This window comes from Cibotium barometz, chromosome 30 (genome assembly GCF_041138505.1).
Source record: "Cibotium barometz isolate CiBa-2024 chromosome 30, ASM4113850v1, whole genome shotgun sequence".
Classification (NCBI taxonomy): Eukaryota; Viridiplantae; Streptophyta; class Polypodiopsida; order Cyatheales; family Cibotiaceae; genus Cibotium; species Cibotium barometz.
In genome coordinates this window covers 19,899,716-19,971,804 of record NC_141075.1, presented here as the reverse complement: position 1 = coordinate 19,971,804, position 72,089 = coordinate 19,899,716, and the positions used below count along the sequence as shown (strand labels likewise).

General features: G+C 42.8%; 1 protein-coding gene across 2 annotated transcripts; it reads left to right on the top strand.

The window, feature by feature from the left end:
• Positions 1 to 25,788: 25,788 nt before the first annotated feature.
• LOC147621247 (uncharacterized) lies at positions 25,789 to 57,164 on the top strand. Of its 2 annotated transcripts, none has more exons than XM_086823955.1 (6): positions 25,789 to 26,095; positions 26,579 to 26,769; positions 26,963 to 27,008; positions 56,426 to 56,508; positions 56,618 to 56,734; positions 56,831 to 57,164. In XM_086823955.1, exons 1-6 carry the CDS (start codon positions 25,831 to 25,833, stop codon positions 56,900 to 56,902), a joined length of 774 nt encoding a protein of 257 aa, XP_086680081.1. In that variant the 5' UTR covers positions 25,789 to 25,830; the 3' UTR covers positions 56,903 to 57,164. The 2 variants fall into 2 exon arrangements, with proteins under 2 accessions (XP_086680081.1, XP_086680082.1); XM_086823956.1 differs by having other exon boundaries at positions 25,790 to 26,095; positions 56,618 to 56,698.
• Positions 57,165 to 72,089: the final 14,925 nt, after the last annotated feature.

Below are 72,089 nucleotides of genomic sequence, written 5' to 3'. Positions count from 1 at the left end.
GACAGAGTTATGTGTACATGGGTACACACATGCTGATTGTGCTGGTAGTGTTTCAGATAGAAGATCTACTAGTGGATTCATGTTTTCTTTGGGGAGTGCTGCTGTGACTTGGAGCAGCAAGAAGCAGCCTACGGTTGTTCTATCCAGTACAGAGGCCGAGTACAGAGGAGCTGCTGTGAGGTAGCTTGGTTCAAAAAGCTACTTGCAGATTTGGGTCTATCACTGGATAGACAGGTTGTCATTTTCTGTGACAACATTAGCAGTATACAGTTGGCCAGGAACGTAGTTTTTCATGCTCGCACAAAGCATATAGAGGTCCACTACCATTTTGTCAGAGAGAAGGTCTTGGCAGGAGACGTTGACCTTGTTTATGTTAGCACACAGGATCAGGTAGCTGACATCTTCACCAAAGCATTGGGTATAGAGAAGCTCCGCAGATTCAGGGCTTCACTTGGTGTACATGAGATGGAGTTGAGCTCGAGGGGCAGTGTTGAGATATCGAGCTCATCTAGTGAGGCAGTGGACATTGATGACCCGCCTAGGGGATAGGCCCCACACTTACACCACTGGCATGGTTGGTGAGATCATGGGTGATATGCGGCCAGTGGGATGACAAGCTGTGTGGTGACAGCCATTCTAGAGACTGGCATAGTTATAGCGCCAGCTCATTTAGTTGGGTTCACACTATAGAGAACCCTATTATGTATTTGGTTGAGTACCTTTCATATGTGTGTACTCTTATCTTTGTATATGGTGTGTTGAGTGAAGAAGAAGAAAATTTCAGCCTCTCACCTTGTGTGTTCTCTATTAGGGTTTTGTGAGTGTGTGTGTGCTTGTAAGAGCTCAAGCTCTCTTCTCCCCTACATCTTTTCAGATCAGTAATATTATGATTTTCATTGAAGGATAATTTAAAGCCAGCTAAATCTGTTATAAATGGCAATTTCATATTGGGTGTGTACGTGGTAATATGATTTTCATTGAAGGATTGTTTTAAAGCCAGCCGAATCTGTTATAAATGGCAATTTCATATTGGGTGTGTACATGGTATGCCTACCTTAATTTTTACATGAATCGCCAGCTAGGGGGCCTGGGACCTCTTTTTCTCGATACCCGGGCAAAAACACAATCAAAGCTTTATAAAGGAATCCCACCAATATAGTGGTCGGGTGGTTGGCTAACCCATGGGCCGGTTGGGGTTAGGCTGGATTGGAGGATTCTTGCGAAAAACAACTAGATGCGATTGGTTACGATAGCTAGATTAAGTCCTGAAAAGACCTTGTTCTATGGGAGGGGATCAGCGGGGCTGATGTTCCTCGTTAAAGGAGGAAAAAAGAAGTGATTCCATGGACCAAGTGCAAGTCTCTTCTTGATCTGACCATGTGACTTCAGGTTCGGTCATATCAATTTAACTAGTTAAGATTTTGACTCGTTAGAGTAATTCCCCCGTTATAATATTTTCCCATGGTGGAATGGCCCGTGCCTTCGAGGTGAGGGGAGTTTTTTTGGGTGCTCCGAGGAGCGGCCAGGCTAGCATCTCGTCTAGACATCCACGAGCAAGGCTTCGAGTGTGGATCCCCGCCCCGCACGAGAGGCCAACGCTGCTTCCGCCGCCACCGAGACCCCGGAGGGGGGATCTCACAGAGCTGGTATCAGAGCGTTGTTGAAAGCTAATAAGGAGAAATAAATTCTTATCAGAAATTGATAATAAAAACTAGAAAAAAATATTTATATATTGTATTTTTATTCCGTAAGCTTCATTAATAAAGAAATTTTAATCAAAGAAATTATTTTTATAGATGGAAGTTCCACACTTATCTGGTATTCCCGACCTTACCCAATCATAAGACATGACTACGTTCACCTTCGAGCATCTCATCTCTTTTGCTACAACTCGAACGAGCCGAGTCAGACTCGCACGCCATTTCGAGGATTTATATTTTCCTGACCCAGCGGAGAGACGGCAGCACAGATGGTTTGCACGACAGTATGTCCACGCCTCTTGCGACCAGCGTGCAATGCTAAGGCATAATCTCTCATTGACCATGATTCTGATGAAGCTTAAAGTGATACATGGTGTTATTTTATATCACTCAACGTCTCGAATTTTCACGCTTTCATGCCAAATATACAGACTCCTTAGTCGCTTTATTCCTAAGGAGAAGATAGTATCTCCCCTTGGCAGTAACATTTGTATCAGGGCACGTATATAGCCTAATACTGTCGTCTTATGCGTATCCCGAGGAGATTTTGATTTCTGGAGCCGAGCTGCTCTATGTACATATTGCAACTTTTATATAAATAAAGAAATGTTTTCTGGAGAAAAATTCCCTATTGTATAAGTGATTGTTTATGGACGAACTGATATAGAAAAATCTGTTACCGGACATATGTCATAGATCTCCAAAAAGATCATTTATCTTGTTTAAGAAATTACTTTCCGAACCTCTTAAGTCTTAGGATCTCGTGGACGATATCAAAATAATTTTTTTTTATAATATATCATTTTTTGGCAGAATCATGAGACGAGGAAACCATGGCCGTCAGCCAGACCCTCTCTCTAAAGATGAAGAGCTTGACCTCGACGTTCGCAAAGCTCTTCACAGAATTCAGCCAAGACCCTTCAAAGGAGAAGGGGAGAACCTGGGCGAGGCTGTGGAGAAATGGGTGGAAGCTATAGAAGAGTATTTTGATGTCACAGGGTACAATGAGCAGAGCGAAAATGGCTCTTACCAGGCTGAAAATTGTGGAAATATCCAGGAACCATTGTCACACCAACATCTGGACATGAATACTCAGTCTTGGAACGACCTTAAAACCTATTTGAGGAAGAGATTTTGTCCCCCCGGGTTTTTAGAAGTCAAAATGAATGAATTCTTAGAGTTAAATCAGGAGAGCAAAACCATCAAAGAATATCACTAGGCATTTGCTCTTCTACTCAAATATTCACTACCTCTAGATGAAGAGCAATTCTTGGCCAGCAGGTTCATTCGAGGAATGAACGAACCCTTAGACACACTGGTCAAGAATGCAGCCAGTGTCCATAGCAGAAGCTATCAGAATGGCCAAGGAATTTGCCAAAGCTTTCATCGTGAAAGTCCCGCCAAAGCTAGCTCCCTCATCCTTCAAGAGATTTTAGACACCGGGAAGTTCTTCCAACCTTCCGCCTCCAAAGAGACACCAAGGTCCCAACAAGAATCTGGAGACGGGAAGCTTCAGGAATGAAGGAAGACCTTTCCCTCGAAGTACATTCTTAGGAACTTCGGCTCTCAAGAATGCAAAGGGAAGAGCTTTGGGCACCAACTCAAGGATTTGGGCACCAACTCAAGGATTTCCCATCTCCTTTTGTGGGCCAAGGAAACCTGAAGAGCGGTTCTCTCTACCGTGCAATATAGTGCTCATAGAGTACTATCGATTAACAAATGTGTTGAGAAACAAAATGTCAATCCGAGGACTCGACCCAATTAGTGCATGAAGGCTTATCCCTTGCGGGAGAGCTCACAGACACGAACCACCACTTGACGATTCAACCATTCAAACACCTCAATCAATCTCTCAATCCCTTAAACCCCCTACACTAATCAAGAGAACAAGCAATGCATGGCAATCTCTTAATCCCATTCAAACATTGATTAAATCTTAGCTTTCCCTAATGCAAGCAAATAAGCGTGCATTTACTAACCCACAAGCTCATAGAGAGAGTCTATCTATGAATAACTCATTGCCAATGAAGTGGAGCTTGCATCAATGGAGACTACACACACACACACTACAAGCATGCATACACAAGAGAAAGAAAGAAGCATTCAACTAATCATAGATTAATCTACTTCAATGATGCTAAAAGAGAGTAAGAGAGAGAAGTGGAGCTATACTCATTGATTAATGGAGCTTGATGCTCATTAGAGTACAATAGAGAGAGTTAGAGAGTTGCCATAGCTTGAGAGCTCAAGAGCTTCACTCAATAGCTTATGAGAATGGCCACAACAATAGCAGCAGCCAATCGTACATTCTTAGGAACTTCGACTCTCAAGAATGCAAAGGGAAGAGCTTTGAAGCGAGAACAGGTGCTTCGGATGTCAGGGGTTTGGGCACCAACTCAAGGATTTCCCATCTCCTTTTGTGGGCCAAGGAAACCTGAAGAGCGGTTCTCTCTACCGTGCAATATAGTGCTCATAGAGTACTACCGATCAACAAATGTGTTGAGAAACAAAATGTCAATCCGAGGACTCAACCCAATTAGTGCATGAAGGCTTATCCCTTGCGAGAGAGCTCACAGAAACGAACCACCACTTGACGATTCAACCATTCAAACACCTCAATCAATCTCTCAATCCCTTAAACCCCCTACACTAATCAAGAGAACAAGCAATGCATGGCAATCTCTTAATCCCATTCAAACATTGATTAAATCTTAGCTTTCCCTAATGCAAGCAAACCCATAAGCGTGCATTTACTAACCCACAAGCTCATAGAGAGAGTCTATCCATGAATAACTCATTGCCAATGAAGTGGGCAAGAGCTTGCATCAATGGAGACTACACACACACACACACTACAAGCATGCATACACAAGAGAAAGAAAGAAGCATTCAACTAATCATAGATTAATCTACTTCAATTATGCTAAAAAAGATTAAGAGAGAGAGAAGTGGAGCTATACTCATTGATTAATGGAGCTTGATGCTCATTAGAGTACAATAGAGAGAGTTAGAGAGTTGCCATAGCTTGAGAGCTCAAGAGCTTCAATCAATAGCTTATGAGAATGGCCTTAATCCTCTCCAAAGTAATTGGTGGCCACTCTTGATCCAAACAAGAGTAGAACCCTCAATCCCTCAAGCCAAAGGAAAGCCTACAAACTCTATGTAAGCTAAATTCTTCTTACTTTTAAATTTAAAAACTATGGTTTTCTTAATCTTCTTTTTTTTTAATAGTTGATTAAATTAAATTCAAATGCTATGCCTTGATGAAAAGGCCTCTCTTTACAATTCAGCCTTTCTTTATCCTATAATGATTAACAAATAAATTGATTAAACTTTTCTTATTATTTACTCTCTTGAAGTTGGAAATTGTGTAGATTAAAGTCCTTTATATCTTATTGGGGTTAATTTAAATAGAAAATAGAATGTTAAAAATTAAGAAATGGTCAGCTGCCATAAAAAGGAGTTATGGCAAAACTTTCTTGAATTTTGTGGAAAAGAAAGTTTATTTTTATGTTATTCCAAAAGAGTAATTTCCACCGTTTGTGCATTCTAAAAGAAATATCCTAATTTACTCTATGTACATATTCACCTATGAATATGCGTGGATATCACTGATATTAATTAAAAAATAAATTTCTATGTATAAAAAGATGCATAATGAAAATTTTTATTATAAAAGTGTTGTTTTCATTGAATCTATTTTTTATGCATAGAAATATGCATAATGGAAATTTTTATTATAAAAGTGTTGTTTTCATTGAATTTAATTTCTATGCATAGAAAGATGATAACGAAAAATTTTATTATAAAAGTGTTGTTTTCATTGAATTTAATTTCTATGCATAGAAAGATGCATAATCAATTTTTTTTTATAAAAGTGTTGTTTTCATTGTATTTAATTTCTATGCATAGAAAGATGCATAATGGAATTTTTTATTATAAAAGTAGTGTTTTCATTAAAATTAATTTTATGCATAGAAAGATGCATAAAATATTTATTTTTATTTCAAAAGTGTTATTCTCATTAAAATTGATTTTATGCATAGAAAGATGCATATTTTTTTTTTAATTTCAAAAGTGTTATTTTCATTAAAATTGATTTTATGCTTAGAAAGATGCATAAAGGATTATTAAAATTGATTTTATGCATAGGAAGATACATAAAGGATTTATTTTTATTTCAAAAGTTTTATTCTCATTAAAATTGATTTTATGCATAGGAAGATGCATAAAGGATTTATTTTTACTTCAAAAGTGTTATTCTCATTAAAATTGATTTTATGCATAGGAAGATGCATAAAGGATTTATTTTTACTTCAAAAGTGTGATTTTCATTAAAATTGATTTTATGCATAGAAAGATGCATAAAGGATTTTTTTTAACTTCAAAAGTGTGATTTTCATTAAAATTGATTTTATGCAGAGTAACACTGCATAAACACTATTAACCTTTTACAAAGAGAGAGGCTTCTATTTATAGGAAAAAATGAGTCTCCAACCAAGCAAACTGATTCTAGAATTTTTCTGATCAGTTTGGTTAATTTTTACCCATTTTTAGGTCAGTTTAGCTTACTTTTTGGATCTAGTTGAAACAGGAGAGAGGAGAGATAAAAATATCTCATTGTTTTGTAGTTAAAACTCCTCCACACATGTGAAATAGGTGCCTCCTTCATGAGGGGAAATTCCCACACTGAGGTGTCAAAAATGCATCATTTCTTCTAAATATCTCTTCTTTTTTAACTAATAAACCTTGTCCTTAGTCAACTCTTCATCTTATGTGAGCATTTACTCATTTTTGAGGGGATTTTCTTTTATTCTTCAATTTATCTCCTCCCTATATTTGGATTAATCTTATTGGACCATAGGAACCTTAATTGGAGCATAATTCAAATTTTTTTGAAAATCTGGACCCTTAGGCTAAGGTCCTTTATACCTATTTTTTATTAATTTCAATTGCACTTTCCAATTACACATTGGAAAGTTCTTTTTGAATTTTTATTTCAGGGGAAATCATTTTAGACACTAGGAGGATTTTTATATCTAAAAATATCTCAATTTTTAATTATCTCTCTCTAGATATTTTCTCTCTCTAGGCCAAAATAGGGTAAAACAGGATCTTTCTTTTATTTCAGAGAGGGGAATAACTATATGATCACAAGGGAAGGTTCTTACACTTGCACCTCTCAAAAGTTGGAGGAAGAAATCTTACAAACCATTTAAATGAGAAAAGTCGAGTTTATAGTGTAAAGAAATTAATGGAGAATTCTATTTAATTTTGAAGAGAAAATTTAGTTAAATTTATCTTTTTGCATAGATAAATTTAAATGATGAAGGGGAATTCCCACCATATTAGGAATTCAATCATTTGAATGAGAAATTTCTAGTTTAATGGAATTAATTGATATTTTATGTAAATTTTAAGAGAATTTTAGATAGATTTAATTTATGGTAAAAGAGGAGCTCCCATGATAATTGGATTGCACTCATTAAATGAGAAAAAGAGAGATTTTAAGTTTATTCAAAAAAATAGGTAATTGGTATTTAGTTAAAAGAAGAATTTTTAGAAAATATGGATTTGAATTAATTTTTTAGGGTCAAAAAGATAAATTTCCACCATAATTCTACCTAATGAAATAAGGTCCAAAAATTATGTATCAGAAAGAATATCTTGGATATTTTAATTGGTTAAATCACTAAATTTGATTTTATGCATAAAAAGATGCATAAAGAATCTTATTTTTATTCCAAAAGAGTTATTCTTATCAATTTTGATTTTATGCATAAAAAGATGCATAAAGAATTTTATTTTTAATTCAAAAGAGTTATTTTCATCAATTTTGATTTTATGCATAAATAGATGCATAAAGAATTTTACTTTTAATCCAAAAGAGTTATTCTTATCAATTTTGATTTTATGCATAGAAAGATGCATAAAAGAATTATTTTATTTCGAAAGTATTATTTTCATTGAAATTGAAATTATGCATAGATAGATGCATAAAAGATTTATTTTTATTTTGAAAGTGTTATTCTCATTAAAATGGAATTTATGCATAGTAAAATGCATAAAAGGTTTATTTTTAATTCGAAAGTGTTATTTTCCTTAAAATTGAATTTATGCCTAAATAGATGCATAAAAAGATTTTTATAAAAGTGTTATTCCTACTAAAGTTATCTTTATGCCTAATTAGATGCGTAAAGAATCTTTATATCAAAAAATTAAAATTCTCTTACATTCTATAAATAGATGTGATGAGATGTGATAGGAATCAGATAGATGTAAATGGATGGATGGATGGAAGCGATATGAATCAGATAAATAAAAATGGATGAATGGATGTGATGTCCTATGAATTAGGATGTGAATGAATGGTATAGGATGTGAAGGAATGTGATGGCATGTGAATCGTGATATGAATGAATGATAAGGGATGTGAATGAATGACGGCATGTGAATGTGGATGTGGAACTGGATGTATGAATGTAGATGTGGATGTGTGGATGTATGAATGTAGATGTGGATGTGGATGTATGAATGTGGATGTGAATGTATGGATGTGGATATGGATGTGTATGTATGAATGTGGATGTGGAAGTGGATGTATGAATGCGGATATGGAAATGGATGTGGGGATGTATGAATGTAGATGTGGATGTGGATGTGGATGTGGATGTGGATGTGGATGTATGGATGTGGTGTGGAGGACGTCTCGCGTAGCAAGGTCGGCCGAGGTCTTGACCAGCCTCGGTTTGATTAAAATGGTGCGCTTCCGGTACGGTAGATGAGGGACCAAGGAAGCAGCCTATGAGTGAAGTGCTAGGTGACCTGCGAAGGATCCTAGAGGGTGCTGACCATACGGTGCTCGGGCTCTGGGTCGCCGAAGATACCCACAAGTACGTCGGGGAAGATATTGGAATAAGGAGTAAGAGTTGTTTTCTTAATTTGGGTGTGGATCTGGTTGATTGACCTTGCTGGTCCTCAACGAATGAGTCCATGACTTTTTATATGGATCTGTTGGTTGATCTTGCTGATCTTCCACGGAGATTCCATTTTGTTATGAGAATATATTGTCGGTTACTTTGAGCTAGGAACTATTGAAAAGGCCCCTGAGTGAACAGGTGGTGAGCGTTCTGGTTACCAATGATGCCATAAGTATACCGATGAAGGAATGATTGGAAATAAGGATTCAACCAGAGATTTTGAGGATTGTGATCAGTGACACAATGGTTTCATTAAAGGATTGTTTTAAAGTTAGCTGATGCTGAGAAAAAAGGATTGTTTTAAAGTTAGCTGATGCTGAGAAAAAAGGCAATTTGAACATCCAGCTAGGGGGCCTGGGAACTCTTTTCCCTGGTACCTGGGAAAAAACCTAATCAAATTCCTAATTGGATCCCATCACTACAGTGGTTGGGCGGTTGGCTAACCCATGGGACTGGATGGGGTTAGGCTGGACTGATAGATCCGTAAATCGGGACTCAATTTCTGTTTAGTTTGATAGATGAAGTAAATTGCGGACAAAAATTGTTCTATGGAAAAGAATCAATGGCTGTGCCTCTCAATGAGGAAAAAAGCGTTGGTCTCTATGATCCAAGTACAGTCTTTTTCCCTGATCTGACTATAGGACTCACGAGTTCGGTCAGATGAGCTCAGTTAGTTAAGGCTTTTGGCTACATTAGGAAAAAAAAATTGGTGGAATCGCCCGTGCTTTCTAAGCAAAGGAAGTTTTTGTGGGTTCGGTTTTGGAAAAACCGATGGATTAGTCTCTTGTCCAGATATCCGTGGTGGGCGAGGCCCCGAGTGTGGGACCCTACTCCGTGCAAGAAGTGCTACTTCCGCTGCTAGCATCCTTGAATTTGTTGCGCAGTGGGGACAGGGATCTTACAGTTGGTATCAGAGCCATTTGGCTAATGAGGATCAACCGAGAAGCCAAATATGTCAAAAATTTATCAGAAGCACTAAAAGGTTGTAATCATGTGATAAAATTTATACAATTTGATATTCAAACTGAAATTCATAAATTAGTAATTGGGTCTTCAGATGGAAGTACCGCAATTGTATGGAATCCTTAACTTGCTTGAGGCCTAGACATGATGGTATTTACCTTATAGTTCCAAGAATCATGACTACCCGTATATACCGAGGGTATAACTGCAGCTCTTTACTGGCAATATATACGAGTAAATCTAAGACTTGAAATTATAAGCATTAATGCTATCCAGATGATGAATTCGAATGTGGTTGATATGATTTTTAAATTCTGGTTGAGAATTGATGAGTTGATTTGGATTCTGATATGACGATCCCTGAAATTTGGTTGAAATGTAATAAGTTGAACGAAACCGCAATGAGGATGAATGGGACGAGTCCCTGTGATGATGTTCTTAAATGGAATGACGTTAATGACTTCAGCCAATCACTATGAGATTAGTGGATTGTGCTGGCAGATTGCTACTGTTAACTTTTGTCCAGTGGATCAAGTTAAGTGATGATAAATTAAAAATCTGAAAAATTGAAATCCCCATGGAGGACTGTTCCGATAGAAAAAAAATTAGTCTGATGGACCATTATTGTGTTAAAGATATGAATGAGATATTCTGAATGAATTGTTAACTGATAATGCATTTTATATGAGTATCTTTATCCCTTGATTCTGTGGGGAGCTAACCTATTTAGAGAACTCCGGAATCAATTGAATCAAAAATCGGATTGAATCATAAATAAAGAGACTTAACAAGAATTTTCGTATTGATAGGAACATGGATCGAGGTCGTCGTGGTAGAAATGTTAACCCCCAACTCGATGAAGAAGAGCTCAACCTGGATGTTCGTAAAACTCTTCATAGTTCACAACCTGGACCTTTCAAGGGTGAAGGGGAAAACTTGGACGAGGTTGTGGAGAAGTGGTTCAAATCAATGGAAGAATACTTCGATGTCACCGAGTACAATGAGAAAAGTAAAGCAAGGCGGTGGAGATAGCTAGAGTGGCATGGAGAAACCACTGCGAGACAAACCATCTCGACCGAAATACCCAAACCTGGACTGATCTCAAAATTTACCTAAGGACGAGGTTCTGTCCTCCCGGCTTTTTAGAAACAAAGATGAACAAATTCTTAGAGTTAACCCAGGGGAGTAGAACTATTGAAGCATATCAACAAGCATTCGCCCTCCTTCTCAGATACTCGCCTTCGCTCGATGAAGAACAGCTGATGGCCAAGTTCATTCAGGGACTGAACGAACCTTTGAACATCCTGGTGAAGAATGCCAAGTCAGTTTCCATGGCCGAAGCAGTTCGGATGGCAAAGGATTTCGCCAAAGCCTTTGATGTCAAAGTCCCGCCAAAGCCAGCACCATCACCTTTCAAAAGGTTTTTATTCCCAGAAGGTGAATCCAACCTTCCTCCGCCTAAGAGATATCAGGGTCACAAACCCAGGATATGGGAAGTTCCAGAATGGAAGAAATGTCCTTTTCCCAAAACTCAATCCCCTGGATTTCAACTTCAGAAGTTCCACCCTTGAACAAGAGAGTGAAATGCTATAACTGTCAAGGATTTAGACATCGCGGTATGGATTGTCCAACTCCTTTTGGATCAAGGTTTTCAGGGCAGGAAAATCAAGGATCAAGGTTTTAGACTCCAGCCTCTTCCGTCCAGAGTAATCAGGGTTCTATCTGCCAAAATTAGGAAAATCCCAGAGGTAGACCCTCTATCCAACCTGCAGTTTCAATCCAAAGTAATGCAAGACCTCCACCTTAGAATAGGGGAGGTCAAAGAGAGTTGTTCCCAAATCAGCCATCCACTTCCAAGGCAGTAACACTGGAAGTGATTGAAGAAGAAGAAGATGATGAAAGAGATCATACTCCACCTATGAGATGAGGACATCTCGCGTTTTTTAAGTGGGGTAGAATGTAAGATTCCTCCCAGCCTCTCAAGATGTCCAGTATCTTCCCCTGTAGTCAGATCCCTCTTCAGAAATATAAAAGATTTTGTTTCTATCTGTTTTGGCCTAGAGAGAGAAAATGTTCTAGAGAGAGGTTATTCAGATTTTGGATATTTTTGGATGGAAAAATATCTCTTTGTATTTAAATAAGTTCCCCCAAAATAGAAGTTCAAAAAGATTTTCAGAAGGTGCATTCGAAATAAATTATCTGTTCAAAAGGCCTTATCCTGGGGGTCCATATTTTCTGAAAATTTTAAATTAAGGTTTTGAGGGGCCAATCAGATTCATCCAAATGTGCGGAGGAGATAAATGGAAGAAATAAAGAAAATCCCCCCAAAAATGAGTAGATACTCACATAAGATGAAGAGTTGACTAAGGACAAGGTTATTAGTTAAAAAAGAGAGATATTTAGAAGAAATGATGCATTTTTGACACCTCAGTATGGGGAAATTTCCCTCATGAAGGAGGCACCTATTTCACTTGTGTGGGAGAGTTTTAAACTCCCAAATAATGAGATATTTTTATCTCTTCTCTCTCCTGTTTTAACTAGATCCAAAAAGTGAGCTAAACTGACCTAAAAATGGTCAAAAATTGACCAAACTGATCTGAAAAATTCTAGAATCAGTTTGCTTGGTTAGAGGCTCACTTTTTCCTATAAATAGAAGCCTCCCCTTTGTTGAATCTTAATAGTGTTTTTTGCACTGTTACCCTGCTTCTCCCAAGAGCTAAAAACTGTGAATTTACTCATAATACATTAGTTTTTGACCTTGTTTCAAACAAGAGTAGATCCCTCAAACCATCAAGCCAAAGGAAAGCTCTCAAATTCTCCTTGTAAGTTAGAGATTCTTCTCTTTTCTATTTCATTTTATGGTTTTTTATGATTTTTGTCTTCTCTAAAATAATTATGATGTTATGCCTCATTGAAAAAAGGCATTCCCCTCTCTTCTTTAGCAAATCCAACCATTCTTTATCCTAGATGAATGATTAATTGATAAAATCAAGTTTTTCATAATGTTTCTCTTCTTTGATAAGTAGAAAATGTTTACATTAGAGTGATTTAAATACTCTTGGTGAACTTCTAATTAATTTTAGAGAATTAAAAATTAAAAAATGGATAGCCATACAAAGGAGGTTATGGTAAAATTTTCTAAAGTTGTGAAAAATAAGTTTTACTTTTTTTATTCAAAAAGAGTAATTCCCATCGTATATGTATTCTTAAAGTGTTAATTTTCATCCTAGGTATAAGAAAATGCATACTAAAAATATTTTATTAAAAAAGTGTTACTTTCTTTAGAATTAAATTCTATGCATGGAAGGAAGTATATTAAAATTGTTATTTTAATTATAAAAGTGTTTTTTTTTCATCATAAATGATTTGTATGCATAAAAGATATTTTTATATTAAAAGTGTGATTTTCATCATAAATGGATTTTATGCATAAATTAGATGCATGAGAAATTCTTTTATTCTAAAAGTGTAATTCCTACTAAATTGGATTTATGCATGGAAAGATGCATAAAGAATTTAATTTAATCCAAAAAGTGTTACTCTCATCAATTTTGATTCTATGCATAGAAAGATGCATAAAGAATTTTATTTTTAATTCAAAAGAGTTATTTTCATCAATTTTGATTTTATGCATAAAAAGATGCATAAAGAATCTTATGTTTATTCCAAAAGAGTTATTCTTATCAATTTTGATTTTATGCATAGAAAGATGCATAAAGAATTTTATTTTTAATTCAAAAGAGTTATTTTCATCAATTTTGATTTTATGCATAAATAGATGCATAAAGAATTTTACTTTTAATCCAAAAGAGTTATTCTTATCAATTTTGATTTTATGCATAGAAAGATGCATAAAAGAATTATTTTATTTCGAAAGTATTATTTTCATTGAAATTGAAATTATGCATAGATAGATGCATAAAAGATTTATTTTTATTTTGAAAGTGTTATTCTCATTAAAATGGAATTTATGCATAGTAAAATGCATAAAAGGTTTATTTTTAATTCGAAAGTGTTATTTTCCTTAAAATTGAATTTATGCCTAAATAGATGCATAAAAGGATTTTTATAAAAGTGTTATTCCTACTAAAGTTGTCTTTATGCCTAATTAGGTGCGTAAAGAATCTTTATATCAAAAAATTAAAATTCTCTTACATTCTATAAATAGATGTGATGAGATGTGATAGGAATCAGATAGACGTAAATGGATGGATGGATGGATGGAAGCGATATGAATCAGATAAATGAAAATGGATGAATGGATGTGATGTCCTGTGAATTAGGATGTGAATGAATGGTATAGGATGTGAAGGAATGTGATGACATGTGAATCGTGATATGAATGAATGATAAGGGATGTGAATGAATGACGGCATGTGAATGCGGATGTGGAAGCGGATGTATGAATATAGATGTGGATGTGTGGATGTATGAATGTAGATGTGGATGTGTGGATGTATGAATGTGGATGTATGGATGTGGATATGGATGTGTATGTATGAATGCGGATGTGGAAGTGGATGTATGAATGCGGATATGAAAATGGATGTGGGGATGTATGAATGTAGATGTGGATGTGGATGTATGAATGTGGATGTGGATGTATGGATGTGGATATGGAAGTATGAATGTATGGATGTGGATGTGTGGATGTGTGGATATATGAATGTGGATGTGGATGTATGAATGTAGATGTGGATGTGGATGTATGGATGTGGATGTGGATATGGATGTGTATGTATGAATGCGGATGTGGAAGTGGATATATGAATGTGGATATGGAAATGGATGTGTGGATGTATGAATGTAGATGTGGATGTGGATGTGGATGTATGAATGTGGATGTGGATATGGATGTGTATGTATGAATGTGGATGTGGATGTGTATGTATGAATGTGGATGTGGATGTGGATGTATGAATGTGGATGTAGATATGAATGTGGATGTGGATATGGATGTGTATGTATGAATGTGGATGTGGATGTGGATGTAGATATGAATGTGGATGTGGATATGGATGTGTATGTATGAATGAGGATGTGAAAGTGGATGTATGAATGTGGATGTGGAAATGGATGTGTGGATGTATGAATGTAGATGTGGATGTGGATGTATGAATTTGAATGTGGATGCGGATGTATGAATGAGAATGGGGATGTGGATGTATAAATGTGGATGTGGATGTGAAGGTGGATGTGGATGTGGATATGGATGTGGATGTGAAGGTGGATGTGGATATGGATGTGGATGTGAAAATGGATGTATGGATGTGGATGTGGATGTGAAAATGGATGTATGGATGTGGATGTGGATGTGGATGTGGATGTGGATGTGGAAGTACGAATGCGGATGTGTATGTGGAATAATGAATGCGAATGTGTATGTGAAATGATGTGATGTCGATATGAGTGAATGGATGAGATGTGATGACATGTGAATTGGGATGTGAATAAATGATATGTGATGTGAATGAATCTGATGTGATGAGATGGAAAATGATGTGATTGGATGAGAATGAGTACACATATGAATGGAATGTGGAATAAGTAATGTGGATTGATGAGGGATAATGTGGAAAGACGAGAGTTCATTATAGAAACTGTTTTTGTGACCTGTTTGTAAATGACTGTTTATGTCAAGAATACTGGGGAAGCATTTTAACCGTCTTGTGATTAAGGTCGTGGAGACCTAACTGATAAAGTTGCAACTGGTGGTGACAGAGAGTCAATGGAGGACGTCTCGTGTAGCAAAGTCGGCCGAGGTTTTGACCAGCCTCGATTTAATTAAAATGGTGAGCTTCTGGTATAGTGGATGAGGGACCAAGGAAGCGGCCTATGAGTGAAGCGCTAGGTGACCTGCGAAGGATCCTAGAGGGTGCTGACCATACGGTGCTCGGGCTCTGGGTCGCCGAAGATACCCACAAGTATGTCGAGGAAGATATTGGAACAAGGAGTAAGAGTTGTTTTTTGAATTTGGGTGTGGATCTGGTTGATTGACCTTGCTGGTCCTCCAACGGATGAGTCCATGACTCTTTTATATGGATCTGTTGGTGGTTGATCTTACTGATCTTCCACGGAGATTCTATTTTGTTATGAGAATATATTGCCGATTACTATGAGCTAGGAACTATCGAAAAGGCCCCTGAGTGAACAGGTGGTGAGCGTTCTGGTTACCAATGATGCCATAAGTATACCGATAAAGGAATGATTGAAAATAAGGATTCAACCAGAGATTTTGAGGATTGTGATCAGTGACACAATGGTTTCATTAAAGGATTGTTTTAAAGCTAGCTGATGCTGAGAAAAAAGGAAATTTCATATTGGGTGTGTAAGTGGTGTGACTAGTTTTATGTTTGCATGAACATCCGGCTAGGGGGCCACCTGGGAACTCTTTTCCCTGGTACCCGGGACAAAACCTAACCAAATCCCTAATTGGATCCCATCACTACAGTGGTTGGGCGGTTGGCTAACCCATGGGACTGGATGGGGTTAGGCTGGACTGATGGATCCGTAAATCGGGACTCAATTTCTGTTTAGTTCGATAGATGAAGTAAATTCCGGCCAAAAATTGTTCGGTGGAAAAGAATCAACGACTGTGCCTCTCAATGAGAAAAAAAGCATTAGTCTCTATGATCCAAGTAGTCTTTTTCCCTGATCTGACTATGGGACTTACAAGTTTGGTCAGATGAGCTCAATTAGTTAAGGCTTTTGACTACGTTAGAGAAAAGTTATCCTGGTGGAATCGCCCATGCTTTCCAGGCAAAGGAAGTTTTTCTGGGTTTGGTTTTGGAAAAACCGATGGATTAGTCTCTTGTCCGGATATCCGTGGGCGAGGCCCCAAGTGTGGGACCCTGCTCCGCGCAAGAAGTGCTACTTCCACTGCTAATAGCCAAGGAACCGCTGGCTGTAGCCATGCTCAATTGACTAGTGAAGGAGCGAAGTCCCCTCCCAAAGTCTAGTTAGGTACTTGGTGCTCGAGGTGTTGGGATCACGGATGTGGAGCCAAAGAATATGGCTTAAATGAGTTTTGGTGTGCCATTTACAGAACATCCACAAAAGCACAGAGGCATGCAGATACAATGGGAGGAGAGCACCTCAACAACCTACAATCCAAGCCCCAGTGGTGGCGGCAATTCAACCTGCCCCACTGATGGCTCTACAGGATCCATACCAAAGGCCACCATTCTACTCACGGATGACATTTCCTCCCTAGGATGTGCCCAGAGCTCAATGACCTGCTTTCACATGCTTCTATTACCATCAAAAATCTGACTATAAGATCTGGAGGAAGCATAGGACTAAGGTGGAAGGAGCCCAACGCTTTAGTATCAGGCCCGTCGGTGGTGAATGCCATGGAAATCTAAGCTCTGGATGAGCAAGAAGAAATTATGCGGAACCAGAGATGTGGCGGAATCATCAGCCATGGCAGTGACCAGATCCATGCAACTCGAGACTCTGGAGGTGGGGAAAAACCACCCTTGGATAAGAGGGGGAAGCAAAAATTTGTCACCTAGCAGGAGCAAAACAAGGTGCGGATGGAGGTGTCCAATTGGGTGGAAAAGAAGCAAACCCGAGAGGCATTGTGGACGAAGGAGCTAGAAAGGCCCAAGCTAATTTGTCGGCAAGATGCCTGAGTCAGCATACAGCCGATGAAACTAGTCCAAAAAAACTCCAGAGTAGGAAGGCAAAGTGCCCTCACCAAGGCCAAAGGGGAACACGAAGAAAGGTACAGAGACACCAAGGCCAGAGGAAAATGCTGTTAAATGAAAACTTCAGCTTTGAGGCACTAATGTAAGCCTAAAAGAATCTATACAAGTGTTAAAAGCAAATACACAAATTAGCATCCACTCTAATAATTAGGAAGCTAAAGCTAGATCTAAATCTAATCTAGCATGCTCTAATGCCATCGCTGAGGCTAACCAATATCAAATAGCTTGAAACAATCTATGGAGAAGGAGATTATATAATAACTTAAAAAAGTTAAGATTAATAATAAGAGTATGCACAATTTCTAAGGTAAAGTGATCTATATTATGGGAGGGGATACCCCTTTTATTTACAAATGTTTAGTCTAAAATAGCATAGAAGCAATATATCAAAGGCCTCCTAGTATTTTTATGGGATCTTGGCTATCACCTTGGCCCTCAATTATGGGCCCAATTATGCTACAAAACGCTTCATCTTGGCCATCAACTATGGGCCCAATTATGCTACAAAATAGTTCACGTTCAAATGCTCGTCTTGCTTAAAGCACATCATGATCCCCTTATTATTGGAGGTGCAAATCTCACATAAGTAGTGGGGATTGCAAGGTGGGAAAAGGGATGCTAAGTAATCCCACATGCAAAGGTAGTGTGGAAGATGAAAGGGTATATATAGTCCAAAGAGACCCTTCCTATCTTTAACTCCCCTAAGCTTATGTTTTGTGGAAGACTGGAGGGTTGGTTAGGCAGAGTGAGGACCTGCTTAGCAAGCATTGGCCAAGTCCCAAGTAGAACATGAAAGGGCCAACCACAAATTGATAAGCATACAATAGTGAGGAGGAGAGTAAGATTCTCCAACTTTGTTGATTTGTGGCTAGGAAACTTAGCAAGCCAATAGGTCTTCCTCCCTACTTAGGTGGATGGAGGAGACTTTGAGGCCCACATCCTATCATTTGCATGAACTTCAAGGAGGTGGGTCATGTAAGAGTCTATTGTCCAAAATTGAGGAATACACCATTGTAAGAGTGTAGACCAATGGTAGTAGCAATAGTAGATTATGATGAGAAAGAGGAGGTAAAGGTTCAAGATGCTCTTATGGAAAAGTGGACCAAAAAGGGTAAAGAGAAGGTGGAACTTCTTGTAACCAAGTAATGGATGAAGTGTTGCCATATATATAGGCAGTGATGTGTGTGAACACACTTAGGACTGTCGAGGCACTTTTTCCCTCCTTAGGAGGTTTTTTCCCCCAGCTTGTATATACACCCATCATTCTAGGGCTAACTTATCTTTGTACATTGACACAATCTAATACACTATGTGTTGTGTGCATTCTTGCTTCTTCTTCTCCAAGCTTTGTGTGCTTTCTTGCAACCCTAATTCCAACAATTGGTATCAGAGCAGGCATCGGCTCCTAGGGCTACGCCGCTAGCACCCTCTGACTCACGTTCTCCGATTGAGGTGACCTTTCACGAGCGCTTACAGGTCCCTATACTCTGCATCTGAGGTCGTTTCGGGCTCTGTTTTTGCATTACAAGTTCTGCACAGGTGTTTTCGTCATTATGTGTAAAAATTTCAACAGTGCAGTTTTCTGTAAAACAGGCATACGTATTCTATTGTGGACCGTGCTACATAGCACGAGTTGTTTTCTGTTCAGTCTTTTCATTACAGGTAGCTTTTGCATCAGTTTCAGTCAGTGGCCATGGCTGATAATAGTAATGATGTATTTCGTATGTTGTCTGTTGTCTGTTGATGACAAATTGGATGGAGACAGCAACTACCCACTTTGGGCATACATGATGCAACATGTTTTGGTTGCAAAAGGAGTGTGGAACATTGTGCAGGGTATGGATGTACGTCCAAGTTCTGTGGATGTAGGATCTGTTGAGGATGTTGCAGGTTCTAGCAGCTCTACTGTTGCTGCTGTTTTACCCACTACTGAATAAGCTCGTTGGGATGGTAAAGATGCGCAGGCTCATGCCTTGATTGCACTTTCTGTCAAACGTAACATCACTCCACCTATTCGTTCAGCTAAAACAGCAAAACAGGCGTGGGATATTCTAGCTGGTTTGTATGCAGGTCGAACGAGGCAAAAATCTCTTACATGCATAAAGAGATAGAATCGAAGATTATGCAGGAAGATGATGACATGAATGTTTTTCTTGCTAAGATTAAAGATCTCAAGGAATAGTTGATTTCTACAGGTGAGATTATTCCTGATCATTCTCTTGTGCAGACTGTTCTTGATGCTTTACCTAAGTCATATTAGACTTTTGCTTCCACATGGAGACTTGTTACTAAGGACAGACCTGATGTAGTCAAGTATGATACTTTAGTCAACAAGCTCTTGCAAGAAGCGCAGTCCAGGCAAAATAGGGCTAGGCAGTGTGCAGTTGATCAGGCATTTGTTGCTGCCTAGCAGAGAAGAAGTGGTAAGGCAACCCCTTCCACTGTTTCTTCTCCTATTAGTAGGTCTGCAACTTCTTCTCCTTCCACAGGTAGCAACAATAGGTCTGAGAAGGCTCTTGATAAAGGTAAGAAAAAGATCAGGTGCAACTATTGTAAGGCAACTGATCATGCCATTAAGAATTGCCCTAAGCTAAAGGCTAAAGAGGCAAAGAAGAAAGAGTCAAATGCAGCCACAATAGCAGATGCTTCTACAAATGCAGATTCTGCAAATGTTGTGCAGGATACAGAATGGGCGTTTAGCGTGTATTGCCAGTATGACCCATTTGTACATGATGCATGTTTGGCAGTTTCTGTTGACTCTGATGTATGGTATTTTGACAGTGGTGCTACAAAGCACATTACCTCGCATCGTGATATATTCACTTGTCTTTCTTGAGGCTGTCTCTAATGGGAATACTGTCACATGTGCCAATAATGCTTCTTACCTAGTGAAGGGCGTTGGTAAAATTATGCTTACTGCTGCAAATGGCAACGCTTTCACACTTTCAGATGCTTTGTATGTGCCAGGGATAAAGAAGAATCTATTGTCTATCTCTGTGCTTGCTGGGACTTGGACTTGTAGTCAAATTTGTGGATGACAGATGTACTGTTCATGATTTGACTTCTAGTGATACGATTATTGCATTTGGCACCTTGTTTCGTGGGCTATATAGGTTCAATTCTTATGACAAGTGTGTGGAAGATTCAGCAAATGCAGTTTTTGATGAAAAGGCAGTTTCAGATGCAAAACTATGGCATGCTCGTTTTGGTCATCTGAACTTTGCTAGTTTGCTGCGTTTGCAGAAATTTGATATGGTTGCTTCATTGCCCCCTCTTGAGGCACCATTAAAACATGTTTGAGAAGGCTGTATTTTGGGCAAAATGCAGCGTTCTGCGTTTCCAAAGGATGGTTCTGTGCAAGCCACTCGCAAATTGCAACTTGTACATAGTGATGTATGTGGGCCTATGCAAACTCCGTCATTTGGTAAACACTTGTACTTCGTGACTTTCATTGATGATTACTCGAGGCATGCATGGGTATATCCACTGAAGGCAAAGTCCGAAGTGTTTTTGTGCTTCAAACAATTTTTGCTTATGGTTGAAAATGTATCCAATTGTACTGTGGGCACCCTCCGTTCTGATCGAGGGGTTCAAACAATTTTTGCTTATGGTTGAAAATGTATCCAATTGTACTGTGGGCACCCTCCGTTCTGATCGAGGGGGGGAGTACATGTCTAAAGAGTTTGATGCATTTCTGGCTAGTCGTGGGATAAAACACCAATGTACAGTGCCGTATACCCCTTAGCAAAATGGTGTTGCTGAGAGGAAAAACAGGTCACTTATGGCGATGGCACGATGTATGGTCAAGAGCCAAGCTTTGCCACATGCATTTTGGCTTGAGGCTATCATGTGTGCTGCATATGTACTCATGTGCGCTTTTGCCGCACAGGTCGTGATGTCCGTCATAGGTTAACAACTCAACAGGTGTCCCACTAAGGCCTTGCAGTCTGTTACTCCATACAAAGCTTGGCATGGCAGGAAGCCTTCTATTGGTCACTTGCGTGTCTTTGGTTGCTTAGCCTATGCTTTAGTGCCTATGCAACGCAGAAAATTGGATGATAAGGCTGTCAAATGCATTTTTTGTTGGTTACAGTGGTGAGAGCAAGGGTTACAGATTGTATCATCCGCAGTCAAAGCATATCTTGATTAGTCGAGATGTTGTTTTTGTGGAAGATGCTGTGCAGCCTTTGTTATCATGTACCAAAGAGATAGGTGTGAGCTCACGGGATGTATTTGATACGTTGTTGCCTCTGTTTACAGGTTGTGGGAATTCAAATGTAAGTCCTTAATGAGGCAAATATTCAGCCTATGCAGATTTCAAACGACATCATAGATCAGCCTATTTCTGATGCAGATTTACAGGATGTAATTTATGAGGATAGGGCTGAAAATGAGCAGGCTAAAGGTATGCCTAAATGGCTGGTGCAAACCTTGCGTGATAGTAAAATTGATGCACCTATTTCTAGTCGTACTCATTCAGGTTTTCAGCATGCCTCTTATGCATCAGATTGTTATGCTTTGGCTGTGTCTAGTATGTGTGAAGAGGAAGAACCTCTTTCATTTGATGAGGCACAAAAATCAGAAAATTGGTTGGCTGCAATGCAAAGTGAATATGATGCTATAATGAAGAATTGTACATGGTCTTTGTGTGATTTGCCTAAAAACTATTGGTAAAAAGGTCATTGGATGTAAGTGGGTTTTTAAGTTGAAACGAAAGCCAGATGGCAGTGTTGATCGCTATAAGGCTAGACTTGTTGCAAAGGGTTATGCTAAAGAAAAGGCCATTGATTTTGATGATACATTTGCTCCCACTTGTCGTATGACTACCATTCGTAGCATTTGTGCTTTGGTAGCTCATAATGGTTGGAATGTACATCAGTTGGACATAAAGACTGCGTTCTTGAATGGAGATTTGCATGAGGAGGTGTATGTATCGCAGCCTCGTGGTTTTGTTCAAAGAGGGCAGGAAAACAAAGTGTGCAGGTTGAAAAAGGCTTTGTATGGTTTAAAGCAAGCTCCACGAGCTTAGTATGAAAAGATACATGCATATTTGACTGCACATGGTTTTCAGAATAGTCCAATAGAATGCACTTTGTATGTTAAACGTGTGGATGATGTACATTTAATCATTGCTCTCTATGTCGATGACATGCTGCTCACAGGACCAAATGAGAGTCATATTGCTGATTTTAAGGCTGATTTGAATGCCTCTTTTGAGATGTCAGATTTGGGGCATTTGCATCATTATTTGGGGATACAATTCAGGCAATGTGATGGAGGTATTGCTTTGTGCCAGACAAAGTATATTGAGACATTGTTGCTGAGATTTGACCTTGAAGACTGCAAGCCTATTGCTACTGGAGACAGGTTTGAAGTTGAGTCTTCATGATGCTGGAGATCACTTTGATGTCACACTCTATCAGACAGCTGTTGGTTGCCTCATTTATGTATGCATTACGAGGCCAGGCATTCAGTTTGCAGTCTCACAGGTGAGCAAGTTTATGCATAGCCCAGGGTCTCAGCATTGGAAGGCAGTTAAACGCATCTTTCGTTACATGAGTGGCACCATACATCTTGGGTTGTTTTATCCCAAGGGGAGATTGTTGTTGCCGCCAGATTTACATGCTTTTTCGGACTCAGATTGGGCTAGTTGCTATGACACAAGAGTGTCCACAAGTGGTTTTTGTTTCATGCTCGGTAGCTCATGCATATCTTGGTTGAGCAAGAAGCAACCTACTGTGGCCACTTCTAGTTGTGAAGCTGAGTACAGGGCAGCTTTCACAGCTACGGTTGAGTGTGTGTGGCTCAAAAGGCTTATGGTGGGGCTGACTTGGGTGTTGGACAGGAGTCTGCCACCTCTATCTACACTGACAGTCAGAGCGCATTGGCAGTTGCGAGAAACCCAGTTTTCATGCTCGCACAAAGCACATTAAGGTGCATTATCACTATGTCAGGGAGAGACTCTCAGCATGAGAGATCAGCTTGGCATATGTGCCAACACAGGACAACCTCGCCGATCTTTTCACAAAGGCGCTTCCTCGTGAGAAGTTTGAAGCTTTCGGCAAAGCTTTGGGCTTGCTCCCCTTTGTGGACTGATCTACTTCGGGCATGGCACTTCCCTATACATGAGTGCCATCTCTCGTTCACACCATCACTCCCAGGGGGGATTTGTTGCCATATATATAGGCAGTGATGTGTGTGAACACACTTAGGACCATCGGGGCACTTTTTTCCTCCTTAGGAGGTTTTTTCCCCCGGCTTGTATAAACACCCATCATTCTAGGGCTAACTTATCTTTGTACATTGACACAATCTAATACACTGTGTGTTGTGTGCATTCTTGCTTCTTCTTCTCCAAGCTTTGTGTGCTTTCTTGCAACCCTAATTCCAACATGAAGATGAGGGGCCCAAGCATAAGAAGGTGAATAAAGATAAGAGGAAGATAGTGTGAGAGGATTTTGCCATGGGATAGTGGCTTTTCTCTTATGATCTCTTTGGTGGTCTTAAGTACCAAAAATTAAACTTTATCTTTGGATAAGCTATGGTATTTTCTCCAAATCTCTCCAAAAGTATTGGATAAGGGCCGTTAGCACCTATACAAGAAGGAGGAAAAAGAAGGCAAAAGGAAAGGTAGGCTTGCAATGCAACTGATATAGAATTGTGTGAAGAGGCTCTAGTGGGTGGATGTGTTGATTACTCATGTTGATTATTCAGAGGTTAGCTCTTAATGCATATATGGATGGTGGTGGATTGTGAATGTAGTGGAGATGGGTAAAAATGCGTGGACTTGGAGCATAAGATAATGCCAACCTCATATCTCATTAAGCTCTCCAATAACACTAGTCTAGTCAAAATGGTGAGAAGAATTAAGGATTTGGAGATAAATGTGTGTGACATAACTATGTTGTCTACATTTTTTAATCAAGTCAGATTAGAAGTGAGACCCAATCACCTTCGGTCGGACTTGGCTCAAGAAGGTGGGAGCGATTCAAATCTAGAAAATGAGTCTTAAAAGTATAGGGCAAGAAGGTCGATTATGACATGCAAAGTGGGAACTGCAAGTATCATCAAGAGGACAACAATGGGGAAGAAAAGACCTCTCACGAGTACACTGACAATGAAAAGAGATTAGGGAGGCACAATTTTTAGGGGGAGAAGCTAAGACGTTAGCTTTTTAAGTCTAGGGAGCCTACAAAACCAGAAGATAACTAAAGATGAGTCAATGGGGTGATGCTTAGTGCCACCTTGTCTCATAAAGAGAGGGATCGATTCCTAAATGTGCTTGAGAGAGTTCAACTTTTTGCTTCTTAGCACACAAAAGTAAGGCGAGTTTCTATTGTGAACAAGTTAATTTCCAAGTGGAGAGATTGTGTTGATGATGACAACACTTGGGAGAATGTTGCTTCACTTCGGCGTTAATATGAAGTGGCAGGATTGCAAGTTAGAAAAGGAGATGAATGGGTCAATGCGAATCCTATATCAAATTCAGTTGTTGTCTTTTTGGGAGACCAAATTGAGGTACGTGTTTGATACATGCCATGCATGAAGCATTAAAGGCCACCTAAATAAGATTTTGTAGACATATTGTATGTGGGTGGATGGTAGTGTGTAGACATATTGTATGTGGGTGGATGGTAGTGTGTAGCCGCCATTCTATTACATGTACTACAACCACTTTGACACAACCAGACATTTGTGATGTAATGATGTTCTTGAATTTATCTTCTTTCATAGATATTAACAGATGGACACTATAAGTGTGTCGAACATCGAGGTCTCTCAAGCCCAAAGAAGCTAAGAACATCCATGGCTTGTTTCTACGGTCTTGAGATTTTGTCTCCTAGTCTTTCTCTCATTAGGAGGGGAATAATGATATGTACAATGTCTGGACGTAACGAGGGCTTGACAATTTACTTAGTGTGTGAACGTGATTATGTACTTTTACCTTGGAGAGGGGCCTCCTAAGGGCTGGAGCTACCACTGCGTACCAATGAGAGTCGTGAGGAATGGGGGTACATGATATGGGACACACACGCTTGGAGGGTGTAGACTAGGGCGAGATTGTATTGGTCTCTAGCTTGGGGGTCGCTATTCATTATCATGGTTAGAGCATGTGGTTAGGTGGAACGAGTGCTAAGTGAATCCACCTATGTTCTCAGGATATTAATGATTGTTTATGTGTTGATGACCACAAATTAGAGATACTTGGATATGCTTCATGGGTATCTTTATGCGTGTATGGATCTGGGGCGAGCACACGGACACACCGGTAAGTGGACTTCTTAAGTGGGGTGTTTCCCTTGGAGCCTTTGAAGGCCCGTGAAAGGGAAGTCCGTCCTTCATGGGGACAAGGGTTCTTCCGTTCAAGAGATGCGTCGAGTGAGTGGATGCCAATACACATACTAGTGTACTAGAAGATAAAGAGGAAAATGAAGACGTTACAATGTTTTGTTGGAGAACTTAGAAGCCCTTGGCTCGATGGCCAGTACTCTGACCTATCTCCCTTCGTGCCATTCCTACAATTTTCTGCCGGGGGCAATCCCTCCTCTTCAGCTTGGTTTGAGGCAGCGCCCGCCTGCATTTCGCCTTCACACTAGCACCGTGTCTGCGCAGATCTCCAAGCTATCCGAAGCATCCAGCGAGGAAAGCTCATCCAGCAGCACCTCTTCTCTGCAGCACAGAGCTCGCTTCAAAGCCCAGGCCAGAGAGAGGCTCCTGATTGAAGAGGCCCAGCGTCCTCTCGGTACTGCAACACTCTTACTTTGGGTGAGGGTCACCCTCCCTGTTTTTTAAAGGCCTCTGATAGGTAATTTTGGGTGGCAATCTAGGTTTTAGGGTTTTCAGGTGTTGATTCCTTCATGCAGCGCAGGGTTTTGATATCATCAGGAGTTTTAGGGTTTTGATTTGCACAGAGTCAGCAGATTTTGGGTTTTGATTCCTTTAACAGTGTCATTTTTAATCTGGGTTCTAGATTTAGGGTTAATTCTGGGGTTAGGGCTAGGCCTAATGCTGACCATCTCATCTGTAGTAGAGTTAGTATTAGATGAGCTACATATGACTGCCATCTCTAATAACGAGGCAGTCTGTAATGTAGCACTGCGAATTTTGTCTGAAGGACTTTGCTCTCACAGGCAACTCATGAAATTTGATGGGCATGTATAGCTGTCATTTTTGTTTCTTATCGCTGTTGATTGCTATGCCTTTTTTTTGTCTTCGTATTTTGCAGCTGAGTACATGAGATTGCCTGCGAGCCAGTATTCGGTGTTGGATGCAGAACGAATAGAACGCATAGACGAGAATACTTTCTGTTGCTATGTGTATCGCCTGAAGTTTTTTGATTTCGAGGTCTGCCCGGTCCTACTTGTCAGGGTTGATGAGCAGCCTGATGGCTGTTGCATCCGACTTCTTTCATGCACGGTAATGCCAACTAAAGAAGGGCATCATTCATCATATACATTTCTGAACATAGAGGTCTTAAAATGGTTGACCATTCCATCCAGATTTCACATAGGATTTTTTATTGGGGAAGATTTTTCTCATGGAGAAACATGAAAAGATTGATATATCCTCATTTGCTTATGAAATTATATGTTGCGTTGTCTTTGATCAGCTTGAAGGATCTCCTTTGGTGGTGGCACAAAACAAGAAATTTTCAGGTGATTTTTCTTTTGTACTTATGCATATCTTTTATGTGTGTGTGTGTGTGTGTGTGTGAGAGAGAGAGAGAGAGAGAGAGAGAGAGAGAGAGAGAGAGAGAGAGATTTGATGATGCCAAATTTGAGATATATGAGCGAATCATAATTCATGCAATGGAAACGGAAATGGCAATGGCCGGCCTTAGGGAAATGACAACGGCTCAAATCTAGGAAATAGGAGAGGCAAGAAAATGACAATTTTGGGGTGAATGTAAAATTGGTAGAAAAATATAAAATTAAGGGGGGGACTTGAGGACAATTTTTTTCTTTTGGGAAATGTAAAATGAGGGTGGAAATAATTGAAGGGGTAATTTTGGTTGGGGCTAGGAACAATAGATTTGGAGGATTGCTAAATTGGGGAGTAAATATGAAATTGAGGGGAAAATACCAAAGAAAATGGCCGTTGTGCAACATTTCTCGACCGTTTCCTAGCCTTTGGGCACCTTAATATTTTGGCCATTTTTGGGCTGTTTCCAATATGCCGCTTTTCCTCATTGTAAGGCCTTGCAATGGCCGTTATGCAACTATGGACGGAATACAATGAGGACTGGAAGAGGACTCAATCTGTGTATCAACAAAAATGGAATGATAAAAGGGTTTTATAAGTTTAGAATCTTGCTGGAGCCTAGTACACATGCATAACTTGGGGCTGAAGTTTATTGGGCCTTGGCATTGACTTTTTGAATTCTCCAATAAGGGCTTGCTCATCTCCAAGCACTACCCATTTCCTTGTCTTTTGTGCATAGTTGCATGAAGCATAAATGGAAATGATTGTTGTCTACCCAATGGAAACAACATGAAAGTAGGAAACAAAAATATGAGGAAACGACAAGTTTTTAGCTTCATTTAACTTCATATAGTATACGCAAAAGGTAAAATTGTAAAATTAGATAGAAATAAGGAAAGAAATATAGGATAAATGTTGGGTGAATCACAATTTGGAGGAGATATTGAGGAATTTTTGAGAAAATCAAAACTTAGAAGGAAGAATCTGCCCGCAAGGAGAGGAGGGGGGGGGGGAGGAGATGATCTGGAGAAGAATCAGGAAATGAGAAATGTAAATGGTGATTTGAGGGAAAGATTGTTTCTACTTTTTTGGCTAGGAAACAACCGTTTTATGATTCTATGCTTTTGTGCTGCCCGAACCTTCGTGAGTTGTGCTCTCCTTTGTTTATGGTGTGTAGATATGAGCTCCTCCAAAATCCAAAGGGTGCTGATCTTTCAAATTTTGCATTGTCTTGGTACTACAACGCATTGCTATATGGTGTAGAAAGTGATAACTTGTGGGCCGTGGCGCGTCGATGGTCTTGTGGAGGTTGCTTTCCACTTGTGTTAGCTTAGATGGGGTTGCTTGGGGTTGTGTTGTCTCCATGTCTTCATGGTTTCTTTTACATGCCCAGAAGCTTTTTGGAACTTTTTGTTAGTTTGCAGTCATAACACTTCTTTACTTTTACGCAAGAAAAGGAGGGAGGGTTAGAGATACTCCACCATGCACCAGATTGGGTCTCAATAACTGACTGAAGGGCCACCACTACGGATTGGGCATGTGTTTTATTGTTGCAAATGATGAATACAACGAGTGGGCTGATTTTTGCATTTGATTTGACGTGTGTTTCTCCCTTTAAGAAGATGTCGATAAGAACTATGCCCAAGCTATTGTTAAGTAAGTGTGGGCTGACCAGCCAATTGGCAACTTGCCCTACATGGCATAGTTGCAAGGGAACGCCGTTTAGAATGCATCCCCCCAAGGCTGAGATGCCTAAACCGGGTGGAACGCGCATGGGGAAATGAATCGCTGGGGAACGTGTGGGGGAACGTGGGGGAACGTGGGGAATGGGTATATGGAACGCGTGGTTGCCGTTCCTCCCTTGGGGAACATTTTTGACGTTTGGCTAGGAAAAAGAAAAAAGAAAAAGCATACCTGTTGTCGCCGACCGCCCGTGGATAGCATTGAAAGGCGTACTGTGTTGTCGCCCGTCTCTGTACTTCCTAGCTCCGTGCGGCATGCGTGCTTGAGAGCTCTGAGTCACGAGTCGGCTCCTCTCTGGAGTCTCTCCAGATTTTGACTCCTACTTTCCAAGGCAAGGCAGCAAGGCTACTCTCTTTTCCCTCTCTCTCTCTCTCTCTCACTCTCTCAGTTTGAAACGAACAAACAAACAAGCAAGGGGGTGCAGGCCTGACTCACCTCCCAACCATGATAGCCGTGGGCGAACCCACAGTCTTGGCTGTCCCCACCGAGCCACGAGCTGAGCTAACTAGGTTGACATACCGACCAATCTCCTCCTCGTGACGTCCCATACCGCCACGAAGCTGCCCTCGCGGGCCTTGAGATTAAGAGAGGTGCAACACGATGGAAATGTAATCAATGTAACAAAGAGAAGTCAGGAGGAGCCAACTGTGTGAGAGCACATCTATGCCATGTTAACAATGAAAAAGCGCAAGTGAACAAATGTCCAGGGACCACACATGGGTAGAGAGATTTTGGCAAAGTACCCAAGTGAAGAGGAGAAAGCATGTGCTCGAAAGAAACCAGTAATTGATGCATCTTACCTCACTAGACATGGGGACGATGTAAGCATGGGAGATGGACTCGAGAATGGGGGACTTGGGAGCTTTGCATTTTCTTAGGATTCGCAGCTTATGGGTGCAAGCTCTGGCAAGCAGCAATCCTTGGGAGCAGCTTGCGATCCCTGCAAGAAAGAGAGGGTAGATGCAGCTGTTGCAAGGTTCTTTTATCATGATCATGTAGCATTTAATGTTGCCAGGTCCGCGTATTTTATTGAAATGGTCCAGGAGATTGCACGGTATGGCGCATCATACAAGCCTCCTTCCTATGAGACACTAAGCACCACCTTGTTGCCAAATGAGAAAGCTGCAATTGAATGTGCTTTAGAAGCTGTGCATGAAAGTTGGGCAAAGAATAGTGTCACTTATTGCAGATGGCTGGAGTGACACTCGAAAAAGGTCCAGTCATGGCATGGTTGCTTAATCTTGAGGAAGAAAGCAATTCATTTCCTCACATGATGCTTATGGGACAAGAAAAACTGCAGATCAGCTTGTGGAAGAGTGGGCCCAAGGTATTGAGAAAGTTGGCCCACAGAATGTTATTATGCTCTTAGCTGATGGTGAGGCAACGAATAGAGCAGCCAAGAGAGGTATTTGTAATGAGATCGGTCCAGACTTAAAGAGTGCACAGAGTGGAAGCAAGATAAGCACTAGAGTGTGTTGATTTGAGATGTGCAAGAGAGAGAGAGAGAGAGAGAGAGAGAGAGAGAGAGAGAGAGAGAGAGATGAAGCAACAAAGCTGAATATACTACTTCTAAAAGAACTCATTAATCCGTTGGTACCAAGCTTGCGGAGCCTGCTTCAGACCATACAAAGCTTTCTTCAGCTGGTACACTTGGTCCTGTTTGCCTAGAACTTCAAATCTCGGTGACTTATCAACATATACTTCTTGTGTAAGCTCTCCATTCAAGAAAGCCGACTTGACGTTCATCTGGAATACGGGCCATCTATGATGTCCTGCAAGAGCAAGAACGGTTCGAATGGTAGTCATCTAGGCCATCGGTACTTTGTTTTGAAGATCCACCACACACCAATCACCTTAAGCTGCTGTGGCCTAGGCACCAAAATCCAAGTGCCATTCCGTTCAATAGCATCCAGCTCTGCCTGCATAGCATGATGCCAATGCTCTTGTGAAAGAGCCTCGTCCACGGAAGTGGGATGAGAAGGACCATGATTAATAGAGGACATAAGAGCATAGTTAACAAACATATTGCCCTCATGAATTTGTTTCCCTGTAACTTTGGAAGATCGCTTGAAAGAACCCGACGGAGGAGCAGAAGGAAGCTCTCGTAACGTAGAATCACGAACTGTTTGAAAATACCATCTAGGCGCCGGTCTGCTTGAACTCGTTGGAGGAGGAGCAGAGTCATCATCATCATTTGACTGAGAATCCACAGCTGGATGTGTAACAAAAGCAGGGGGAGGAGGAGGCGGCGAAGGAAGAAGAAGCTCACCACGCCCCTCAGAAGATGCTGGAGTCTAGTTGAACACCACATCACGGCTCACAACTACTTGGTGGCTTGCGGATCATATAGATGATATGCCTTGGACACAGAACTATATTTGAGAAGAGTCATGCGCTGAGACTTCGAGCCCAACTTGGAGCGATGCTCCTTAGGCACGTGTACATGTGCTGAATAACCAAATACCCGCAAATGAACAACAAAGGGCTTCTCACCATGGAAAGCCTCATATGGAGTTTTATTTGGAAGAGCAGTAGGAGACTTGTTTTGAATATAGACAGTAGTAGAAGTCACCTCAGCCCAGAAACATCTCGGAGATCTTTCATCTTCGAGATGAAAGCAGATAAAGATGGAAAGGCAGAAATTTACAAATTCCATAAGCTACTTTTCCAAAGCCAAAATCCGAACCGGAGACTTAATCTCGTAAAGATCTGCAATGCCTTTCAAACTTCATGTGCAGCATCTACTGCACACACATGAGAGAGAATAGAATCTTGACAATTCAACATCAGAAAGGAGAAAAAACACGATGATCATTTGCTTGCCAAACATCAATTTGTGCCTGAGTCACACCAACAGTAGAAAAGGTGGGAGGGGTGGCATTGGTAGCTGTAACAAGCCAGTCCCAGAGATCCACTCCACGCAAGGCAGATTTCACCTTCACCTTCCATAAAGTAAAGTTGGAGCCATCCAACTTTGCAGACTCAGAGAACATATTAAGAGTAGTCAGGGCAGCCATGACTAAAACTTGGGCTCAATCTCAGAAGGAAAAAAACACACAGCTCAGAAGAAAGAAGTGTCCTCCATAGGTACTGGATGCCATCGAGCCTCAAATCAGCAAACTGATTGCTGCAAATAACCTGTAGATGAAGAAACGCAGCACAAACAGTACTGCTGCCCTGAAACAGAGCAGGCCGACAGATGTACAGGAGTCCTAGGGGTCAAATCTGATGAAGAGTGACCACAAATCTGCAATGGTGAAGCGCATGGAAGAGAGCAGACCGACCAGCATCAGAACTGAGAAAAAAAACGAAGAAGAGAAGGTGCTGAAAACTGGGCAGAGACGGGGGCAGCATAGTGAACTCTGAACCTATAGCGATGATACCATGAAAGAGTGCACAGAGTGAAAGCAAGATAAGCACTAGAGTGTGCTGATCTGAGATGTGTAAGAGAGAGAGATGTGAAACAACAAAGCTGAATATACTGCAACGAAAGCAATCCCGAGCAAGAGACATAAAAGGTCTCATAAGTGAGGGATACAAAAGATGAGAAAACTACTGAAAAGTGAAGAGGCTAGCCCACCTATATATAGGTCACGAGGGCTGGCTGACTGGAACAAAAGAACTGGCCGACCGGACAAATAGGAGCTGGTCGACTGGAAGAGCATCACCTGACCTGGGAAAAATACCAGGAAAATGGGGAAAAATAGGGGTGGCCAGCCCACATCCAAGGGCCATAAAAGGGATCAATTGTGGACACAATACATGGGCAGAATATGGGGATGAATATGCTAACACAGACAGACAGACAAATCCAACAGAATACTTTTCTTTTGCACAAGAGAAATATAAAACTGTAGCGGAAGCAAAACATGACAATAAATAGAACGCCACATTGAGTTGGAACGGTTGCCCCCCCATAGGTAACTCCTTTATTACTTCAAAGAAGCTTTTACAAGATTTCCAAGGTGTGGGTGCCTTCAGCACTAGATTTCCATGACTTTGCATGGAGATCTACATGAAGCTTTTCCAGCCAATACTCCATGTCCATGATCAGTCCAAAACAGTCTATGACTTCAGCTCATATACAATCCATAAAAACAGCCCAGTCGTTGCCAAAACAGTCCCGAACTCCGTGTCAAAACAGCTCCAAAAGAAAGCCACAAATCAGCCCTGGAATAGCTCCATTACAGCCCCACATATGCGGCCAGATGAGAGCGATGGAGAGAAAATTGCAAACGCTGCTGTACCTCAGTTCTGGGCGAGGGATAGGGAGCCTTATCTGCAGGCGACCTCTTGTATATGAGAGAGAGAGAGAGAGAGAGAGAGAGAGAGAGAGAGAGATGATAAAGAGCTGGTCAGCCGCCCTAGAAAAGCAAGTCGACCTGATATGTCTCTGTCCAAGAGAGAGAGAGAGAGAGCCAAAGGGAAAAGCAACCAGCCGGCTTGCTATGTGTCCTCCCCTCCGCCCCCCAGGTGAGAGATGCACTTCAGCCTTGCAGCCCTCTTTTTAGGAATCGACCTCCTAAAAGCAGCTCTTGTGAGGGCAAAAGGACGAAAGGACCAGATGTACGAGAGATCAGCGCAAAACAACACAGCATGAAATAGGTGAGTGAACTGTGAATCTATATATAATGGTGAGTGAACTGTGAATCTATATATACAATAGCCCTCTGATGTGAGGTGACTCTGAGTAGTAGACGAGTGCAGAAGCAGAGACGATGTCGGAGCTGAAGCACAGTCGATGACGAGGGCTCACGTCGATGTGAGGCAAAGCACTCCGAGAGGTGGTCGGTGTCGAAGGTTCGTGTTGGTGGATGCAGAGGCACTCCGAGGTGTAGTGGCAGCGGAAGATGAGGTGATGCAGGCTCTGGGGACAAGGGTGCTGCTGTCCCATGATCTGTAGATAAAACGCTGATATGCTCTACTGTAGCAGAGAGGGCTGCTGTCCCACGAACAGATATGTAACGCTGATGTACTGAATGTAGCAGAGAGGGCTGCTGTCCCACGAACAGATATGTAACGCTGATGTACTGAATGTAGCAGAGGGGGCTGCTGTCCCTCGGTGTGGCCTGTAGCAGAGAGTGGGCTGCTGTCCCAAGGTGTGGCCAGTAGTAAATGCTGAGGTGTTGTACTGTCAGGCGATGATGATAAAGCAATGTGGTGTGTGCGCCGGTAGCAGCAATAGCAACAGCAAATGGTTCCTGATATGGTCAAGAAGTGGTACACCATGATGAATGATGAGGATAACCTATATATAGTATGAGAGAGTGCTGGTCGGCCAGCAGCAAAGACAAAAATCCCAAATAAAACCAATAAAGCCCAGTAAATTCCCCTTTTAGAGTTGGACAAAAAGCTGTTTTCACACATCCCCTCTCAGGCCAAAAAGGAAACCATGAGAGAAGATGATGGATGATGCCAGGGTCCCACACTAACACATTGGCAGAAGGAATGTATCCCCCAAAATCTGATAAAGTCAGAGAGGGTGATCGTGATGGCAAAGGTCCACTGAGTAAGAAGTGCCATTCCTTGTGTTTAGAGTTTGGAGAATCAACTTTAGGTGAGAAGAATTGGTCCTCTGGGAGTGCGGGTAGGCGATCCATGTTGTGTGCTCTCGAGGTATTCAATCCCTTTGCTCACAATAGCTCTGATACCATGTGAGGGAAAAAGGATGAAAGGACCAGATGTACGAGAGATCATAGCAAAACAACACAGCAGAACAGCATGAAACAGGTGAGTGAATCTATGTATAATGGTGAGTGAACATATGTACAAGAGCCCTCTGATGTGAGGTGACTCTGAGTAGTAGACTAGTGCAGAAGCAGAGATGATGTTGGAGTTGAAGCATGGTTGGTGACGAAGGCTCGCGTCGATGTGAGGCAAAGCACTCCGAGAGGTGGTCGGTGTCGAAGGCTCGCGTCGGTGGATGCAGAGGCACTCCGAGGTGGAGTGGCAGCGGAAGATGAGGTGATGCAGGCTCTGGTGACAAGGGTGCTGCGGTACTGGAGGTGGTAGATGAAGAGCAGAGAGGGATGCAGTCCCGAGTGGGGTAGTGTTGCAAGCTTTGGTGACAAGGGTGCTGCGTACCTGACGGGTGGTGAAGAGCAGAGAGGGCTGCTGTCCCAAGTGCTATCGATGGTGAAGAAAAGCAGAGTGGGCTGCCGTCCCAATGGTGTGATGTAGCAGAGAGTGGGCTGCTGTCCTAGAGAGAGTTGATGATAAAACGATGATGTCCTGTACTGTAGCAAAGAGTGGGCTGCTGTCCCGTTGGTGTGAGCTGAGAAAAAACGCTAAAGTGCTCTATGTAGCAGAGAGGGCTGGTGTCCCATGAGCTGTAGATAAAACGCTGATATGCTCTACTGTAGTAGAGAGGATTGCTGTCCCACGAACAGAAATGTAACGCTGATGTACTGAATGTGTAGCAGAGAGGGTTGCTGTCTCACGAACAGATATGTAACACTGATGTACTGAATGTAGCAGGGAGGGCTGCTGTCCCACGGTGGCCTGTAGCAGAGAGTGGGCTGCTGTCCCAAGGTGTGGCCAGTAGTAAACGCTGAGGTTCTGTATTGTCAGGCGATGACGATAAATCAATGTGGTATGTGCGTTGGCAGCAGCAATAGCAACAGCAAATGGTACCTGATATGGTCAAGAAGTACACACCATGATGAATGATGAGGCTAACCTATATATAGTATGAGGAAGTGCTGGGCAGCCAGCAGCAAAGACAAAAATTCCAAATAAAACCAATAAAGCCCAGATATTCCCTTTTTAGGGCTGGACAAAAAACTGTTCTCACACAGCTCTGCCTTGGCTAATAATACCAAAACTTCTGCTTTCTTTAGCGAAAAAGCTATAAATGATAAAAATTAGCCACTTTTAGTGTCCCAGCCATAAAAATAACTACCCAAAAGAAAGCGCCCTGCTTTTTATTGTCCTGGCTGCCCAACTTTAGTGAGTGTGTGTACACATACACTCATAAACCTTATAAAGCCATATAAATCAATAAAAATCCACAAAACTAATTTTCCGTGGTCGATCTTTGAACCTGAAAAAGCTGTATAAGCCATCCAAACATATTCGGTGCCAAACCCTGACCTAACACAGGTGTCTACCACCTTGTGTTCCTTAACAGATCTTCCTTGCATCTAATCCATGTTCACACTTTGAATCTTCATCTTGTGGGCTTTCCCCAAATCTCTAGACAAATGTGACTCATGTGTATGCATGACCTTGATTTTATCTTTGGAGTGACTTGTATTGTTTGCTTGGACAATGCTTGGGATTTTTGCTTGTGTTGTCCATGGGGCCGGGGACGCTTGGGCACCCTGTGGACGTGTATGTGCACACCTGTTTGGGACTGACAGGTGGTCTACATGTGTTTTGCATGTGGTAAGTGTCCCCAAAAATCCAATTTACAGCTTTATAGTTTCACATACTAATAATTATCGGTGCAGGTTCACACACACTTATAAGTGGCTGACAACTTATAAGATACACACTGGGTAGGACTATTTTAATACATGTGGCAGCCATAAGGTGCGCACCGGACTTGATTTGAACCAACTGATAGTAGGCTCCCCCTTCTGGACCAGAAAAGCACACTATTAAGCTATTTTCAGTGGGGAGGCTCTATTACTGGGAAGAACTCCAGATTTATGGTAGGCGCCTGCTTTTCTGGGTGCATGGGAGCTGGTTTACCAGTTTTGCATCTGTTGGCAGCCTTTTTCCACCTTCCATTGCGACGGAAACCATCCAGGGGTATGGGAGAAGTTGGTCGACTACTCATAGGAGCTTTTCCTGCTGCTGGCCGACTGTTTACAGCTCTTAAAAGCTGTTGTCGACTGGAGGGAGAGTGATCCTTTGCTGATCGGAGACCTTCTGGTATGTGTGCTGTTGCCAATCGACCCTTTCTGTGCCTACTGAGAGCTGGTAGACTGTTGCTAACAGCCCTACAAGGTTGGTCGATTAGTTCTATGAGCCAAATAGAAGGAAGATGAAGATGCAGAGCTGTCCCGGGCTGATGTGGGAGGTTCTATGGGCTGTCCATGGTTGTCCTGCATATGCTTTATGTTGGGAATGCTCTCTTTTGCTGAGGATCATCAACAAATTCTGCATGTGTTTTAGTTTTGCTTTCATATTGTACTGGAAGAGACAGGCGCTAGCCATTGGAGAATCCCTGGGCACCCGTGAAGTTGTATTTTGGAAGCAGACTCCTTTTTGGTAATCTAACCATAAAGGGGGGGGAGGTGAGGTCAGCCCATCTTCTGGCCCTTAGTGTGGTGTACTGTGCAGATTTGTTATCTTGTTTTATGTGGCATGCTTATGTGTATTTTCAAATTTCATGATTGATAAGATTTTCCGTGTACAATTGTCCTTCCGTTTACAGCATCCTTGTTCTAGTGTGAGGCTGGGCATGGCTTGAGAGATCCACACAGGAGTCTATGTGAGATTGGGCCATGCTTGAAAGATCCAAACCGGATATGGTGTGAAGCTATGGAGTTCTCCCCTTGCTAAGTGGCTTGGGTGGTGGTTCTCTCTTCCTTGCTGAGTGCTTCAGTAGGGACATTTGTTTTGTTTTGTTTCATTTTTTGTACTTGGAAATGTGGTGCATGGTACCCTCAAAGCTTGTTACTTGTTACTGTAAATACCTTTTTTTGGAATATAAGAATTCGGAGGGGGGGGGTGCGGGGGGGTTTCCACCCATTGTCACTAGTGGAATCCATGATGGGCGGAGCCTCCAATTATCTATATGCGGTGCATGATCAGAAGTTACAACAATATGGTAACATTTTCCTTCCTTTTTCTCTGTTACCAGATCATATAACATTATTGCATTCTTAACTTGCTATGCCAGTAATGAATTGTCATGTGCACAGTGTGTATCTAACGTGTGCTACACGCACACAAGACTAGCTTCGAGGTTTGGGGAAGCTTGGAGCTAGGCAGGCTGATTGGCGAGCTGAGTTAGGGATAGACTAACGGGCGGGCGCCCAAGTGTGGACGTCCGATGACCGGCCAAGAGCCTATAAAAGGGTGGCCAAGGTTAGTCATTAGTATATAGAGGCTCGCGTGTCTTTGTGAGAGCTCTATGGTGAGGAGCTTGGATCTAGTGCAGACGTGTACCTGCTTTATGCAGCCAAGGTTGGCAGCAGTCTCGAGGCCCGCGAAGGTAGCTTCGTGGCGGTATGGGACGTCACGAGATAGAGATTGGTCGGTACGTCCATCTGGTTAGCTCAGCTTGTGGCTCGGTGGGGACAGCCAAGACTTGTGGGCTTGCCCACGGCTGTCAAGGTTGGGAGGTGAGTTAGGCTTGCACACCCTTGATGTTTGTTTGGTTTGTTTGCAGGTTTCGAGTCTTGTACCAGGAGCGTTCTACGAGGAGATCCTATGGGGATTTGATAGTGGTATCAGAGTAAGCCTCGAGAACGAGCAAGTCGGTAGGTAGAGAAGATGAGGTCTATGAAAAGGTATGAGTTCGAGAAAATTGCTGTTTTTCTGAGTATACTGCTGTTTTTCAGATTCAATATGTTGCTTTTGCATTGTAGGAACCCGTGATGAAGATTGTGGTCTTGTATGGGTTGTTTGCTTTGCAAAGAAGAAGGGCTAGACGTGTTTCTTGCAATTGTATGAACATTAAGAAGAGAGAGAAAAGAGGAAAAAGCCAATTGGCTGTTCGTGAGAGAGAGAGAGAGAGAGAGAGAGAGAGAGAGAGAGAGGTGACGTCAGAGTGTTGTAGCGCAGCCCTGAAGCCTTTGTGCGCAGCCAGGGCGGGTGGTACACACAGGCAGTTGTTGGTGGACTGGTACACGTAACCAGGGCAGGTGGCCATATGTACGCCCAGGTCGGCCAAGTATGTGTGCAGGCGCAAGCGGGCGATTGCTTTTGTATGTAGGCAAGAGATTGCTTTTGCGCAGGCTGGTTGGATACACAGGCGGCAACACCAAGCGCAGGCAGGCACAAGCGCCCAGGTGGATGTGCAGGCAACTAGGTACGCCAAGCAGGCGGTTACGGCCAGGTACATACGTGGAGGTGCCAGCAGAGTACATGCGGCCCAAATTCGAGCGCAGGCGGCCATTATGCAGGCGCACGTAAGCAGGCGGCTAGTTCTGTGCACGGGCGGTAGGTCCTCATAATCATGGAGGCGTACGGATGGCTGGAAAGCGGGCGCAAGGTGGCTTGTCGGCGTTGTAGAAAAACGCGGAAATCAAGCGTTGGGTAAGGTTTTTTTTAGCTTTCGAAAGAAAAACCAAAAACCCACGCCACGTTTGTCCTTGCTTTTGTTATTGTTTTTTTTTGTTGAACCTTAGTGAAAGGGTTTAAAAAACCCAAGTGTGGCTTTATAAGTGTTTTTTTTAAAGAAAACAGAATATATATATATATATATATATGTTAGAAGTCATCTCTTGTCTATTTGTATACACCAGGGCCTCTGTTGTGGGTGTGCCCGCCCGTATATCATTTTTCCACACTGCACGTATTTTTTTCCTATTTTTCCCATTTTTTCCTAGTGGTGGGAGGGCTGCCAGGAGCCCCCAATGTTGGCCGATTGGATCTTTTTCAGGCGTGGGCATCAGGGCTGCTGGCCGACTGCTTTTGCACCAGTCGTGGGCATCAGGCTGCTGGCCAACTGCATTTACGCAGTCGTGGGGTTTTTCTCCAGTCGTGGGCACTCTCTGCTGCTGGCCGACTGCCCTCTAGGAGTTGTATATATTGCCCCTCAGCCCCCACCACTTCCTCATTCAGAATTTCCGGGATCTTGTGTATAGAGAAGAGTTTACACACCTATCTCTCTGTGTTTCTTGTGCTGATTATTTTTTGCAGTCTACTTGCTCTTGTCTACCCAAGTTTGGTTATCATTTCCGTTGCATATTCTGATATGGTATCAGAGCCCTAGGCTCTAGGAGATCTTGGGCGTTTTTCTGAGCAAGAGGGGGAGCAACAGGTTGCTGATTGGTGGACTGTTTCGGGCTGAACGGGAAGAGAAGGTGCAAGAGGAAGGCGGGCAAAGGTGCTGGACAGCCACTTGCAGATTTTCAGATTTTTTTCCCACCCACCCACCCTTTCAGGTTACTCTCCGCGATGGCAGATTTACTAGAGATGGCTGAGAAGCACGTGAAGATTCCGACTCTCCCCACGTTCCAAGTGGATCGTCAGTTGGACGGGTCCAATTACGGCATCTGGAAGGTCATGATGGAGTCAGTTCTGGAGTCATAAGACCTTGCTGATTTTATTATCGTTGGGGTGCCACGGCCGGAAGCTGAGGAAGGGGAGTTATTATCGACGAGGAAGGACCGAGAGGCACAGGCACACATGTGGGACCGTGTCAACGCCAGGGTCCGGTCGTTTATTTTCCTCAATTGCACACCACAGGTGATCAACCATGTGAAGCACATGACGCTGGCGAGAGGCATATGGGAGCACTTGGCTTCTTTGTACAACAGGGTGTCACCCATGAAGCGGATATCCTTGGAAGTGCAGATGCGGGTTATGAACCCTGCAAAGTCTTCGACGATGCGGGAACACATTAACAAGCTGCAGGCCCTTCAGCAGGAAGTCCTTCAAGCTAGGAAAGAGATATCATCCGAAGATATGGCCATCACGTTACTTTCCCACTTGCCTGGTCAGTATTCGGCTTTCTATTCCTCGTTGATCATGAGTGGCAGGCTCAGCACCATTACTTGAGAGGAGCTTGTGCCAATGGTCTTGGACCAGGAGGAACGTTTCACGAACCCTCCTCACGGCGGAGGTTCGGAGGCCTTAACTGGCCAACGGTCGAAAGGCCGGAATACCAACAAGGGCAAAGGGAAGGCTTCATTGGAGAAGTCTTCCGAGAAGAAGCCTGATCCAGAACGAGAGAAGCTGAAGGTCGAAAGATCTTGTAATGATTGTGGCGAGAAAGGCCACTATTGGAGGAAGTGCCCTAAGTGGACAGGGAAGAGTGCTGATTCCTCAGCCTCAGCTGCGAAGACTCCGGCATTTGTGCACTTGGAGATGGTGGACTCCGATGCTTCATCATCTTCGAGCGAGGAGGCAGTTGGCTTCACCGCGAAGGATACCCGGGAATGGATTCTCGACAGTGGTGCTTCCAGGCACATGACTCCATCCCGTGACTTCTTTCTGGATCTGAAACGGCAGTCAGGTCGTATCTTTATTGGCGATAACTCCACTATTCCGATTCATAGTGAGGACCGGATGGAGATTATTCCCGACGGCAAGGGGGGCAAGCATGCTTCTCGTGTTCTTTATGTCCCTGCTCTGGGTTTCAGTGCATGAGGTATGCAAGACTGGCTTTCGGGTGGAATTTGAGGAGCATTCAGTTGCTCTAAGGGACCGTGAGACAGGCAAAGTTGTTTGGGAAGGCGGTGTGGAGAATGGCATCTACAAGCTCTCTGCACTCTCCTCACTGACAGGCTCTCAGGTCGGAGATTTGTGGCACTTTCGGTTTGGCCACTTAAGTGTGGATGCTTTGCGGCGCGCCTTCCGGGACCAGATGGTGGTTGGCTTGCCAGATGTTGGTAATAGGCAAGGACGCTGCAGTTCTTGCATACGTGGTAAGCAGCACAGGGAATCCTTTCCGAAGCAGGCTTCCAGGCGGGCTTCGAAACCATTGGAGTTGATTCACACTGACTTGTGTGGACCACAACAGATACCATCCTTGGGAGGGTCTCTCTACTTCATGCTGCTTGTTGATGATTGTACCAGATTCACGTGGGTCTACTTTCTTTCCCAGAAGGACCAGGCTTTTGCTCGGTTCAAGGATTGGCACGTGATGGTGGAGAGAGTCTGGATTTCAGGTCAAGACTCTCAGGGCTGACAAAGGAGGTGAATTCTCCTCGACTGTATTTTTCCGGTTTTGTGCAGATCATGGCATCAAGAGGGAATTGGCCAATACCGGATCGCCTTCGGAGAATGGAGTTGTTGAACGTAAGAACAGGACTGTGGTGGAGATGGCGAGGACCATACTGGAGCATCGTGATCTTCCTCGTCCACTTTGGGGTGAGGCTGTGGCAACAGCTGTCCATACCATTAACCGCTCTCCGACGACTTCTGTACCCCATATGACTCCATTTGAGACATATTTTGGCAGGAAACCCAATGTCTCGCACTTCCGTGTCTTTGGGAGTGATGCGTATGTACATATTCCGAAGAAGCAGAGGGGGAAGCTTGACTCCAAGCCCCGCAAGCTGGTATTTGTGGGGTATAACTCTCTTTCCAAGGGAAGGTTGTATGATCCAGAGAGGAACGAGATTGTTGTCAGCTGGGATGTGGTCTTTGACGAGCATGTTCCAGCATCCACTGTCGAGGAGCCGCCACTTCTTGGAGATCCAGAGGAGTCTGATGATGATTCCCAGTCTACTACTCCAGTTGATCCACCTCAGTCATCACAGGAGGTTGAGCCCGCAACTGGAGTTGAGCCCCCGCGATCACAGGAGGCTCCACGATCTGTTCGAGTACCTAGGTGGTTGTTAGACATCCTTCGGGAGTGCAGTGTCACGGAGCTACCCTCCGAGTGGACCACAGAGGACGGCCCTCGAAGATCACATCGAGTCCGAGATAAAAGAAACACGGCGGAGCTTCTTCAGGTGAACTATGCTTTGATGTCTCGTATCATGCGGGACAAAGAGCCCACTTCCGTAAAGGAAGCCCTTTCACAGGATACTTGAAGGAAAGCCATGCAGGTGGAACTTGATGCCATTGAGAAGAACAACACTTGGGAGTTGGTACCGAGACCGTCGAAGCGGTCAGTCATTGGTGTCAAATGGGTCTTTAAGACCAAGTACGCGTTTGATGGGTCGGTGGACAAACACAAAGCCAGGCTTGTGGCTAAAGGTTATGCTCAGCGGCCAGGCATCGACTACGAGGATACCTTTGCACTGACAGCGCGGATGACCACGGTTCGGACCGTTCTTGTCCTTGCTTCTTCTCAGAGGTGGCCCGTGTACCAGATGGATGTAAAATCTGCGTTCCTTAATGGTGACCTGCAGGAGGAGGTGTACGTTGAGCAGCCTGTATGGTCTTAAGCAGGCTCCCAGGGCTTGGAATCAGAAGATTGATTCCTTCTTTATTCGGACTGGATTTCAGAGATCGGTTGCAGATCCGAACCTGTATCTCTTTCGGGAACGCGGCATGGTCACACTTATCATCCTTTATGTGGATGATCTCATTCTCACCGGCGGTCATGTGGAGCACATTGGAGTGACGAAGGCTGCCTTGTCAAAGGAGTTTGAGATGACCGATTTAGGCTTACTCCACTTCTTCTTGGGATTGGAGATCTGGCAGACCCAGAGGGGGTTTTTTGTCTCTCAGCAGCGGTATGTTCATGAGTTGCTTGAGGCCTTTGGGATGGAGAACTGCAAGCCTATTACTTCGCCGATGGACCCGAACACAAAGTTAACCGTTACAGATCCTTGTGAGCCAGTTGATGCCTTGCAGTACCGGAAGTTGGTTGGTTCATTGATCTGGTTGCTGAACACCAGATTGGACTTGAGCTTCTCCGTGGGGTTGTTGAGCTCTTTTATGCAGACGCCATTGAAGACTCGTTGGGACGCAGGATTGCGGATCTTGCGGTATCTGCAGAGTACGAAGGATTTGGGACTCTTTTACACAGGAGGGAATGGAGTCAAGCTCCAAGGTTGGAGTGACTCAGATTGGGGAGGAGATCCAGACACGAGGAGATCTACTTCAGGATACACTTTTACCCTCGGCTCAGGAGCAGTTTCTTGGAGCAGCAAGAAGCAGCCAACTATTGCCCTTTCTTCGACAGAGGCAGAGTATCGGGCTGCTTGTGGTGCTGCTTGTGAGGTTGTATGGCTGCGGAGGCTGCTAGGCGAGATTGGGTTTCCACAGAGGGAGCCCACAGTGATCCAGTGTGATAACCAGAGTTGTATAGCTATTGCTCGGAACCCGGTTTTCCATGCTCGGACCAAGCATATAGAGATACAGTATCACTTTGTACGTGAGAAGATCTTGGCGGGTGACATCTTGCTACTTTATTGTTCGACGGAGGACAATGCGGCGGACCTCTTCACGAAGTCTCTACCTCAGGCTACGCTCAGGCGGCACTCCAGCTCCCTTGGGTTGGTTTCACAGCCATGAGCTGAGAGGGGGTGTTAGAAGTCATCTCCTGTCTATTTGTATACACCAGGGCCTCTGTTGTGGGTGTGCCCGCCCGTATATCATTTTTCCACACTCCTCGTATTTTTTTCCCTATTTTTTCCATTTTTTCCTAGTGGTGGGAGGGCTGCCAGATGATGCCAGGAGCACCCCAATGCTGGCCGACTGGATCTTCTTCAGGCGTGGGCATCAGGGCTACTGGCCGACTGCTTTTGCACCAGTCGTGGGCATCAGGCTGCTGGCCGACTGCATTTATGCAGTCGTGGGGTTTTTCTCCAGTCGTGGGCACCCTCTGCTGCTGGCCGACTGTCCTCTAGGAGTTGTATATATTGCCCCTCAGCCCCCACCACTTCCTCATTCAGTATTTCCGGGATCTTGTGTATAGAGAAGAGTTTACGCACCTATCTCTCTGTGTTTCTTGTGCTGATTATTTTCTGCAGTCTACTTGCTCTTGTCTACCCAAGTTTGGTTATCATTTCCGCTGCATATTCTGACTATATATATATATATATATATATATATATATATATATATATATATATATATATATATATTACAAAAAAAAACACAAAAGCAAAAGCTAAGTAAGCTTTTGGGGAAGCCTATAAATTTCCCTTAAGTAGGCTTCTTGCCACACCTCTCTCAAGCTCTCTAGCACTCTCCTTGTGCACAATAAATATTTTCTCTCCTCTTGCCTTCTTCAAGATGTCGACCTAAGAATCTGAGTTGGAGCCCATTCCCAAACGTGAAGACTTGCGAGCTATTGATGGCGATCTTTTCGACGATTTTGTTTCAAAATCAGATTTCCAAGAGTTTAAAGTTGCTCTCGAAGCTTCTTCCTCGGAACGTCAAGCACAAATTGCCGCGCAGATACAGGCTTTACAGAACTCTATCTCTTTGTTGACCACTATCCTATCTACTCTTTCGGGTATGGATACTTTGGTATCTGCTTTAGGCCCCAATATTACTTTAGAACAGTTTAGGGGCGAGTAAAAGCAGCGTACTAAGGAGATAGTGGACACTTGGCTACGTAAGTGGCAAGTCCATTTTCTGTTTTATCCATATGACGATGGCAAAAAGATTCAATTAGCAGCAGGTTTCCTCTCAAGCAAAGCTTTGCGTTGGTGTTCGAAGAAGTCTTCAAGAAAGAATTCCTCAAGAAAGAGGATGAACATAATATTGTTGCCCAGTTTGCTACTTTGACCATGACCTCACAGAACCCACTTATGAGGTCTACCTTCAAAAATTTAGGGACTTGCAGATGAAAGCTACGAAGATGGATTCCACCACTCTTTTGGGTTTCTTTGTAGCCGGTTTATCCGACTCGTACTGTTTACAGGTTAAAAACAACAAATGCTAAACTTTGGATGAGGCCATTCATTCCGCTTGTATCTATGATGATACAATGATCTCTTCTAAGTTTAAACCCGTTACCAAGTAGGGGAACAAGCACAAAAGGAAGTTCTTCATACTGATGGCTAGCACGACAGAAGGAAAGTCTTCAGACTAACCTTCGAAGAATTCAACTTCGACCCAAGCAAAGAAAAAACGTCTCCTTAAGGCTTTGAAGCTCAAGAAGGAGGGACGATGTTTTATCTGCGAAGAAAAAGAACATATGCGTAACGAGTGCCCGAAGCAAAAAGGTGCAAAGACCAACGCAGGACCCAAGCCAAAGGCAACTAACCAGTTGTCTTTGACAGGTACGTCAGTTACTGTACTTTCTCGCCCTAGTTCATGTTGTGATTGTCTGTTCGACTCTAAAGTTTTTGGTGTGCATGATCTTCTCCGAGTTTATGGAGAAGTGAATGGCTATATCTTCTAGACCTTGGCAGCTCACACAATTTTGTTAATTACAAACTTGTGCAGAAATTGGGTCTTGACACAACACTTAGCGATCATATCTATGAAGTACGCCTACTTGCGGGTCGGCAAGTATGGGATCGAAAGGTGGAGACGCTACTGATCCGGATTCAGGACTACGAAGATACTCTGGAATGCTATATTATGCATCTAGAGCATGTAGACTTGTTATTAGGGATTGAGTAGTTTAAGACTCTTCAAGTCCAGATAGATTGGTCTAGTCATACTTTTTCTTTTGAACATAGGAACACCCAGTATAGTATCTTAGGTGATTTTATACATCCCTCTCAGGGACCTCTTGTACATACAATTGATTTTGATAATATAATGGGTTCTTCTTTGTATACTGCTTTTCATTGTGTGTTGATTGTACTTTCTTCATTTCTCATACCTACTATGGATGCTAATGAATTAAGTGTGTTTGAAAGCAAAGAATTAAAGAAGATACTTGATTTGTTTCAAGATGTATTTCCTAAGGAACTATCATCAGACTTACCACCTGAAAGGGCAGTAGATCATCGTATTGACCTAGTTCCTGGTGCTCACCCTGTTAGTATTCCACCTTACAGAATGAGCCAAGCTGAGGAAGATGAGTTGGCCAAACAATTTGAAGATTATTTGAGGATGGGTCAAATCTGTCCAAGTAAATCATCTTGGGGTGCACCTGTGGTGCTTAGGAGAAAGAAGGAAAACACCTGGAGAATGTGTATAGATTATAAGAGATTGAACAAGCTGATAATTAAGAATCGTTATCCTCTCCCTAGATCAGATGACCTGATTAACCGGTTAGCGGGAGCAAAATATTTCATAAAGATAGATTTACGTACTGGCTATCACCAGATACGTATTCATGAAAGGCACGTCGACAGAACTGCCTTTCGGACTAGGTATGGCCATTACGAGTTTCTCGTATTACCTTTTGGTTTAACCAATGCTCCAGCCACTTTTCAGCAAATGATGAACGATATTTTTCGTGAACATTTGGGAAAATTTGTGGTTGTGTTCCTGGATGATATTTTGATATATAGTCGTACTCTTGAGGATCACGTTAGACCTCACGATTGACACAAGATCACTAGAGATGGATTGAGCATTGACTATGACTGAGTTCAGAAGGTTTTGGCCTGGCCTATACTGCAGACAGTGAAACAACTTTGTTCTTTTCTCGGTTTTGTTGTTTTTCTTCGGAAATTTGTGTGGGAGTACCCTCAGCTCACACTGCCGATGACTGACTTGTTGAAAGGTCGTGGATGTAAGTCGAATCAGCCTATCACTTGGAATAACGATCTAGATATGGCCTTCAGACTTTTGAAAGATAAAGTCAAGGAAGCACCTATCTTAGCATTACCCGATCCTAGTCGGCCTTATGTTCTTGAAACTGATTGCAGTGACTATGCAATCGGGGCTGCTCTATTTCAAGATGGTAGACTTGTTGCTTTCGAAAGTAAAAAGCTAGACAACACTCAATTTCGTTGGCCAACCCTTGAGAAGGAGCTTTATGCTGTGATTCACGCTCTCAAGGTTTGGAGACATTATTTGTATGGCTCCAAGTTTGTTTTTTAATCAAGTATGTGTGTGATGCAGATGATTTGAGAGGAAGGAAAGCTCGATGGGCTGAATTAATGCAAGATTTTGATTTTGAGATTCGTTATAGAAAAGGGTCCATGAATAGTGTCGCAGATGCGCTTAGTCGAATTAGAGAGGTGAATACTTTGTCGTTCACCACTGAGATTTCTACTGACTTATTTCAGTCATTGAGAGGGCTTTGCAGGACTGATAGTTATTGTGGTCCATTTTGGCAGAAGATCCAGGAGGGGAGCTCATTGATTGACCAAGACTTAGTGATTGAGCAGCCTACCATTCAGGCTGCAGGAGGTCAGTGGATGATTCGGAATGGTTTACTGTTCTGTAATGACAAAATTTGTGTACCACGGATTCCGGACATTAGGTCCAAGATTCTTAAGGAGTGTCACGACGCCCCTTCTGCTGGACACCCTGGGGTACACAGGACATTATCGTTAGTGAAACACACTTTTTATTGGCCAAAGATGAAAGGGTATGTAGAAGATTATATTCTCAAGTGTCAAGTTTGTCAAGCAAATAAAGCTGAAAGCTTTCGACAGACTGGGTTTGTTGCATCCTTCGCAAATCCCAGGTAATAAATGGGAAAGTATTTCCATGGATTTTATTATTGGATTGCCAAGAACACATTTGGGGAAGCTTGGAGCTAGGCAAGCTGATTGGTGAGCTGAGTTAGGGATAGACTAATGGGTGGGTGCCTAAGTGTGGACGCTCGATGACTAGCCAAGAGCCTATAAAAGGGTGGCCAAGGTTAGTCATTAGTATATAGAGTCTCGCGTGTCTTTGTGAGAGGTCTATGGTCAGGAGCCTGGATCTAGTGCAGACGTGCACCTGCTTTATGCAGCCAAGGCCGGCAGTAGTCTCGAGGCCTGCGAGGGTAGCTTCGTGGCGGTATGGGACGCCATGAGGTAGAGATTGGTTGGTACGTCCATCTAGTTAGCTCAGCTGTCATGGCCCTGTGAAAATGGAGCAGGACAAGTGTGGGCATGGTGGTTGCAGGGTCAGAATATTTTATGATTCACATGGGGGGTGCCCGGACAGTGTTTAAAGATGTGTGGACAACCCTAGGTGTGAAGGGGGAACATTAAAACATTAACTTTTAATGTTTATAAAAGTTGCCCCTAGGCCTTAGTGGCCCTAGGGAACTTATTAAGTTGGGCCCTAGGGATTAACTTAGGAAGGAGGTTTTCTCTCTCTTCACTCTCTCTCCTCCCTTTTTGGGGAGTCGTGTAGCAAAAGAGGAGCCTCCCTCATGCGCATGGAGAACAAGCGTGGAAAAGCAAGAGAAGAGAAGGAGGCGACTGCTGAAGATCAGTGTGCTGCTGTTTTTCTGAGAGAACCAGCCGTACAGCACTGTACGGCCAGATTTGGGCTCTCTCTCTCTCTCTCTCTCTCTCTCTCTCCTCTGCTGCTGGCGGCGCACAGAGTTGCTGCTGGAAACTCTGCGCAGAAGCTCAGAACAGACTGCACAGCCAGTTTTCCAGCTCAAACCCTACTGTACGACTGCCGTACAGTGTACGGGCAGTCAGGTACAGCAGGTACAGGTGCAGGCGGTGCTTCTCTGGTGCTGGACAGACCTGTGCAGGCTGATTCAGACAGGTACAGAATCAGGACAGCAGGCTGTTTTTGCAAGTACAACGCCTGGCACGCATCCCGAGGCGGTACAATCAAGTACAGTGCTGATTTTCAGATCTGTACTTTCAAGGACAGCATAGGAGTGAGCATCAGGAGGAAGATACAGGCAAGTGCAAGCACATGTGTGAAGCAGGATTGTGGGTTCAAGTGCCTGCAGGCACAGATTGGTGCTGTTGCTTCCTCCAGAGTTGTCTCACGAGCTGAACTTGGTAAGCCTTGACTCTGTTCATCCATCTCTCTTTCTATTGCTTGATGTCTGCTACAGGTATGTGTTATCTGGCTCCTTGTGAGAGGAGGAGTATAGCAGATTGACAAGAGATTAAGACAGGGATTGAACAGCACATGTATGTTGAGCTGAGAATATGTATCATGCTTATGAGTTATGCCAGATGTATGCCCATGGCTGGCCTGCTTTGTGAACTTGGCTGATCAGAGGGAGGCACAGTGTGTTGCTTGAGGACACAGATCTGTGTGCATAGATCCTCTGTGCTGAGAAGGATTTGTGGGCAGTCAGATTGGACTACAGGTGTAAACTCTTGGCTGGTTTTTATGTTGTACTCAGCCATACATATTATTTTAATGGAATAAAGAAATACCGCAAGGGGCGCCAAGCTTTGGGGCCAACAGGTGTCGTTGTGTATTCAGATTTGGGCACTCTAGCTCCAATCTGTGTTTGGTTTTTCATCTAGACTACAAGTGGACGTGTGTTAGCTCTTACCGCACTCTGGTTTTCTATCAGAGGCCGATTTCAAGGTTCCGTTGCCGGGACTTGAACCCGGGTCGCTCGGGTGATGTATGGTATGCCTGGTGTTGGAATGGGAAATGTTGACCCAATGATGGGTATGAATGTTGGGGGCAGCAATCTCACGAAACCACTTCCATATGATAATCTAACGCCTATGGGCAAGGCGAAGGATTACAAGGAAGGGGGAGCTGCAGTGAAGTTTGACACTTTCAGTGGGGCCAAGGATAAATTGAAGGCACTTACCTTTTTACAGCAGTTTGATGCTGCTTTTTCTGGTGGGAATTACACAGAGTCCTCTAAGGTGAGGAAAGCTGCCACTTTTCTCAAGGGCAATGCTTTGCAGTGGTGGTCTACTCTTCTTTTGCAGGGCATAGCACCCACCACATGGGTCCAATTCAAACAGGTTTTCTCTTCCGTATGGCTCACATCTACATTTGAGGTGGATGTTATGACAGCATGGCACAAGCTGGATGCTTCAAAGTGTGATAGTTTGGAAGACTATAACAAGAAGTTTTGGGAAGCTCTACTCCCAGTGACTTCTTATCGTGCCGTGCCATTATCTGAGCAGGTTGAGAAGTATTGTTGTGGGCTGCCCAAGGAGGTACGCGATTACTGTATAAAGACAAGAGTAACGAACATGTCACAGATGATTGAAAATGCTATGACAGCCAATGCGTTACTCACAGGTGGTTCATCTGGATTTAAAGGCAGTAAGAAATTGGGCAAGAAAGCTGAAAAATTTGGGCATGCTTCTCGTGATGCTAAAGGGTCTTCAGAGACAAAGTATAAGAAGTTGCCAATGCCCAAAAGGACTTCTGAGGAAAGACAGGCTTTGAGAGATGCTCAAAAGTGTTTTTACTGTACTGAAGAGGGGCATATGTCATTCAATTGTCCCAAGAGAACGTCCAAGAAGGACCCTGACAATAAAGGAGAGCCCAAGCCAAAGAAACCAAAGCCTTCTGCAGGCTTAGTTCCTGATCTTGTGGGTGAGCAGCTAAGTGGTGAAGCTACAGAGTTGTGCAGGGCATGGGGCAAAGTGAGAGATCAGAATGCTTTGATCTTCTTTGACACAGGTGCTAGAGCCAACTTCATTTCACCAGATTTGGCTGGCCGATTGGGGATTCGCGCAGACGAGATGGGGCCGTTACATGAGGCAAATATGGCTTGTCCAGGGTATGCAGAACCTGTTACTCCTATCATTGGGAAGCTTCGGCTTCATTTGCAGGGTTATGTGGACAGCGAAGAGTTCTTCATCATGCCTTTGGATGGCTGTGATGTTTTGTTGGGGATGCCATGGTGCCACAGGGTACATGCGGTGGTGGATACTTACAATAGGAAAATTACTCTGACTCATAGAGGGAAAGAGCATGTATTGGATGTAAAACTCAAAGGGGAATCTGTTCCTATTGTATCCGCTTCGGTGATTTCATCAGTAATGAAAAAGCATCTTTCCGCGTACTTGATTTATGTAAAGGATGCACAGGATGATGAGTCTAAGTCTAATTTGTCAATGTTAGATAAGGACAGGGCTGATTTCTTAAGTGGGTTTCAAGACTGTTTTTCCGAGTCATTGCCAGGAGAATTACCTCCTGAGAGGCCAGAAGATCATGCCATAGATCTGATTCCTGGTAGTACTCCACCGAATAGACCGCCGTATCGTGTTAGTGCAGCCCAACAGGAAGAGATTATGAGTCAGGTGCAGGAGCTGTTGAATAAGGGGTTGATTCAGCCTAGCTCATCACCCTTTTGCTCACCTGTGCTCTTAGTGCAGAAGAAGGATGGTTCTTGGCGCATGTGTATAGATTACAGGGCGCTGAATAAGAATACCATCAAGAATCGATTCCCCATACCGAGGATCGATGACATCTTGGACCGCTTACAGGGCTCCACAGTTTTTAGTCGTATTGACTTGAAAAGCGGGTATCATCAGATACGCATTAGACCCGAGGATGTGCATAAGACAGCATTCCGAACCACGTTTGGGTTGTATGAGTTCTTGGTTATGCCCTTTGGTTTGACAAATGCGCCTGCCACATTTAACAGAATGATGGACAGGATTTTCAGGCCTCATAGAGAGTTTGTGGGCACATTCTTTGATGATATGATTGTGCATTCACGAACTGAGGAAGAGCATAGAAGGCATTTGGCCATTGTGTTTGCAGAACTCAGAAACCATAGATTGGTGGTTAATGGCAAGAAGAGTGAGTTTTTCTTGCAGGAGATACATTTCTTGGGGCATATTGTGTCTGGTCATGGAGTCCGTATGGATCCAGCAAAGGTGGAAGCAATACTTAATTGGCCAGCTTTGAGGACCGTGCATGATGTACGCAGCTTTCTAGGATTGTGTTCCTATTACAGGCGTTACATACGGCACTTTGCTGAAATTGCTTCGCCTCTTCATGCTTTGACGAAGAAAGCAACTCCGTTTAGATGGGCTGATCGGGAAATTACAGCATTCAAAAAGCTCAAAGAAAAGCTTACTTCGGACCCAGTATTGGTGTTACCGGACCTCCGAAAGGCTTTTGTTGTCCAGTGTGATGCATGTGGAAGTAGCATTGGTGCAGTTCTCATGCAAGAGGGACATGTGATAGCCTATGAGAGTAGAGTTTTGCAAGATGCCGAGAAGCATTTACAGGTGTATGAGAAAGAGATGTTGGCTGTAATTCACGCTCTTTCTACATGGCAACACTACTTGCTTGGGGCTGATTTCACTGTGCAGACAGATCATCAGACTTTGCGATATTTCCTCACGCAGACTAAGCTTTCAGAGAAGCATATGCGTTGGGCAAACTTTTTGTCAATGTTTCACTTCCAGATTGTGCATGTGGAAGGCAAAAAGAATGTAGTGGCAGATGCTTTGTCATGCAAGCCACAGGTCTCTGCAGTTTCACTTGCTTATCACCATGAGCTTGATGAAATGAAAGAGCAGTATGCCCATGACGAGGATTTTGAAAGGTTGTATGATCAGATGTCTGAGGGTCAGCGGCATGAGCATTACACTCTTAGAGATGGGTTTTTATTGATGCATGGCAGACTGTGTGTTACCAGGCCATTGCGACTCAAGGTTATGATTGAAAGTCATGCTCCACCGTATGCAGGTCATAGAGGTATTGACGCCACGGTCAAAGCAGTGGAGACTTTCTTTTATTGGCCAACCTTGAGGAGAGATGTTGACGCCTTTGTGAGGCAATGCATCGTATGTCAGAAGGTAAAGTTTGACCGTCAGAAGACACCAGGGTTATTACAGCCTTTACCTATTCCGGATAGACCTTGGGAGAGCATTGCCATGGATTTTGTATTTGATCTTCCACGGACACAAACGGGAAATGATGGCATCTGGACTATCATATGCAGGTTCAGTAAGCAGGCTCATTTCATTCCCGTGAGGAAGACAATTAAAGTGGATCATATGGTGAAGTTGTTCATGGCGAACATCTTCAAGTATCATGGCTTGCCTACGTCTATCATTAGTGACCGTGATCCACGGATGACGAGTTTGTTTTGGAGAGGGTTGTTTGACAACATGGGTACAACTCTCAAGTTTTCATCGTCATTTCATCCACAGACAGATGGTCAGTCAGAAGAGGCTAACTCTACAGTGTTGGATCTTCTCAAGTGTTATGTGTCAGAGCACAAGCAACAATGGGAAAAGTATCTTCCTTTGGTGGAGTTTGCATATAACAACACTGTACATAGCTCGACAGGCAAGGCGCCTTTTGAGATTGTAGAAGGAGGGAAGAAGGTTCCACCCATTTTGCATACAAAGGATAAGATCTTTGAGGCTGATCAGTATGTGGAGAGCTTGGATGAAGCTTATTGGAGAGTTAAGTTGGCCCTCCAGAAAACTCAGCAGAAGCAAAAGAAAGCCGCAGACCGTCACAGACGTGATTTGCAGTTTGCATTGGGTGATTGGGTTCTTTTGCGCTTTGAAAAGGCTAGACTCAAGAAGATGAAGGGTAAAGAGCGCTTATTCCCTAAGTTGAGTATGCGATATTATGGGCCTTTTCAGGTTTTGGAAAAGATTGGTGAGGTAACCTATCGTTTGAAGTTACCAGATCACTGGAGGATTCACAATGCTTTTCACGTGAGTCTTCTTAGACCTTTCCGTGGGGATGTGCCTGAGGATGTATCAGAGGAGGCTCAGCCGGAAGTTGAGGAACTTGATGAGGTTCTGATTCCAGAGCAGATACTGGCACATAAAGAAAGGAAGGTACGAGGTAAAGTTTCCCGTCGCTATCTTGTGAAGTTCAAGAACTATTCACCGATGGATGCGAAGTGGATGGAGGAAGGTGACTTAACAGATTCACCTCAGGTTTTGCAGCTTTATCTCGATGCCTTTGAGTTAGAGCCGACTCTTATTGTGGCTCATTCAGGTTCAGCAGAGCATGGGTCTGGAGCATTACCTGATGCTCAAGAGGGGGGTAGCACCTCCACTCCCTTGATACAGACAGGCTCAGATGACATCTAGAGGTCGCTTGGTGCAGATTTTATCTCATCCGAAGGTACTGAGGCTGACAGTACATCTGTTTATGGGACTTCTATGATATATGTGTACTAGTCACATGGAGATTTTTGTGGATATGTATGGTTCACAGTGGTATACAACTTGGACTATTACTATGCCATTGGTTTGCAGTGAATGTTGATACATGTGTATGGCTCAGAGAGATTGGGACGCTGATCTTGCCATATTGTATATTTCACTTTGGATATTTTGATGCATCACCAGAATGCAATCGAGGACGCTTGCCATCTTTCAAGAGGGGGGTATGTCATGGCCCTGTGAAAATGGAGCAGGACAAGTGTGGGCATGGTGGTTGCAGGGTCAGAATATTTTATGATTCACATGGGGGGTGCCCGGACAGTGTTTAAAGATGTGTGGACAACCCTAGGTGTGAAGGGGGAACATTAAAACATTAACTTTTAATGTTTATAAAAGTTGCCCCTAGGCCTTAGTGGCCCTAGGGAACTTATTAAGTTGGGCCCTAGGGATTAACTTAGGAAGGAGGTTTTCTCTCTCTTCACTCTCTCTCCTCCCTTTTTGGGGAGTCGTGTAGCAAAAGAGGAGCCTCCCTCATGCGCATGGAGAACAAGCGTGGAAAAGCAAGAGAAGAGAAGGAGGCGACTGCTGAAGATCAGTGTGCTGCTGTTTTTCTGAGAGAACCAGCCGTACAGCACTGTACGGCCAGATTTGGGCTCTCTCTCTCTCTCTCTCTCTCTCTCTCTCTCCTCTGCTGCTGGCGGCGCACAGAGTTGCTGCTGGAAACTCTGCGCAGAAGCTCAGAACAGACTGCACAGCCAGTTTTCCAGCTCAAACCCTACTGTACGACTGCCGTACAGTGTACGGGCAGTCAGGTACAGCAGGTACAGGTGCAGGCGGTGCTTCTCTGGTGCTGGACAGACCTGTGCAGGCTGATTCAGACAGGTACAGAATCAGGACAGCAGGCTGTTTTTGCAAGTACAACGCCTGGCACGCATCCCGAGGCGGTACAATCAAGTACAGTGCTGATTTTCAGATCTGTACTTTCAAGGACAGCATAGGAGTGAGCATCAGGAGGAAGATACAGGCAAGTGCAAGCACATGTGTGAAGCAGGATTGTGGGTTCAAGTGCCTGCAGGCACAGATTGGTGCTGTTGCTTCCTCCAGAGTTGTCTCACGAGCTGAACTTGGTAAGCCTTGACTCTGTTCATCCATCTCTCTTTCTATTGCTTGATGTCTGCTACAGGTATGTGTTATCTGGCTCCTTGTGAGAGGAGGAGTATAGCAGATTGACAAGAGATTAAGACAGGGATTGAACAGCACATGTATGTTGAGCTGAGAATATGTATCATGCTTATGAGTTATGCCAGATGTATGCCCATGGCTGGCCTGCTTTGTGAACTTGGCTGATCAGAGGGAGGCACAGTGTGTTGCTTGAGGACACAGATCTGTGTGCATAGATCCTCTGTGCTGAGAAGGATTTGTGGGCAGTCAGATTGGACTACAGGTGTAAACTCTTGGCTGGTTTTTATGTTGTACTCAGCCATACATATTATTTTAATGGAATAAAGAAATACCGCAAGGGGCGCCAAGCTTTGGGGCCAACAGGTGTCGTTGTGTATTCAGATTTGGGCACTCTAGCTCCAATCTGTGTTTGGTTTTTCATCTAGACTACAAGTGGACGTGTGTTAGCTCTTACCGCACTCTGGTTTTCTATCAGAGGCCGGTTTCATCAGCTCGTGGCTCGGTGGTGGGGACAACCAAGACTTGTGGGCTTGCCCACGGCTGTCAAGGTTGGGAGGTGAGTCAGGCTTGCACCCCCTTTATGTTTGTTTGGTTTGTTTGCAGGTTTCAAGTCTTGTACCAGGAGCGTTCTACGAGGAGATCCTATGGGGATTTGACATGAATGTTCGTGAAGTGGTGGTTTTTTTCTGAGTCATGAAGTGGATTGTCTGATATTCCCAAGGCATCATACATGCAACCTTGTGTCATGTACCTCGCCCACAAACATAGCAGTTTGATTCATATTTTCAAGTTGTGAGGGTGGGTGCTTAGTTATTTCTTATTTTCTCAGTGAATCTTGAAGAGGTTGCTTTGATACTTTCTAATATCTATATATATTGTAATTTGATGCGTTTCTTTCAGATAAGAGATTTTGGTCAAAACTGTGGAATATTAGAGCTCCTTTTCATCTGACTTGGTTTGTGACCTTGCAGCATCAATGGTAAACAAGGTCTCTTGGAGTTACAGTAGCCAGTCTTCAACATCCCGATGCCTCAATTCCGATGCCACAATTGAAGTAAAGTAGCAGTCCATACTAAAACCTTACTCATTGTTCCAGTCTACTGCTAATTTTTTAACAGAATGAATCTTAAATCTTCGGTTTGTGTTGGTTTGGTGACTTGCAGGTCATAATTGAAATCCCATTTGCATTTCGATTTCTCCCAGTGGAGATGATCGAAGGCACTGGTACTCAAGTTCTTAGCCAGGTATTGCGAGCCATGCTACCCCGATTTTTGGCCCAGGTAGCTACAATTGTTACCGAACACTTTCTAGCACTATGTGTTGCCCTCTTGACACTGCAGCTTGACTTGCAAACTTTCCTTTTGCTGTTTGAACAGCTTCAGAAAGACTACCTTGCATGGGCATCAGGTGACGCTTCCCGTCAACCACTTGGGACGGGGGAGCTCTAGGAGAGCTACATCCTTCATAGGTTGTTTGCATCGTTTCTCAAACATCGATATAATCAGATCTCCAAATAATAGTAAGGGAAGTCATTGTAATATTGGGTTGCTTTTCCTGAAGGTAAGCTCATGAGAATCTAGCCATCAATGACGAATGCAACATGTATAATTCTATGCAAATATGACTGCAGGTGTTTATTGCACTTAGGAGAGTTAAAACTTCTGTACATATGTTTTTCAGTATTGCATCTATCATTATCTTTTTTTAGTACTTTGAATGGTGACTGTATGCTACCCTGTCAGAGGCCTCTATGCTGGAAATTGAAAGCAAAACTCAAACAAAAGCTCGGCAAATGGCAGCCACAATTTTTTTAAAAAGAAACTAAGATTGTCATCCGTGCATGTAGTTGTGTGTGGTCCTACAGCCCTTTCATTTGTGTATGTTGAAGAGTGGTTCAACAGGGATTGGATTTGCAACTGAATGGTTATATAGAGGTCTGAGGAAGGGAATTATGTGCTGGGGGTTCTGATAGTTTTTTGTAGCAGCAGTGACATGGCTACTTTTACCAATATGCTTCATTTATTTGGTTATTTAAAGCTACCTACTACTGGTGGAATAACTTACTTGGTTGCTATCAGCACATGCCAACCAAAGCTCACACACAGCATTGTAGAAATACCTTTTTTTTTTTCTTCTTTCAAAGAAAAGGCTATTACATTAAGGAATTATGAGAGAGTTACGTGGAGTAGAGAGCTTTGACCAACATCATGTCTTTAGTTACCACTGATTCTCTTATCAGTATGAGATCTTGCCTCCTTTGCATGTACCTCTTGCCTGCATGAATCAGATGGTATTTTAGCCAGATGTGCTGAGTAGGAGAGCTATTAAAAATAAAGGCCAATCTGTTTAACCACAGTAGCCACAACATCTCACATCTCAACACAGACTGGAGTTCCATAGTACATCCTATATACTCTCCCAAGATCAAATTTTTCCACTCCAAGGATAGGCTATTCCATGACTTAATACATTAGCAAGAGAGACAAAACACTGTTGGGGGACGGTGCATGAAAATATGTAGGTCATCCTCCAATCCATGCATCTGTGACATTGGCCATCCCCACTCTTGCATCTGAGAGCTTTCTGTTGTGTCCATAAGGCTCTGTGCATCAGTAACCAGGCAAGGCATGCTTTTTTCGGTTCAACATATTTGTTCCAGAGTTTACCAAAAAGGAAATACCAGTGAGTTCTATCCCACAAGAGATTCCATCTTCTATTTAGAGTGCAGTGAACAGGCGGAGAGCTTTTCCTAGCCGGAATGGGAAGGAGTCTAGCTTGTGTATTCCACTGGAAGGCTTTGGGTAGAGGAGGGTCCCTTATAGAAAGAAGCCAGTAGTCCGATTGGGACCAAAGGCTAATTCTGTTTCCAATTAGCTCGAGTTCATCATTTGACACATTGAACAATCTGATCAGGTCAGCTCTGGAAAACCAGGTATTGCAAGAACTATGGCACACATCCCACCAACAGAAAATGCCAACATTGTGAAGCCTAAGAGCTGAGTCAGCCTTGGTCTCCTCCACTAGGGGGAAGGGTAGCGTTGGCCACCACATGGAATGACGTGGGGGTCGTCTTCTTCAGGTTGCTTCCTTTGGTTCTGCAGTTGTAAAAGGTTGAGTTGCTATACTCTGCTCTTGACTCCTCCAGTTGTTGCTTGGTTGCAAGGAACTCTTCAACCATGCTGTCATAACCAGCAAGGGCTTCTTTGTCCTGTGCCATAGATGGGGGCCAAGGGGGAAATAGCTGATGGATGGGAGATCTCTTCTGCAGGTGAGAGTTTCTTGTAAACAGATCGGCAGGGCTAGCTTGCGGTCTAATCAGAGACTGGGTTCCCCTCCACTCGGTGCCCATGCTCCCAAGGGGGGGGGGGGGGGGGGGGGGTGTTACTGGCGATGAAATGAAGATGGCACGTAGACTCAGGGCGAGATGAGAGGAGGAGACCCTGTGCTCTGCTAAACCCTAACGGGCAAGAGCATGCAGGGCTGTGCGCATGGCGGGTGAGCGGATGCGTCTAGGTCTTGCTCTCACAGTTAACTTGATGTAAAGCTATCTTCTTGTAGAAATACCTTCGCTTTTGTAATGCTGCTGTGCAATGAAGGCTATAACTGGTTTTCATTCCCAAAAAGTCGCAATTAATGAAATTTATGCCACTCATCAATTGAAGCAGCCAGTCTACATCATAATCTCTCTCTCTCTCTCTCTCTCTCTCTCTCTCTTACACACACACACACACACAAATAAGCCATCCAGTGGATAAAGAAATGCATCTCATGCAAGTCCATTAAGAAATAGCTCGGGAAATGAGTCCTCATGCAATAGGATAAAGAAAGAGCTCGGGAAATGCATCTCCTTGTGCAATAGGACAATATTTTCCCTCTAATTAGGTAGCCAATGAGCCTACAACCACCCTTACTGGAAATTTTGAACCATTCTAAGAGAAATTTGATCAAACTGGTGTCATTGTGCATGATGGATGGATAGTAGCATGACCTCTTTAAATGGAAGAGTGCTGGTAATGGACAACTCATTAGTGGAAATAGTCTCTGGTAGAAATCAAAGTGCGGTAGGCTAGCAGTCACCCAATCCAATTGTAGTCCAGACAATTAATCAAATAAACAGGAGCTAGAGTGCTCCAAAACAAAAAGGAGAACAACACTCGTTGGCCCCAAAGCTTGGCGTTCCTTTCGGTATTTGATGATTACAACATGGCCATCCATGGCTCGTATGCAAGTTCAATCTACCAATCCTCTCAGTACCTCTTAGCATAGAAGTTACACAGCCTTGTGTCCCAAGAACACCACATTGTTATCACCTCTAATCTGCTAAGTCTGTACATCCATGAGGCTTTGAATAAGCATCTGATTGAACCATGCACATAGCCATAATCTCAGCCATGAAAACCAGTCCACAAACTCATCCAAAACAACCCACAAACTTGTCTTGTTTCCACCCTCTGAACTGCCAAACCCTTCCTCTCACAAAGGGCTAGAGAGAACCACTCGAGCAGTCTTGAGCTAGTGAAAAGAGAGACTTCAAAAGACATCACATGCAGTCCCACTTGCTCACAAAGAAAGAGAAACTTTTAGTCTTGATGTCGGTTTCCACAATGAAGAAAAGACTCGAGGAAAAGCTCCGAACTGTCTTGTCCTCTTGTCTTGCAGCCGGAAGAGGGAGAAAACTTGTGTGAGAACTTGCTGTCCAGCCTTGTGTTCCCTTCTCACAACTCACACTTCCCATGGCAACCATCTTCTTGCCAAAAGCAAAGGAGAGAGAAAGAGGTGAACGTGTAGGTGCCTATTTGCTTTGCAACCAGTAGCCAACCAGAAATTCAAGAACTAAAGAGAGATAGAGAGAGAGAAACGAGTCTTGAATCTCTATTCTGTAGCACAACCAGCAATCATCCTTTATGATCTCCCTCTTGAAACCAGTCCAGTAAGCTCCTGTACCCTCTTCAGTCTTGAATTCTGCCCTGCCTACCTACAGTCCCTCCAGAAGGCAAGCATAAAAGAAGCGTAGCCCTGCAGCTCTTGAAAGAAAGGCAGCCCTGCAGCCCCTACTTGTATGCGCCTCTTTTTCAGAAAGATCTCCACGCCTGCAACCTGTATGCGCTCTGTTTTCAAAAAAACTCTCCATGCCAGCAGGCCTGTATGCGCTCTATTTTCAGAAAAGCTCTCCTCTCCCTTGCGTTGCCCGCCAGCCCTCTTTCCCAAAAGCAAGAGAGGGAATAGAGAGAGGGAGGCGTGTACTTCCAAAAATGGAGTAGCCCCTTCTCTCCATAAAAATCCTAGGGCCCTTTTAAGTTTATTAAAACTTATGCCTAGGGGCCACCCAAGGTTATAAACATTAAAATATTAAATCCCTTGGTCCCCCTTCACACTTGGGGATGTCCACACATGTTACCATTTGTCCGGGCACCCAAGTATGAACAGTTAAATTTTTATCTTGCTCACCGACCACCATGCTCACACTTATGCTGCACCCATTTTCATAGGGTCATGACATACCCCCCTCTTGAAAAATGGCAAGCATCCTCGATTGCAATCTGGTGATACAACAAGACATCCAAAGTGAAATCTCTCTAAGCCATGCATATGTAGCAACATTCACTGCAAACCAATGGTGTAGTAATAGTCCAAGTTGTATACCACTGTGTGAACCATACACAACCACAACATCCAATGTGACTAGTACACATATATCTTAGAAGTCCTATAAATAGATGTACTGTCAGCCATCAGTACCTTCGAGTGAGACAGAAGCTGCACTAAGCGACCTCTAGATGTCATCTGAGCCTGTCTGTATCAAGGGGGCGGAGGTGCTACCCCCTCTTTAGCATCAGGCAATGCTCTGCTAAGCCTGAATGAGCCGTAACAAGAGTCGGCTCCAACTCAAAGGCATTGAGATAAAGTTGCAATACTTGAGGTGAATCTGCTAAGTCACCCTCCTCCATCCACTTCGCATCCATCGGTGAATAGTTCTTGAACTTCACAAGATAGCGACGGGAAACTTTACCTCGTACCTTTCTTTCCTTATGTGCCAGTATCTGCTCTGGAATAAGAGCCTCGTCAAGTTCCTCAACTTCTAGCTGAGCCTCATCTGATACATCCTCAGGCACATCCCCATGGAAAGGTCTAAGTAGACTCACATGAAATGCATTGTGAATCCTCCAGTGATCTGGTAGCTTCAAACGATAGGCCACCTCACCAATCTTTTCCAATACCTGAAAAGATCCATAATAGCGCATGCTCAACTTAGGGAATAAGCGCTCTTTACCCTTCATCTTTTTGAGCCTAGCTTTCTCAAATCGCAAAAGAACCCAATCACCCAATGCAAACTCTAATGCATGTCTGTGACGGTCTGTTGCTTTCTTTTGCTTTTGTTGAGTTTTCTGGAGTGCCAACTTAACTCTCCTATAAGCTCCATCCATGTTCTCCACATATTGGTCAGCCTCAAAGATCTTATCCTTTGTGTGCAAAATACGTGGTACCTTCTTCCCTCCTTCCACAATCTCAAAAGGCGCCTTGCCCGTCGACGTATGGACGGTGTTGTTATAAGCAAACTCCACCAAAGGAAGATACTTTTTCCATTGTTGCTTGTGCTCTGACACATAACACTTAAGAAGATCTAACATTGTGGAATTAGCCTCTTCCGACTGACCATCTGTCTATGGATGAAACGATGATGAAAACTTGAGAGTTGTACCCATGTTGTCAAACAACCCTCTCCAAAATAAACTTGTTATTCGTGGATCACGGCCACTAATGATAGACGAAGGCATGCCATGATACTTGAAGATATTCGCCATGAACAACTTCACCATCATGTGATCAACTTTGATCGTCTTACGCACGGGAATGAAATGAGCCTGCTTACTGAATCTACATATAATAGTCCAAATGCCATCATTCCCCGTTTGTGTCCTCGGAAGATCAAATATAAAATCCATGGCAATGCTCTCCCATGGTCTATCTGGAATAGGTAAAGGCTCAAGTAACCCTGGTGTCTTCTGACGGTCAAACTTCACCTTTTGACATACGATGCATTGCCTAACAAAAGCATCAACATCTCTTCTCAAGGTCGACCAAGAAAAGAAAACCTCAGCTGCCTTTACCGTGGCGTCAATACCTCTATGACCTACATACGGTGGAGCATGACTTTCAATCATAACCTTGAGTCGTTAATTGCCTGGTAACACACAGTCCTCCATGCATCGACAAAGAGCCATCCCTGAGAGTATCATGCCGCTGACCCTCAGACATCTGATCACATAGATCCTTCCAAAATCCTCATCTTGGGCATACTGCTCTTTCATCTCATCAAGCTCATGATGATAAGCAAGTGAAACTGCTGCTGCTGAGACCTGTGGCTTGCGTGACAATGCATCTGTGACAACATTCTTTTTGCCTTCCACATGTACAATCTGAAAGTGGAACATAGACAAAAAGTTGGCCCATCTCATATGCTTCTCAGAAAGTTTAGTTTGCGTGAGGAAATAACGCAAGGTCTGATGTGATTTGTCTACACAGTGAAATCAGCCCCAAGCAAATAGTATTTCCATGTAGAAAGAGCATGAATTACAGCCAACACCTCTTTCTCATAAACCTGTAAATGCTTCTTGGCATTCTGTAATATACGACTCTCATAGGCTATCACATGTCCTTCCTACATGAGAACTGCCCCAATGCTGTTCCCACATGCATCACACTGTGGACAACAAAAGCCTTTCGGAGATACGGTAATACCAATATGGGATCCGAAGTAAGCTTTTCTTTTTAAGCTTTTTAAAGGCTGCAATTTCTCGATCAGCCCATCAAAATGGAGTTCCCTTCTTAGTTAAAGCATGAAGAGGTGAAGCAATCTCAACAAAATACTGTATGTACCGCCTGTAATAGGAACACAATCCTAAAAAGATGCGTACATCATGCACGGTCCTCAAATCTGGCCAATTGAGAATTGCTTCCACTTTCGAAGGATCCATACGGACTCCATCTTTACACATAATATGACCCAAGAAGTGTATCTCTTCCAAGAAGAACTCACTCTTCTTGCCATTAATGACCAACTTATGCTTCCCGAGTTCTTCAAACACAATGGCCAAATGCTTCCTATGCTCCTCCTCTGTGCGTGAATGCACAATTATATCATCAAAGAATGTGCCCACAAAGGCTCTCTGAGGCCGAAAAATCCTGTCCATCATCCTGTTAAATGTGGTAGGAGCATTTGTCAAACCAAAGGGCATGACCAAGGACTGATATAGCCCAAAAGTGGTCCGAAATGCTGTCTTATGCACATCCTCGGTCTAATGCGTATCTGATGATACCCACTTTTCAAGTCTATCCGACTAAAGACTGTGGAGCCCTGTAAGCGTTCCAATATGTCATCGATTCTCGGAATAGGGAATCGATTCTTGATGGTGTTCTTGTTTAGCGCCCTGTAATCTATACACATGCGCCAAGAACCATCTTTCTTTTGGGCTAAGAGCACAGGTGAGCAAAAGGGTGATGAGCTAGGCTGGATCAACCCCTTTTTCAACAACTCCTATTCCTGGCTCATAATTTCCTCTTGTTGGGTTGCACTAACACGATACAGCGGTCTATTGGGTGGGGTACTTCCTGAATTAGATCAATAGCATGATCTTCTGGCCTTTTCGGAGGAATTTCTCGCGGTAATGACTCAGAAAAACAATCTTGGAACTCACGTAAGAAATTAGTCCTGTCTTTATCTAACATAGACAAATTAGATTTAGACTCATCATCTTTTGCATCCTTTACAAAAACCAAGTATGCGGAAAGATGCTTTTTCATTACTGATGTAATGGCCGAAGCGGATACAATAGGAACAGATTCCCTTTTAAGCTTTACATCCACAATATGCTCTTTCTCTCTATGAGTCAAACTAATCTTCCAGTTTTACGTATCCACCGTCGCATGTACTATATGGCACCATGGCATACCCAACAAAACATCACACCCATCAAGTGGCATGATAAAGAACTCCTCACTGTCCACATAACCCTGCACATGAAGCCTCAGCTTCCCAATAATAGGGCCATATTAGCCTCATACAAAGGCCCCATCTCCTCTGCGTGGATCCCCATCTGGTGAGATAAAGTTGGCTCTAGCACCTGTGTCAAAGAACATCAAGGCATTATGATCTCTCACTTTGCCCCATGCTCTGTAGAACTCAGTCTCTTCACCACCTGGCTGCTCCTCCCCAACAAGATCAGGAACTAACCCTCCAGAAGGCTTTGGTTTCTTAGACTTGGGCTCCCCTTTAGTGTCAGAGTCCTTTTGGGACTTATGCTTGGGAGGACAATCAAAAGACATATGTCCCTCCTCAGTACAGAAAAAGCACTTCCTAGCATCCATCAAAGCATGTCTCTCCTTAGGAGTTCTCTTGGGCATGAGTAACTTCTTATACTGCTTCTTTGTAGACCCTTTTGCATCACGCAAAGCATGCCCTGACTTTTCAGATTTCTTGCTTGTGCTTTTACTTCCTTTAAATTCAGATGAGACTTCAGTGTGAGTAACGCATTTGCCGTCATAGCATTCTCTATCATCTGCGGCATATTTGTTACTCGAGTCTTTATGCAATAGTCACGCACTTCCTTGGGCAGCCCATAACAATACTTCTCAACCTGCTTAGACAAAGGCACAACACGATAAGAAGTAACTGGGAGTAAGGCTTCCCAAAACTTCTTATTATAATCCTCAAGATTTTCACACTTCGATGCATCCAACTTGTGCCATGTTGTCATTACATCCACCTCAAAAGTAGATGTGAGCCACACGGAAGAGAACACCTGTTTAAACTATATCCAAATAGATGGTGCTATGCCCTGGAAAAGAAGAGTGGACCACCACTGCAATGCATTGCCCTTGAGAAAAGTCGCAGCTTTTCTCACCTTAGAGGATTTTGTGTAATTTCCACCAGAAAAAGCAGCATCAAACTGCTGTAAAAAGGTAAGTTCCTTTAGCTTTGTCTTTGGCCCCGCTGAATGTGTCAAATTTCATTGCAACTCCCCCTTCCTTATAATCCTTCGCCTTACCCATAGGCGTTAGATTATCGTAAGGAAGTGGCTTCACAAGATTGCTACCCCCAGCATTCATGCCCATCATAGGGTCAACATTGCTAGTTCCCACACCTGGCATACCATGCATTCCTGTTGATCCCCCCATGTTTCCAAACACATACCACTATGCATACTAGGCTGCATGCTCCCATACATGTTCCCCTGCATTCCGGGCTGATGCTCCCATACATATTCCCTTGCATTCCGGACTGCATACCACCATACATATTACCCTGCATACCAGGCTGAAAATTAGCTCCAATATTCCCTTGCATTCCCATGCCTCCCTGAGGGTAACCCCCAGTCATAGATTGGAACACGGAACCACAGCCAAAATAGCCTAGATGCATAGACTGCTGCGGGAAGGCACCACTATTGCCCTGAGGTGGGTTCCTAGAACACTCTTTCTTCTTCTTCTTCTTAGGATTAGAAGGGGCTCTCATAAATTCAGCAAACTTCTCACTTTGTGTGAGCTGCATAAACACATCCACTGCCCCTGCCAAACGAGCTTTAAACTGGGCATCATCTTCCTCTTGACTTGGCATGTCTTCTGGCTGGGTTACATCCTCATAACATGCATCTTCTGCAGCTTGTTCTCCTGTGAGTATATCCTCAGATTCATTTCTCTCAGGAGAGGTCTCTTGCTCTTCCCCATCATCATAAAAATAGTCATCTTCTGTGTCTGACACCTTGCTGAAATTTTCAGCAATGGCTTTCCTCGAGACAACCACGAGCTCACCCCCTTAAGAAAGTTGATGATGGGTCCTTGCAATGGAACCTTGACACTGGCCTCTGGTAGAAACAAAAGTGCGGTAGACTAGCAGTCACCCAATCCAATTGTAGTCCAGACAATTAATCAAATAAACAGGAGCTAGAGTGCTCCAAAACAAAAAGGAGAAAGACACCTCTTGGCACCAAAGCTTGGTGCCCCTTTCGGTATTTCTTTATTCAATTTCAATGGAAAGATTTAGATGATTACAACATGGCCATCCATGGCTCGTATGTCTGCAAGTCCAATCTGCCAATCCTCCAGTACCTCTTAGCATAGAAGTTACACAACCTTGTGTCCCAAGAACACCACACTGTTATCACCTCTAATCTGCGAAGTTTGTACATCCATGAGGCTTTGAATAAGCATCTGACTGAACCATGCACATAGCCATAATCTCAGCCATGAAAACCAGTCCACAAACTCATCTAGAATAGCCCACAAACTTGTTCTGTTTCCACCCTCTGAAACTGCCAAACCCTTCCTCTCACAAAGGGCTAGAGAGAACCACTCTAGAGCAGTCTTGAGCCAGTGAAAAGAGAGATTTCAAAAGTCACCTGCAGTCCCACTTGCTCACAAAGAAAGAGAAACTGATAGTCTTGATGTCGGTTTCCACAATGAAGAAAAGACTCGAGGAAAAGCCCCGAATTGTCTTGTCCTCTTGTCTTGCAGCCGCAAGAGGTATCTAGCCTTGTGTTCCCTTCTCACAACTCACACTTCCCAATTGACAACCATCTTCTTGCCAAAAGCAAAGGAGAGAGAGAGGTGAACGTGTAGCTCTGCAACTACAGTAGCAAACCAGCTCTTCAAGAACTAAAGAGAGAGAGAGAGAGAGAGAGAGAGAAACGAGTCTTGAATCTCTGTTTTGTAGCACAGCCAACAATCAGCCTTTATGATCGCCCTCGTGAAACTAGTCCAGTAAGCTCTTGTGCCCTCTTCAGTCCAAAATTCTGCGCTGCCTACCTTCAGTCCAAAATTTTGTGCTACCTACCTTTAGTCCCTCCAGAAGGCAAGCATAAAAGAAGCGCAGCCCTACAGCCCCTGAAAGACACGCAGCCTTTGCAACCCCTGCTTGTATGCGCCTCTTTTTCAGAAAGATCTCCATGCTTGCAGCCTGTATGCGCTCTGTTTTAAAAAAAAAAAACTCTCCACGCTAGCAGCCTGTATGCGCTCTATTTTCAGAAAATTTCTCCTCTCCCTTGCACTGCCCGCCAGCCCTCTTTCCCAAAATCAAGAGAGAGAATAGAGAGAGGGAGGCATGTACTTCCAAAAATGGAGTAGCCCCTTCTCTCCATAAAAATCCTAGGGCCCTTTCAAGTTTATTAAAACTTATGCGTAGGGGCCACCCAAGGTTATAAACATTAAAATATTAAATCCCTTGGTCCCCCTTCACACTTGGGGACGTCCACACATGTTACCATTTGTCCGAGCGCCCAAGTATGAACAATTAAATTTTTATCTTGCTCACCGACCACCATGCTCACACTTATGCTGCACCCATTTTCACAGGGTGTCATGACAGTTTTGCATGTATAATCATTATTTGGATTCTACAATGTTCATAAGAGGTACAGATTGTGTCATTGACTACATTCTTCCCTTTTAAAGGCAGCCTATCTAAGATTTGTGCGTTTTCTTTAGGGTCATGGATATTAAAATCTGATCTCGTTGGACATTATATGTTGGGATTGTTTGGGAAATGGATGGACTGAATAAATCTTGCCATCTTACTGAGTCAGTCATCACAATCACCCATATGGCATTATTCTCCCTCAAAGTCAAGTGTAATGATATAATACTTACCATGGACTTCAACAAAGACCATATATATGTTGATGTTTTTACGATTGAGGAATAACTTAAGGAATTCACCCTCTCCCTACTTACATAGAGTTTGTATAGCCATTAGAGACAAAATGGAAAATCTTCACGGGATACCATATTGTCAAGGACAAGCGTCGTTTACAGGGGTATCAAGGCAGTCCAATTGGTAGTCTTTATTTTTCAGAAAACAAATCTTGGGCACCTGCATGTCGCCCATCGATCTCATTAAATTTTGGAGTGCTGAGTGGTCAGAATCCACTGCAGTCACCTATCATTATCAAAGGCAGAAATAGAGATGCCGAATGTGTCTCTCCATCTCATTGGGAACACATTTTGCAGAGGGTGATGTGGTGTAAAACTGATTGACTCCCCCTATCCTTGATGGCCAAGAAAGGCCATCGGTCGGCCTTTCCCACGCGAAAGATGGGTCATCGGCTCCCTTTGAGGAAAGGTCTACCAATGGCCTTTCCGTACTCCAAGATGCTTAGAAAAATGTTTTGTTCCTAAATCACTTTAGAGGAAACAAATACTCAAAGTCTTCTTGTAAAGAATGGTTTGATATAGAATCTAAATGCACGACATGAAGTGATCAATCTTGACTGATATGGAGATAAGGAAGTTGATCAAAATGCCATTCATAGGTTCCACACCCTTACTAGAAGAAAGGAAAGGTAGTATGAGGTTCAAGGAGGGATTAAGCAAGCACAATAAAAGGTAAAAGCTCATGGTGTAGTTTTGCCAAAATGTAAAGGGCAAGAGACAAAAGGAGATCTAGGTAACTTCTCTCTTAAAGACATGCATGCACATTGCAAGGAGCTATAATGCTCCTTCATGACCCTCTTTTGAGCATCCTATCTTTCTTTATTGGTGAATACATTAGAGCTAGACTCAAGAAGCAAAGTAGGAGAGCTACAAGGGCTTAAGGTTGAAATGGTTAAATCGATGGGGGAGATGAGTGGCTAGTGGTATGTTTACCTTAGCTTTGCAACATGGGTGAATAGACCACACTGGACTAAACTCCTCTACAAAGAAGGTGACAAGAATCAATAGGACATGGCTAAGCTCTTGGGGACTATCATGGAATGTTAAATCAATACGTGGGTGGAACAAAACAACAAGTGGGCCATAGGGCAAGCATGCTTCCGCCATGTGCATAGCACCACTTGGTAATTCTTAGAGTACCCATGGAAGAGGCCAGTAGTAGTAGACAAGATTGCATATCAACATGTGAAATGCCTTGTGCTTGCATTTCAAAAATACTTAGCAATGATATTGGGGTAAAATGGGGTTCGCCTCTCTCACCGCCTCTCTCATCAACCCTTTTTATTGGATTTTTACAAACATGAAAACATATTGTGGGCACATATTGGAAATGCATATTTTGTTCTCTTGGCTCACTTAGCAGTATGCTCAAAAGTTGATGATTATTTTAGATGACTTTTGTATCCATTGTGGGCTGGTGATCAATGTACAAAAGACCAAAATTATCTTTGCCAAAACCATCAAAATGTCTCCTCTTAGTGCACTGCAAAAATCATCCCCGAGAGAAGTATTGGACACCATTATATACCTTGGTATTGAGGTACCTTCAAATGATAGATGACAACAATGTGCACTCCCTTGGAATTGAGGTAGGTACAAGAGCATACTATACATTTGAGAATATATGCAATGAAGCAAGAACTAGAAACTATCTTTTCTATACTTTGGTCACACATGTGCTACTCTTTTGGTCACACAACTATTACTCTTTAAGGTCAAACAACAAATCCTCTACCCAGTACTCCTTTGGAATTTGACAGCTTGCCCCCATTGAAGTCTTGGGGATGTATAGATTGGTAGAATAAATTATCAAGCTTACCTCATGGTAGCTTACCATGGATACCATAGGAAGTAATTTGTAGAAGACCAAGAAGAGAAGATGGTTCTAGAAATTCCCACTACACATCAATAATTGATCCTACATACAAGCTCACCTTCTCTTGAGAGAGAGGTTGTAGGATGCTCCCATACATGTAAGAGAAAGTATCACTTTATGTTATCCATAACATTGCTACCTTCAAAAGAACTTTCTATCTAGTATTAGAATAATCTAATCTATACAAAAATGATTCAATTTTCAATTCTTATATTTTATCAATATCATTCGGTATAGATAAGTGAGTAACATATCATTCGGTATAGATAAGTGAGTAACCAAAGTTAATATTTTAAATATATTCATTTTTATATAGTTAATATATCTTCATAGGGATGAAAGAGAAGAATAAGAAGCTTATCTTAGCCTAAACTCTTAGAAGAAGAAAGATCCTTGGCACATTCCATCAAGTTATGCTATCTATCCATCTCTTGTGATTGAACTCTCTTAGATGTGTCTTTACAATGGTCACTACTTTTTAATTACTATCCAAGCTACTTCACTAGTTCTTACTCTCAAAGTTGGAAGCGGCATTGCATTTAGGCCAAATCGCAATAAGAAAAATATGGAGTTCACCTTGTGGCAAAACAAGTTGGTAGTACATGTAGCACTTCTTTGAATGACTATTAATGCATTATTAAAATTTTAAAGCTATGTAGAATGAGCCACAAAAATAAAAATTCCATCTTGGTCAAACAAGTTGACATGTGGTAGTTCTTTACATGCTTACCCTTATAAATATGTATCAAGCTTTGTGCCTTGACAAATAGTGGAAATATTTTAATTTCCACATTTGTATATGAGATGATGGTAGTGCATGGCAGTGCCATCTCTACACATGCTTGCTAAAACATTGACACCTTTGTAGAAGGAGGCTTTCATACCACTTACGTGTCTATGAGGCTTTGATAATACCACCTTTGCATCACTTCCACGTGCAAGATCAATAAGAATATAGCTATGGCTATGAGGCTTGTTACATTTTTATTTCTAGTCTATAAAGGTTGGTTGCATGACCAAGCTATTCTAAGTCAAAGGCTTTCTTCAAACATCATAAGAGAGGGGGTCACAAGAGACCGACAGAACCTATAGGGGGGCCAAAGCGAATCCATCATGGGTCAACATGAAGGGGGTGGTTGGCAGAGTGCTGGCTGCCTCCTCTTCCTATATATATATATATATATATATATATATATATATATATATATATAAAAGGGAAAATTCACGCATGCCAGCCATGAAATCTAGGATTTTACCAAACACCTATGTAAATGCATAAGCCTAAGGCTTTTATGGATTCCATCATAAATCTAGGATTTTACCAAACACCTATGTAAATGCATAAGCCTAAGGCTTTTATGGATTCCATCATAAATCATAACAGTTTACCAACATTATACAATTAGAAGGGTTAACTTTGCCCCAACATGAAGGAATATGATGATCCTTTCTTCATTGAAGTTATTTTTTGATTTAAGGACTATGTTTATATCGAAACGTTTGATCAAAATTTGACATCATGCAAAAGATATAAGCTATGGGCTAAAATCATGAATAGCTACAAACTACAAAACAACCTTGATTTGTGAAAGTAATTGTGTCCATAGAAGCATTAACAAAAAATAAAAAATATTGTATCTCTAGCTGTGTCAGCAAAGGGTTTGGTGAGGTCCTTCACTAATTGGTTGAACTTCTTATAATATCGAGGCCTTGTTAAGTGAGATGCAAATGTTAGCTAGGAATCTCTCAATAGAGGTTTATAAAAAATACTATTAAGTGATGCAAATGTCAACTAGGAAGTCTCAATAGAGGTTTATAAAAACTCATTGTTATGCATTATAAAGAAAAATAGGAGCGAAGCTACAATCTTTTGTAGTTCATCCACAACGTATTAGTTAGCAGACTCCCTTGGTTTCTTTAGTCCAAGTCTCTCATCACCAACCCAATATATCCCTCTGAAGAGGATGCCTCCAGACTTCTTCATCTCAATATTGAAGTCACTACTTCTTGCTTCTCATTTGATTAATCTTCCGTTGAATTTTCAAGAGAATCAT

What these genes read in the sequence shown, in the direction of transcription:
- LOC147621247 (XM_086823955.1), top strand. Translation starts at nt 25,831, where the DNA reads ATGGCCAGTACTCTGACCTATCTCCCTTCGTGCCATTCCTACAATTTT. An exon ending in AGAGGCCCAGCGTCCTCTCG is followed by an intron (nt 26,096 to 26,578) that starts GTACTGCAACAC and finishes CGTATTTTGCAG; the next exon opens with CTGAGTACATGAGATTGCCT. An exon ending in TCCGACTTCTTTCATGCACG is followed by an intron (nt 26,770 to 26,962) that starts GTAATGCCAACT and finishes GTCTTTGATCAG; the next exon opens with CTTGAAGGATCTCCTTTGGT.